Source organism: Gastrolobium bilobum, unplaced genomic scaffold (assembly GCF_033153095.1).
Source record: "Gastrolobium bilobum isolate Gb01-03AN ecotype WA unplaced genomic scaffold, APGP_CSIRO_Gbil_v1 utg16462, whole genome shotgun sequence".
Classification (NCBI taxonomy): domain Eukaryota; kingdom Viridiplantae; phylum Streptophyta; class Magnoliopsida; order Fabales; family Fabaceae; genus Gastrolobium; species Gastrolobium bilobum.
In genome coordinates this window covers 138,402-199,349 of record NW_026896883.1, presented here as the reverse complement: position 1 = coordinate 199,349, position 60,948 = coordinate 138,402, and the positions used below count along the sequence as shown (strand labels likewise).

Sequence of the window (60,948 nt, the reverse complement as noted above, 5' to 3'; positions counted from 1 at the left end):
TTACCATCATGACATGTTTCATATAGTTAAATGCTGACATGTTTCATTGTAGGTACCCTAAACAAATGACGAGCCGCAGAAGACCAAGCGATGAGGGCAATGAGTCACTTGAGAGACGCACCAAGCATAGGCAAGAGCGGCCTTCTTCGTCAAGGCGACAAGACGAAGAGCCTGATACTGTTGACCTCCCGTATGGGTATCTGTTTGAGGACGACCCTGTCGTCCACGCTTCATTCGTACGTGACCATTTGAACCGGCCGTTATGTGCTCCAAAATCTTTGGATACAGCCTTTTTTGATAAGGAGGGATTTGAAATTGTGGGGGTGTTGGAGGCGGCACAACTGAGGGTGTTGGCCGAGACCCTATGTCCGTATTCAGAGCTTATGGTGCGGGCCTTCTACCATAACCTCAGCTACGTACAGGGCGAGCTGAGGTCGAGGGTCTGTGGAATAGAGATCATCATGACGACACCTGCATGGTTGGAGATACTCGGCTATGATTTTGACTCTTCTCAGACTGTGGTGTATGACGCTGATAGTGGTGTAGTACTTCCAGGATATGTACGAGAGGATGCCGTGCAGGAGCAGAGAAGAGTCCGTGGGGAACACTTGCACTATACGGTGGGGTTGCTTTCTGTGGAGTCCCGTATACTACACTATGTCCTCACCCACGTTCTGTTTCCGCGATCTTTTAATCATTCCAGGGTGTTGGAACATGACATTCCCATTATGTGGGCTATCCGACATGCCCAGATGGTGAACTGGAGGCACTATATCTGTTGGTTTATGTTTAAGGCCAAACATAAGGGTCATCTTCCATACGCCTGTCTGGTACAGAGGATATTGGTTCACTTTGGTGTTCCCATGGAGACTGAGCTGTTGAAGAAGACCACGGGCTATAATTGCAAGTTCGGAAAGCGTCTATTGGAGCAGTGCAAGATTACTAAGAACACGAGATCGGGTGTGTGGGAGTTTAGTGGTATGCCCCAGGTTGAGGTTCCTTATGTTGCCCCAGATGACCATATTGTTGAGCCAGATGTGGAGGAGGAGGAGGAGGAGGAGGATGTGGCTGAGGTTGAGGAGATAGCTGAACCTGAAGGTGGATTTTCACTGCGTGATGTCATGAAAAGCATAAATGCAATGACAAAGAAGATAGGACAGATGGCGCTGGCACATAAAAAATGGAGAAAGAAAGGGAATGAAAGGTTTAGACACATACAGGGAAGGTTTAAGGGTGTGGAAGACAGGCTTGCTCGTCTGGAGCTTGCAAGAGGTGGTCAGGTAGCTGAGGCAGCAAGGGATGGGGGTCATGTGTCAGATGAGGACGACTCGGAGACGGACACAGACGGGGACGACGAGTAGATTTAGGGTGTACATCATGTTATTGTGTTTTGTTCACGTACAAATGCGTGCCATCAATTTGGATTATGGGTTTACAAATACTTGAAGGCCTCAATGCACTGGTGAAAGGTCCAAAATACTCGGTGAAAGACAGCCTTATCCGTATACACTCGACGTTCATCAACACATTGGTCTGTATCAATCTTGAACACAGAACCCACATTAACCTGCGTCATGTATGTCAGCCAACCAGGCAAAAATGCATACGATTTATCCCAGTCGCCAAATAACTTGACAATGGCTTTCATTTTAGCCTTCCAAGCTTTCCTGTAAGATATGTTGTATCCATACAAATGTTGTACCCTCTCTTGAATAAGAACTGGCTTCAATGATGGATCTTCTTTTAACATACCTATATAAAAAAAAACACCGGCCAACAGTCAGAATACAAACTGATTAACGTTAACATACCTTAGGAAGTTAGATATATCGAATAATACATACTGATAATGGTTGCACATATCACATCAGAATCCAACTGTCTATGATCCCGGGTAAGACCTTGGTTTAGGCAGGTGTGTTCTTTAACCCATTTACTAACCACCCAAGTATTTCCATTCTTCGGCAACAATGCCCTCACATACCAGGGACATCCATCATTATGGTGTCGACACTTCATCACAAATCTATGGTCATCACTTTTTGCCACAACGGCAGTACGGTGAGCCTTCATACAATATAATTTGACTGCATGTTGCATTTCAGATTTGCTACGAAACTCCTGATACAAATATAAAGGATCCCCTAATTGCCAGCCACCGTGATCATCATCGTCACCATACAATATCTCCGTCTCATCATTAGGGTGGGCCCAATTAATGAAGGTATAATGTGAGCTTTCATTCCAAAATGGCTCGACCTCAGAACCTACGGATGCATTATAATGCCACCGTCAATACCATTCATAACAAAAAAAATAATTGCTAAATTAAATCTTTAAAAAACAAATCTTACCATTGCTAACAGGGTCAACACGAAGTGGTCTCGTAACCTGCGAACCCGGGGATGGTGAGCTTGTGTCAGCGTCAAAATCACCCTCTACGTCAGTATCTGACGTGTCACCTAGTGGAATAACACTCTCAGGTTCACCGTCCTCATCGCTGTCCATATCGGCATCCTGTTCATCCTCATCTATTTCCCGCAGTGTTATCTGACTTATGACATGTGCAGGTGCAGATAAATCGACTACTCTTTCTTCATGACCAAAATACGGTTCACTTCTTGTATGCATGGGTGCAGATGAAGATTGACCACAATCTAATTCAACATATATCTCAATAAAATTTTGAAATTTTCGGTCAACAATTGCATCTATGACACATTCGACATCTTCATCATCACATATATCGTTACCAATGTAGTAAATAGCATCCTTACCAACTGTTGTCTCTACCCTGGCAATCATCCGTTGAACGCATTGGCTGCCTTGCAAACCCAATTTTTGCTGAATTCTCTCCTTTAACTCATTGTATGTAGTGCCCCGTTTGATTTTCAACATTTTCGTTTTTCCTTCAAATTGAACACCATTGGGGCCTTCATAATGTTTTCCATCATAGTAGATCATTGTCACATACATGTTTGGACTTGTGCTCATCTTCCTCACGAAATTGGGACTTGGGTTCTGAAATTGGGGGTTTGGGTTCGGATTTTGGGGTTTGGAATTGGGCAATGACAATGATTTCACAATATTAGGTCTGTAGAGATGGTGGGATGAAATACAATCGGATTGAAAGGATTACACATGAACAAAGGGAGCTATTTAGGTTTACACAACAACAACAATCGAAATGAGACCGAAAACATGGAAAATATAGGGTTTCAGTCGACATTTAGTCGACTAAATATTGATACTTAGTCGACTAAATATCCCAAAAATGTAGTCGATTAAGATGATTTTTTAGTCGACTAAATTTGCGGTAGTCCACTTTCTGAAGATTGACCATTTGCTCGACTAAAACAGCAAGGTAGTCGACTAAAAGGGGGCAGAATGGTGGATAGTTCTTGATCAGGGGCAAATTGGTTATTAATTAATTAATGAGGGGCAAAAGGGTCAAAAAGCCTTCATTTATCACTGTTAACATGGAACAGCTTCTATTGGACAATATTAAATATTCAATAAAAATATTGATATTGTTTATTTACAATAAGATTTATTGATCAAGTTCTAACACCTCAAATATATACTACACAAGGGACGATCCTCTCACGTATGAATAAAAATAAGCTACTTGAAAACTCACTTCTTCAACTATAATTATAAGAAAAAGCACGTAAAATAATGAGCTTTAAAATAAAATAACCTTCATCGTAAACTTCTCAAAATTAAATTTATATAACAACTGATTTTAAAGTAAAATTTTAGTAGCAAATATAATAATACACTTGATGTTCAAGAGGGGAGGGGGAGGTAATTGTTAAAAACTTCAGGAAATACAGAAAAAAAAATTATTTCTAAATCTGCTAGAAAATATGGGTACCAAAAGAAAGTATAAATTCCGCACTTGTTTTTTTGTTTTTGTTTTAAAATAAATTCATCTTCTTAAAATTCAAATATTGTCCCTTAGAATATATATTCTAAAGTTTTAGTATTCAATATTCCTTATTGGCTTTAATACTTCTTATGTTGTTGCAGCTGAAAAATTTTGCAACAACACATAGGAGCCAGTACACGCATGCGGATCCTGACTTTTTTTTTTTTTTTATAAATGTTAGGATCTACCAGAAAATATGAATATCAATATGTTTGCCGCAAAAAATTTCATCAATGTTGTAAAAGTGACAAACCCTTATTATGTTAAAACAAACGAAGGTTAAGATCCATGGGTGGCTGGTGACTTAACATTGCTAAAGTAATGTCTTTGTTTTCTTACCCAAAAACCTAACATGAAGCCATTACCTATGCATTCAACTCAAGCATCCTTGGAACTTTGTTAAGGGACGCGAACCCTTAAACGATCCCTCAGTTAACAAGCAGAGAAAACATAGAGAAGAACAATGAAAAAGGAACGAAAACAACTTGTATATTTCTAAATGAATTGTATCAGTTACAATAGCTGTCCTTTTATTACAAAGACAGCAAACTATGAATGTCCTAACCCCTGCCACGTCACATTTACAATATCTATATTAGTGACTACAATATTAGTCTATTAACCTTCTATTCTTATTCTAATACACTCACTGTAAGTAACCCCAAGGTGAGACGTACAATTAATATCATGTACAATTAATAGCTACTTACACGTAACACTACCCACCCCTACAAAATGGACCTTGTCCTCAAGGTCCAAATGAGGTAAAAAAATTCACTCTTAAAATTGTCCTCCAAACCAATCTAAAGAGGTTGAGTTTGTAGGAAGGAAAACCAGGGATTCAGACTGCAATCTCCTTATTCACAAAATCACTATATAGGAATCTTTTTGCTACGTTTTTCTCAACAAAAGCGAAAAAGAGGTTGACAGTAAACTTGGTATGCACCAGTAAGGTGGATAACTATGGCAGCATTGGCTATGTCAAGGAGCCAGAATGGGTTATAGTTCCCAAAACCTGTTAAAAGGTTTCCAGGGCTTGAATCTCCAAAAGCAGCATAACCAAAGGCTCCACAAAGCATGTAGAAAAAGGTTGTGACTGCAACACTTATAAAAGTTGCCTTCTTCATTGTTTTTGACTCTGATGGAGGGGATTTCACTGTGTCCCGAATTTCAATAAGGATCATTGAGTATGAGTAGGCAAATGCTATGTCGCCAAGAGCTTGGAAGCTCCTCCAAACTTTTTGAGTTTGTGTCATACTACCAGCACTTATCCCGGCTAGGCTTCCTCCAATTGCTTTGTTTTCTATAACTTTTGCAACACCCAGGTCTAGCCCAATAATGGAATATGTGAAGGACATGACAGCAGCTACAATGGATAGCCACCATAATTGATCAAAGTCTTGAAGTTGAGAAACAATAATTTCCACTACACCAAATGAAATCATGTAAATATTGATGTTCATATGGCATGGATCTTTTCCTCCGCTCTTGGTGAAACAATTAACCTTTACTATTGCCATCATACTTATGGCAGAAGCTATAGTGTAGCCAATGGCGACTCCAACAAGGTTAACATACTGAGCTAGCCCACAGAGCTCGACCTTAATGCCATTGCCACCTGGTGGGAGGGGAGGTTGCAACCTTGACCTTGTAGCAGTTGCAATGTACAATTTGGCCTCTTGATCATTAACAAGTGCTCTTGCTCTGCATACCCTTTTCCACAAGTGACTAGCCAACATCTCATAAGTGCTATAGGTGATTGTGGTGCCATGTTCTTTGGACTTAGCTTTCAGAATGCTGAATTGGTCATAAGTCAGTTTGAAAATAGAGACAAGTGCATAATCTAAACCTAATTTTGTTGGTTGTAGGGAAGTCTTTATGGCTACAAGAGTCAAAATAGCCTCCAACACATCAGAAAAATTCACCACTGGAGCTTGCTGTAGCTGCCTGTGGAGGGATGATGTCTTCCCAACAAGAATCAAAATAGCCTCCAACACATTAGAAAAATTCACCACTTGAGCTTGTTGTAGCTGCCTGTAGAGGGATGATGTCTTCCCAACAAAAGTCAAAATAGCCTCCCACACATCAGAAGACGCAAGACTAGCAACCGGATCATTGTGTGATTGAGAATAGATGGCAAGCCAATATTCAACAGCCCGAGTTTTTCGATTACACAAAACAACAGCAACAGAGTTACAATGTTTTGCAACTTTATTTGTCCCCAAAGACGATGGAGCAAGAAAATGTATGAATCCCCCTGGGTCCCAAGCAAAATGGAAGACAAAATACAAAAGGAAAAATGAAACAAAATCTTGAAGAGAAAATTTTAAAAATGGGTCTTGAAGAATTTCATCAAACATGTGTCTGGCATACCCAATTTTGGCAAGATTGAACAGCAAGGGGACGTTGAAGATCCCCCCAAATTTGGGTTTCATCATCTTCTGCAAAACCTGCGCACCACCCTTCTTCATCGAGTTGCACACTTTCGAATGAGACTGGTTCACTTCCTTCCTCGGCAAGGGACGCTTGTTCCCCGAACCCTTGCAGCGCTAACCTCTAGGCCTTGGGGTCTATGAAATTGAAGGAGCTGTTACAAGGAGAGGAGCTATGGAACTAGCTTTTGTGAAATTGGCCCTCATCTTGGCGAAATCGAGGTGCAACTCGGTCCTGAATCTTGCAAAGTCAGCGTGCATCGCAGTGCTAAACTTCGCCAAATTTATAATGGATACAACAAGATTTTCGAATAGTGTTGTAATGGAAGGTGTTGCAATTCCATCCTGCGTCTTGAAGAATGAAGATGAGCTCATCAAGATGAAAGCACCAATGTTAAGGGACGTGAACCCTTAAACGATCCCTCAATTAACAAGCAGAGAAAACAGAGAGAAGAACAAGGAAAAAGGAACGAAAACAACTTGTATATTTCTGAATGAATTGTATCAGTTACAATAGCTGTCCTTTTATTACAAAGACAACAAACTATGAATGTCCTAACCCCTGCCACGTCACATTTACAATAGCTATATTAGTGACTACAATATTAGTCTATTAACCTTCTATTCTTATTCTAATACACTCACTGTAAGTAACCCCAAGGCTTGATGTACAATTAATAGCTACTTACACGTAACAAACTTCCACCATGCATCATTACCCCAAAACACTCATAAGAACCAAGGCTTCATGCTTAAACCACTTAAAGTCTAATAAGGGAAATGGGTTAAATACATTCCACTATTCTGCAAGGTGTAGCCTACAATTGACTAGACAAATTGTACTTTGCATTAAAAGTTCATATATCTAAACGAGCTATGCATGTGCATAAGTATTTTTGTGTTTGAAGGTCTTGTTATATGAGTCTTGCATGAGTTTAGTAAGGATTGCAAAGTAGCTGCCTAAAATTAGAGCTTTGTAATTTGCATATGGCCAAACAAAAGGATGTATCTTTGAGGTGAGAGCTATGATGGTATGAACATTTGTTGTGACATTGCTTACGAATGAAACCAAATTGATTGTTGGCTTTCATTGCTTCATTTTAAAAGAGAGAATGGCAGGGGATTGTTGTTTACATGTAGGTCTTCTAGGGGTAGATATTTGCCTATGGGCCCTTATTAAATGCTTCCTACCCAAATCACCATTGACCATATAACTACTAGCTTCTAAACTTTGTAACAAAAAAAAAAAGTATATTTGTTCTTCTCACATGAGGAAGCAATTAAAGATAAAAACTTATTGAAGCCACTACCATTTAATTATAGACCCAAAAAAATCAATTCAACCCAAAAACGCTTTTGGTGAATGTTATATTAATGATTTTGTAATATATTTCTTTAACACGTCTCCTCACACCAAAGTTTATTGGACTTGAAGGATAGACAATATATAAATCCACTTACATGTGCTAAAAAAACTCCACAATATTTAATGCGGCAAAATCAACTTCCATCGGGGTAAAAATAATAAGTCTTTCACCTAATCTTAATCGTTGGTTGTCGTTAATCTAACAATTATAATTTACTGGATCACATTTAATAATTAATCTTTAATTCCCAATAAATTATAACCGTTGAATTCACAGAAATCGACAATTAGGGGATGTTTGGTATAGGAGAAATTTTTTATTACCAGAGAAAAAAATCTCGGAATATGATGTGAAATTTTTGTGCCAGGGTAAGTTACAAAAATGTGTTAGGTAGGCAAAAATTTTGCTGGGAAAATTGGGTTATGTTTACTGATACTATGTTTGGTTGATGATGAAATATTGATGGGAATGTGTAATAAAATTACGAAATTACCCTAATTTGTTTTAGCACTCCAGTACACAACACTCCATTCAAGCTCTACTCTATATACCCCACTTTCAGGATATTTCTGTGCACAAATAGTAAATAATGTTGCTCCATTAGTTAGATTAAAAAAATACCATAGTTCAAATGACTATTTTTTTTTCCAATCCCTAGTTCAAAACCAAATGCACAAGAACATTAATATACTGGTATTTTGTTTTTTAAGGACATACCAAACATGGTTTATATATTTTATGTAAGAACCTGCACCGTTAATTAAGGAAATTAATAAATAAATGTGAGAAATAGGAAATGATTCCATAATTGATCTTAATAATTATTATGAGGCTTTAATAATTATAACAAGTGATTAAGAATGCTGAAAGTCACTTTTCTGACGAAAAGTGCAGATACCGGTTCTGCTACTCGCTATAAATGCGTACCGATGAAGTATCCCGGAAAATTATAATAAGTGCATGAATATTCCTAGAATATTATATAGGACTTGTAAAACAAGTTTCAAGTTAAAATAATGAGAACTGGTGCCAGAACTGATGCTGGCTATAGAAAAGCGCGTACCAAAAAGGTGCTGCGAAAAATAAAATAAAAATATGATAAATCTTAGAAAAATGAATAGGTTAAGATTCCAAAGTTTGGGATTAAAATGGTAAGCGTAGCTATTAGTGCTAATACAGTGTGTTTAAAAATTAAATGGCTATATATATGCATTTTAGCACAAAACCCTAGGCATGTATGCATTCCTACGTGAAACTTCTGGGGGTGGCTGACCAGAAACACTGTTCTATTTCCTTCTTCACCATTTTGTGACCAAGTTATCACCTTTCTCTTGATTCCTTTTCTCTAAAACCTTGAGTTAGTGTGAGATAGCTTTGTGAGTGGGGAGAAGCCTCCATTTCTGTGTCTTAGCTTCTGTGTGTGAGGTGTTGTGGGGCTGAATTGGTGGTAAGGGTTGTGTGAGCCTTTGTGGTAGCTTTTTGAGGTTCAAGAAGCTTTCTTTGTGAAGAAAGGAACCACCTTGTCTGCCATTTTCGTTTCTTTGCAAGTCTGAACCGTGAGGACTGGGTGGGAAGCTCCAAGGGTGTTCATTTGCTGAGTTTAAGCTTGGGTAAGCTTCATCACCTTTGATCATGAGTTTTAGTGATTAAAAATGGAACCTTGATGCATGTAATGAACCTATGATCATAACCTAACGTTGGGTAATGTTAAACACACCTTAAATCATATGTTTAAGCTTCTGTATGCTGGAAATGAACCACCTTTGTTGGATATCTTCGCGAAAACGCAGAACTGCATTCTGTCGCAAAATATCCGGATATTGATATTCGGATATGGGGTCTTGTGATATTCGGATATGATATCCGGATATGGGATATCCGGATATGCCCCCAACATATATCCGGATATTCTGGGTTTTCGAGAACAGTAACGGTACTGTTCATACAGAACTATGTTTGGGGTTTGTGGACCCTAGATTGATGGAGTTGAGTTTCTGTAGTAATTAATCTAAGTTAGAATCAAGGGATTAAGGGCTTGTGGCTTTGTGAGAAGCCTTAAGACATGGAACGCAAAGGAAAGACGTTGTCTTTATATCGTATGCTTGTAGAGTATAAATATTGATGTTGTTATTGGTCCTAACAGATTGTGATTGTGCTGTGTGTGGACTCTTGGCATTGGATTGTTAGCTTGCAAGGTAAGCTTTCGTGTCCTCGGTTTAGCCATTGTTGGTTCCACCATGTCCCATGGGGGTGTGGTTATATGCATGATGTTGTTTTCATGATATATTGGTTTGTGAAATGTTATTAAGATGTTATATGCGAGTGCCTTTATGATATGCATGTGGTGGTCCACCTATACGGTAAGCCTGAGTATGTGGCACATACAATAGGGTGAGGTTGTGGGTAGGGGTGAAACTGGGCCGGCCCGGCCTACAGGGGCCTACGGCTCGGCCTACGTCAGGCCAGACCTGACCTAGTATATTTCGTAAAATAGGCCGGATTTAGACCTTGAAAAAGCTTGTTTAATAAAAAGGTTGTAGGCCACTTTCACAAGGCCTGGCCTATAAGCCTACAAGCCAGCCTATATTGTACTATTTATTTTAAATAAAATAAAATAGAGTAAGTATGCCTTGAAGAAAAAACAACAGATATAAATTTAATCAATTACAATTATTTATAACTTAATTATATTCGATTATATTTTAATAGAAATCTGACTTTATTTCTTGTATAGGAGGAACCAACATCTCAACATGTTAGATTGTGTATATGAATATATTAAAAGGTTTTTGGGAGAGGTTATACTTACTACAAGCATCATGATGTGTTTGTTAGATTCATGTAGTTATTTTAATTTACATAGTATGGATTTGTTTGTTGGATTTGATGACATATATGTTATTTAGTTTCAGCATTTTTGCTTATAAAAATGACTTAAATGCAGATTGTATGAGTTTTGTTATGATTCGTGATTCTGTTTGGACGTTGAAATTATGATTTTTTGTTTAGCAACAGAAATTGAGTATTTTGTAAAGTTGATTCATGGTTCTGCTTGGAAGTTAAAAATTAACAGGCTAACGAGCTAGGCCAGGCCATTTGTTTTTTTATAACAGGTCAAACCAGGCTAACTGTTAGACTCGTACTAGGCTTGGGCCATGCCAAATTGAAATCTTTTGACGTAGGCTTGGACTTTTCTAGGCAAAGCTTGGCCAACCCAGCCCACTTTCACCCCTAGCTGTGGGTGAGGTGCAAGCGGTGTTCCTTGTACTAACTGTAGGTAATAGACGTATTCCTGCATTTCTCTGGCCAGTAGAATAGTTGTGACACACATGGCATGAATATCTGTTGCACGACATAGTTTTGAAACTTATACTGTTAAATGCTTTTGAACTTATATTGCACATGTAAGTGAGCTTGGGGTGGAAGATCCTTGAGGACCCCTTGCCTTACTGAGATTTCTTGTTTAGAGATCTCACCCTACGTTTGGGGGCGCTTATTTCAGGTTCAGGTAATCAGGGGGTTGATACCTCTAGTGGCAGGAGGCCAGAGCTTAGTTGATTGATGATATCTGCTTATGCTGCTTATGTTGTTTTGCTGTTATACTTGGATGCGGATCCTGTTTACTGCTTTATGATTTTAGCTTCATTTTTGGATTACCATGTTGAGACGTTGTTATTATGTTGCTATTGGGTGAGCATTGGGATTGTCCATGCCACGTTGACTTGGTTATGTCTTAGTCTGGATTCCAGATGTAATAATGTATCAGGATATTGTCCGGACTACGTGTGGTAGGACCGTGACTTAGATACTCACTTATATCGGTATTACGAGGTATTTCAGTTAGATGTCTAATTGCAATTTATATACAGGCAATGTTTTATGAAAATTGATTAAGTAATCAACTTGGCTAAGATTAATGATGTCATAATTGAACAGAAAAATATATTCCGCAATTTTAATTAAGCGAGGCTTAATACGATGACATGCTAACAAACCGGGTGTACACAGGGTGTTACATTTTATGGTATCAGAGCCTGGTTCTAGGGATAAGCGTGTATGTATTGCAATAACTAAGATGTTTGGTTGTGTCTGTCTTGTGTGTTTGCTCCGTTGGGTTTTATTATGATAATGCATTTGTGATCACATTGCGTGGGCCTGATCAACTCATAATTTATGCAACTTGTGCAAAGTCATGGTAAACTCGAGGAGAACCCGCGAGACTGCTGAGGGTCAACCCGACCCGATCCTGACTGCATTAGCTGAGATGCAGGAGGCCGCTAGATTGGCCAACGTGGCAATGATGGATGCTGTTAGGGAAGCGAACCGGAAGGCCACTGAGGATGCTCTCGAGGCGAAACGCTTGGCAAACATGGCCATGATGAGGGTCATGTTGGAGGAGATGAGAGCTGGTCCTGTTGTTGGTCAGTTCCCACCGCCACCACTGCCGCCTCCACCTAGTCTGTAGGACGACAGCCAGAGCCATGTTGAGGGCACTGGTCATGCTACTGGGGTGATGGAACCCTACGTGGGGCCTGCGGAAGACCGTGATGTGATTGACTGCCGGCTTAATGCTTTCCGCAAGCATAAGCCACCTTCCTTTGATGGGTCTTATGATCCTATTGCTGCGGCAAGATGGCTACAGGCGCTGGACATGATCTTCCGGGTCATGCAGTGCTCGGACACATAGAAGTTGATGTTCGCAACCTATATGCTGGAGGGCGATGCCCATGAGTGGTGGACGAACACCTCTCATGCTTTTGAGATGTAGGGTAATGTGATGACATAGCCATTCTTTGAGGACTGTTTCCTGGGTCAGTACTTCCCGTATGATGCTCAGGAGAGGAAGCAAGGGGAATTCGACAGGTTGGTGCAGGGCTCGTTGTTTGTTGACAAGTACCTGGCCAAGTTCAATGAGCTGGTGAAATTTGCACACTTTCGGATGGAGAGGCCTACTCCGATCTTCTTGGCTGCTAAGTTCCGCAGGGGACTTAGTGAGGATATTGCTGGTTACCTTGCTGGTTCTGCTTCTAGAGACTTCAGGACACTGGTGCAGCAGTGTCGGGATATCGATGACTTCTGCAACTCGAGTAAGGCCAAGAGGGCCAAGGTCGCTGAGACGAAGGTAGCTGGTAGTTCCACTTCTTGGCGGGACAGGAAGCTTGGGAATAAAGGTAAGGGAAAGCAGATGGCGGTTCGGCAAGCGCCAAATCAGTTTAAGAGGACTTATGCTCAGGGGAGTGCAGCGAGACCTCCCGCTCCCAGATGTTCGGGATGTGGGAAAACTCATTTTGGGCCGTGTTCTTCAGGCCAGTTGATATGCTTCCAGTGTGGCAATGAGGGCCACTTTTCCAGAGACTGTCCGTCGTCGACGGCGAGAGCTGCAGCTGTGCAGGAAGTTCTATTGCATATGGTTCCCCTTCCACCACCAGCGGCACCTGCAGTGCCACCTGCTACTGGGCGAGTTTACACCCTGGATCGTCAGCAGTCGGACAGAGCTTCGAACCTTGTCAGAGGTACCGTTATCATTGGTGGATCATCAGTTGATGTTTTGTTTGATTCTGGGGCTACACATTCTTTCATCGCTACCCCGATTATTGTGGGGCTTGAGTTGCCTATGTCTGTGCTTTCTCTACCATTGCGGGTGACCACCGCCACCAGAGAAAAGTGTGTGACCTCCACTGTTCACCGCGATGTAGCGTTTCAATGGGATGACCGTGTGTTCTCGGTAGATCTGATAGGATTGCCGATGGCCAACTTGGAGATTATTCTGGGCATGGATTGGTTGTCCAGAAATGTGTGATGACTGATTGTTGTGCCAAGCGTGTGGTGATGTCCCCGTGTGAATCCACAGTCAGTTCCTCGCCCTATATCTCATTGCTGCAGGCTAGGAGAGCCTTGAGAGCAGGGGCATTTGGTCATGTCATGTTGGGAGGTTTGGTTAGTGGGGCACAGGAGGATATCGCTGGCATTACTGTGGTGAGGGAATTCCTCGAGGTGTTTCCTGAGGAGATTCCTGAGTTTCCGCCACAGAGGGAGATAGAGTTCTCCATAGATCTATTGCCTGGTGTGGGGCCTATTTCTTTAGCCCCATATCGGATGTCGCCGCTGGAGTTGGCGGAGCTGAAGAAGCACATTGAGGATCTTTCAGCGAAAGATTTCATCCGACCGAGCGTGTCTCCTTGGGGAGCGCCGATTATCTTTGTGAAGAAGAAAGATGGGACAATGCGATTGTGTACCAACTATAGGCAGCTGAACAAGGTGACAATCAAGAACAAGTATCCCCTTCCGCGTATTGATGACTTGCTGGATCAGCTCAGGGGTGCTTGCGTATATTCGAAGATTGATCTCCGGTCTGTATATCATCAGATTCGGGTGAAGCCGGAGGATGTCCCTAAGACCGCGTTTCGTTCGCTATACGGTCATTTTGAGTATTTGGTGATCCTGTTTGGACTCACCAATGCACCTGCTGTGTTCATGGATTACATGAACAGGATTTTGCAGCCGTACCTGGATCAGTTTGTGATCGTCTTCATTGACGACATTCTGATTTACTCCAAGACTGAGGAGGAGCATGCGGAGCATTTGAGGATTGTTCTGCAAGTGCTGAAGGAGAAAAAGCTTTATGCTAAGCCTTCTAATACGAGTTTTGGCTCAAGTCCGTTAAGTTTCTTGGGCATGTGATTTCTGCTGAGGGAGTCACAGTGGATCCCAACAAGATTGAAGCGATGCTGGATTGGGAGAGGCCCAAGACGGTTACCGAAGTGAGGAGCTTTTTGGGTTTGGCGGGTTACTATCGGTGGTTCATTAAGGGATTATCCACGATGGTTCTTCCATTGACTCGCCTTACTCGGAAGGAGACTCCTTTTGTGTGGACTCACGAGTGTGAGGAATGCTTTCAGGAGTTGAAGAAGAGATTGACCACCGCGCCTGTGTTGATCCTTCATGATTCTGAGGAGCAGTTTGAGCTTTACTGTGATGCTTCTGGAAAGGGGCTGGGCTGTGTTTTGATGCAGAACGGCAGAGTTGTTGCTTATGCTTCGAGGCAGTTGAAGCCTCGTGAGGAGAACTACCCGACTCATGATTTGGAGTTGGCTGCTATTGTGTTTGCTTTCAAGATTTGGAGGCATTATCTGTTCGGTATGCAGTTTGCTGTGTTCAATGACCACAAGAGCTTGAAATATCTGTTTGATCAGAAGGAGCTGAACATGAGACAAAGGAGATGGATGGAGTTTTTTTAGGACTACGACTTTGAGTTGAAGTATCATCCTGGCAAGGCCAATGTGGTAGCTGATGCTCTGAGTCGGAAATCCGTGAGTCTATCCAGTTTGTTGATTGGTGACTTTGGTGTCATTGAGAGATTTCGAGACCTGTCGGTGACTTCCTTGTTTGGGGGTGCACTTCTCGAGATGAAGACTGTGAGAGTCAAGAATGAGCTTATGGAGAAGATCCAATATGCACAAGTGCAGAGAGAGTGCCCAGACTACGTGAAGAACCAATGACTCCCATAACCTCTTGTGTCTTGGAATGAGGATGGACTTCTGTTATTTCAAAAGCAGATCGTGGTTCCTCGAGGTCCTTTGACCGAAGAGGTTATGGCGGAGGCCCATAAGGGCCAGTTCACTGTTCATCCTGGTGCTACAAAGATGTATCAAGACTTGAAGAGGAATTTCTGGTGGCCGGGCATGAAGAAGGACATAGTTGTGTATGTGTCCAAGTGTTTGATTTGCCAGAAGGTGAAGATAGAACACCAGAAGCCGTCTGGTAAGCTTCAACCTCTTGAGATTCCGGAATGGAAATGGGAGAGCATTTCCATGAACTTATTGGTGGGTTTGCCGAAGACTCAGGTTGACTGCAACTCTATCTGGGTCATTGTGGACAGACTGACGAAGTCTGCCCATTTTCTTCCAGTGAAGGTGAGCTTCACTATAGAGCAGTTGGCCAAGCTTTATGTTCGCGAGATCGTGAGGCTTCACGGGGTGCCCGAGAGTATCATTAGTGATAGGGACCCGAAGTTCACATCTCGGTTCTGGGAGGCGCTGCATGAGGCTTTCGGTACGCAGTTGAGATTGAGTACCGCCTATCACCCTCAGACTGACGAACAGACTAAGAGGACCATCCAGACCTTGGAGGACATGTTGAGGGCTTGCACTATGGAGCAGGGTTCAACATGGGATAGGTACCTGCCATTGGTTGAATTTTCTTATAACAACAGTTTTCATGCTAGCCTGGGCAGGGCACCCTACGAGGCGTTGTATGGTAGGAGGTGTCGGACTCCTACCTACTGGTCTGAGGTTGGAGATAAAGAGTTGTTTGGCTTGGCCAACCCAGCCCACTTTCACCCCTAGCTGTGGGTGAGGTGCAAGCGGTGTTCCTTGTACTAACTGAAGGTAATAGACGTATTCCTGCATTTCTCTGGCCAGTAGAATAGTTGTGACACACATGGCATGAATATCTGTTGCACGACATAGTTTTGAAACTTATACTGTTAAATGCTTTTGAACTTATATTGCACATGTAAGTGAGCTTGGGGTGGAAGATCCTTGAGGACCCCTTGCCTTACTGAGATTTCTTGTTTAGAGATCTCACCCTACGTTTGGGGGCGCTTATTTCAGGTTCAGGTAATCAGGGGGTTGATACCTCTAGTGGCAGGAGGCCAGAGCTTAGTTGATTGATGATATCTGCTTATGCTGCTTATGTTGTTTTGCTGTTATACTTGGATGCCGGATCCTGTTTACTGCTTTATGATTTTAGCTTCATTTTTGGATTACCATGTTGAGACGTTGTTGTTATGTTGCTATTGGGTGAGTATGGGGATTGTCCATGCCACGTTGACTTGGTTATGTCTTAGTCTAGATTCCAGATGTAATAATGTATCAGGATATCTTCCGGACTACGTGTGGTGGGACCGTGACTTAGATACTCACTTATATCGGTATTATGAGGTATTTCAGTGAGATGTCTAATTGTAATTTACATACATGCGATGTTTTATGAAAATTGATTAAGTAATCAACTTGGCTAAGATTAATGACGTCATAATTGAACAGAAAAAGATATTCCGCAATTTTAACTAAGCGAGGCTTAATACGATGACATGCTAACAAACCGGGTATACACGGGGTGTTATATTTTACCTACCCACTTTCCCAACATTCCTATCAGAATCTACATAACAAACACCCCCTTAAGATTTGGTGTAAGAGTTATTATTCTTATGCCGGTGTAAGTTGATTGTATCCCATATTTAATTGTTTATTATTAAAATAAATGCGGTAAGGATTGCATAGGACCATTTGATCATGGAGACTCTAGTATCATGTAAGGAACCATTTAAATTTATCTATTTACACAAGAATACTCAACTTGTACCTGCTACAAAAATCATGCCTGAGTTGATTATGTTTTCGAATACAATCTCCTCCCATTCTTTTCATATCATGTTACTCCTCCAAATATATAATGAAGTTGGGAATGTATCTGTTGTAAATGATAGTTTAGAATAGTAGTATAGAAGTCCCACATCATGTATATCTCTTTATATTTTCTTTCTTTTAAGTTATATAATAGACTTTCCGCTGTGTAGTTGAGACACACGGATTACTTATAAATCTCTTTGTTCTTGATATTCAACATGGTATCAGAGCTTCAGTGACCATAGGGTCACGAGTTCGATCCTCACCGCCCCCTACTTGTGGATTAAATAAAAAAAACACAAAAAGGTAAACCAAAAAAATTGGGCCTGTGCAATATCCACACTTCAAGCTCAATAAGCTCTCTTGTGAGGGGGCGTGTTGAGATATATAAAACCATTAATGTAGCCTCACCCAACAGCTTAAGCTTTTGGGTTGAATTGGTTCTTTACATGGTGTCAGAGCCTCGTGTCCCGGGTTCAATTCTCACCCCCCCTCCCTACTTTTTTTCTAGTGGAATTTATTTGTTCGCACAGGTAGGTGGGCCTGTGCATTGTCCACCCTTCAAGCCCAGTGGGCTCTCGTGTGAGGGGGCGTGTTGAGATATATAAAACCATTAATGTAGCCTCATCGAACAGCTTAAGCTGTTGGGTTGAATTGGTTCCTTACATGGTATCTAGAGCCTAACAAGATCCGTATCTTTCTGGTAGACCCACAGCTTAAACTGTCACCGTCGTCAGTTTCCGGCCACCGTCTGCCACCACTATCCTCCTCCGGAAAAGTTTTTCGGCGACCGTTCTGATCAAAAAGTACATCAACGGACTCAGAAGTAGCTGATCTACCCAACACCGCAAGACCCACCGTAATTAGAGGTTGCCAGCACCGTGAACCACCGTTGACCGCCACCACCGATCACTTTTTTGGCACTTTTTTCGGTGAGCCACCCATAGTTGTGATCGTCACAAGGAGGCGGTTATTTCCATCTAAGGCCCGCTCCAAAATTCGCACTGACGCACCCTCACGCGCGTGAAACATACGCGCTACTTCCACCATCAGGATTGCCCTCTTCTTCCTTGTTTAGATCGATCCTTACCTTGTGGTTTTGAGTTCGTTGCAACCCTTCCGAAGCATTTCTCCTCTTTCCATTACTATTCACGACATCTTTGTTTCAGCGAATTGTTCTTGATCCATGGCTGATTCTAGCTCATTTATCCTTCGTCAAGATATTTCTCAGCTCACGATCCCTGGTTCCACTACTACTGTTGTGCATACAGGTAATAGCGTTGCTGGTTTCACTCAAAGTTCATCATTTGGTCATTGGGTTCTTGATTCTGGTGCCTCTGATCATATTTTTGGTAATAAATCTTTGTTTGCTCTCTTTCTACCTCTGGTTATTTGCCTGCTGTCACTATGGCTAATAGTTCCCAGGTTCAGTCTCATGGGATTGGAACAGTACATCTCTTTCCGCCCATTACTATTGATTATGTGCTCTATGTCCCTGGTTCACCCTTTAATCTCCTTTCCATTAGCCGTTTAATACGTTCTCTTGATTGTCTCATTTCTTTTACCCAAAATTGTGTTTTTTTACAGGATCGAAATTCGGGGAGGACAATTGGGGGCAGATTTGAGTCTAATGGCCTTTACTTGCTCTCCAACTCCTCTCATGCTCATTCTGTATTAGATTCTCCACTCACTATTCATGCTCAGTTAGGTCATCCTAGTCTTACAAAGCTCCAGAAGATGGTGCCACGTTTGTCCAAGTTGTCCACTTTGCAATGTGAATCATGTCAATTCGGGAAACATACTCGCAGTTCTTTTCCTGATAGAGTCAATTGTCGTGCCTCCTTTCCTTTTAGTTTGGTTCACTCTGATGTTTGGGGACCCAGTCGTACTGAATCAACTCGAGGTTATAGATATTTTGTTACCTTTATTGACGATTATTCTTGAAACACTTGGTTATTTTTACTAAAAAACCGCTCTGAGTTGTTCTCCATATTTCAGAAGTTTTATGATGAAATTCTTACTCAATTTGGTATTCCTATCCGCACTTTTCGTAGTGATAATGCTCGTCAGTATCTGTCTCAACCATTTCAATCATTCATGGCTTCTCACGGCATTCTTCACCACACATCATGTGCTCACACCCCCCAACAAAACGGGGTTGCTGAAAGAAAAAATCGTCATCTTATTGAAACAGCTCAGACACTTTTAATTCATGAGAATGTTCCTACCAGTTTTTGGGGTGATGTTGTTCTCACCGCATGCTATCTCATTAATCGCATGCATTCCTCTATCCTTGGTAACCAGGTACCGTACACTATCTTGTTTCCTCATCAGCCTTTACATTCCTTACCCCTTCGTATTTTTGGTTCTACTTGTTTTGTCCATGAACTCGGTCCCAATCGTGACAAGTTGTCTGCCAAATCCCACAAATGTGTGTTCCTCGGTTACACTCGGACACAAAAAGGTTATCGGTGTTACTCTCTGAGTCTCCGTCGCTCTTTTGTCTCGGCGGATGTTACTTTCTTTGAGTCTGTGCCATTTTTTGGCTCCACCTCTATTCCTGATGACTCTGTTGATACTCAGTTACCTTTACCCTCTGTTCCAATTGAATATGTTCCGGCACCAGATTCCACACCACCACCGCCTACTGTCACTTCTCCATATGTCCCAGCGCCAGATCCTCCTCTCCAAGGTTATCACCGTCGGTCACATCCACCCATACCCCAAGACATTGATGAGGTTCCTATGGACTCAGATCTGCCATCATCAACTCCTGCGGCTTCGGTCCCGCCCTCCGACATTGACCTACCCATTGCTCTCCGAAAAGGTACTCGTAATATTCGTCCTCCACCCAGGTATTCAGTAAATATGAGTTATCATCGCCTTTCTCCATCACATTTTGCTTGTCTTTCTTCTTTGTCTTCTGTATCTGTTCTTACGACTATAGGTGAGGCATTATCCCATCCCGGATGGCGACAGGCTATGATTGACGAGATGTGTGCACTTCATGGCAGTGGTACTTGGGATCTGGTTCCTCTTCCCTCTTGAAAATCTGTTGTTGGATGTAGATGGATATTTACTGTTAAGGTTGGTCCTGATGGACACGTGGATCGTCTCAAAGCACGTTTGGTGGCTAAGGGATACAATCATATGTTTGGTGAAGATTATGGGGATACATTTTCCCCTGCTGCAAAAATGGCGTCTGTTCGCCTCTTTATTACTATGGCTGCTATCCGTCACTGGCCCCTTTATCAATTGGATGTCAAAAATGCTTTCCTTAATGGTGATCTTGCTGAAGAAGTTTATATGGAGAAACCTCCTGGATTTGTTGCTCAGGTGGAGTCCAGTCTAGTTTGTCGACTCCGCAAATCTTTGTATGGTCTCAAACAATCTTCACGAGCTTGGTTTGAGAGGTTTAACACCATTGTCCAGCAGTTTGGTATGACTCGGAGTGCAGCTGATCACTCAGTCTTTTATCGCCACTCAGACTCTGGATCCATTTATTTGGTGGTATATGTTGATGACATTGTCATTACAGGTGATGACCATCAAGGCATTACTCAGTTAAAAAAACATCTCAATCATCATTTTCAAACAAAGGATCTCAGAAGACTATGATATTTCTTGGGAATTGAAGTGGCTCAATCTAAGGATGGTATTGTGATATCCCAGAGGAAATATGTTATGGACATTCTAGAGGAGACAACTTTGTTGAATGCTAAGCCCGTCGATACCCCCATGGATCCAAATGTCAAGCTTATGCCAAATCAGGGGGAGCTATTTTCAGATCCAGAAAGGTATAGAAGATTGGTTGGGAAGTTGAACTATCTTACAGTTACTCGACCAGACATCTCATTTGCAGTCAGTGTAGTAAGTCAGTTCTTGAATTCTCCTTGTGAAGATCATTGGAATGCAGTGATCCGCATCCTCAAGTACATCAAGAATGCTCCAGGTAAAGGTCTCCTCTATAAAAACAAAGGTCATACCAAAGTTGAGGGATACTCAGATGCTGATTGGGCAGGTTCCCCTAGTGATAGAAGATCCACATCTGGATATTGTGTATTCCTTGGAGGTAACTTGATTTCTTGGAAAAGCAAGAAACAAAGTGTAGTTGTCAGATCAAGTGCTGAAGCAGAATATCGCTCCATGGCTACAACCACATGTGAACTTATCTGGTTAAAACAACTATTGAAGGAACTCAAATTTGGAGACATTGGCATAGCATCTCTCATTTGCGATAATCAAACTGCTTTACATATTGCTTCCAATCCAGTGTTTCAGAAAGGACCAAGCACATTGAGATAGACTGTCATTTTTGTTAGGGAAAAAGTCCTCTCTGGAGATATAGTCACTATTTTTGTTAACTCAACTGATCAATTAGCTGATGTTTTCACTAAGTCTTTGAGAGGGCCTAGGACAGATCACTTATGTAACAAGCTTGGTGCATATGATCTATATGCTCCAGCTTGAGGGGGAGTGTTGTAAATGATAGTTTAGAATAGTAGTATAGAAGTCCCACATCATGTATATCTCTTTATATTTTCTTTCTTTTAAGTTATATAATAGACTCCCCGCTGTGTAGTTGAGACACACGGATTACTTATAAATTTCTTTGTTCTTGATATTCAACAGTATCACCTTCCCAATTGTTTTCCCATTTTATGTTGGGGTTTAGACCCAGGAAAAATGTATGGAGAAGGCTCGTTAACTCCTGTGTTTCATTTCATTGTTCAACTAACTATTAGTAACAGTATGTTCAATAGTTGGCTGAGAAAACTAAAAAGAATCTAGGAGCCAAAGTGGAAAACATTATAGTTATACCTTTTGATACATTTTTGCTGAATCTGTGATCCAATATCATGGAGAGTAATTCCCACAAAAAGTTAAAATAAAATAAACATGTATTCTGTAAGTCATATTGCTTATTGATGGAATCCTATTACAAATCTTTGAATACCAGCAAAATCAGCAAGTATTTCAAAATTGCAGAAGCTTCCACTTCTATGATTTTCCATGTAATCAACTAAAGCCCTGCACTGTTGTTCACCATTTGTCTGTTAAAGTTATGAAAGAAGCAATCAGAAGCAGCATATAATGAATGTGATACAGTATGCAATAGCATCATGAAAGCTTAAGTTGAAAAATAAAACATTTTCCACTTTCTGGGCTACTTGTAAGGTTATAGGGTTGATTGTAATGTACAAATGTTCTTTAATAGATATCATTAAAAATTCATCCCATCTAGTTGATTATTATTCCTTCAATTTGCCCTAAAACCCATCAAACCCAAAACACTAAATCCCACAGTTACTGTTCACAATCACAACACCTAAACAACAACAATCTAACCTTAAAACCGCATACTATTGCTTGCAATTCCTCTTTATCATCAACCATTCAATCCACCTGTTTCTAACCCTAGATTCTGACTCATTAAACCCTTGCATTGTCTTATTTGCAATAGTCCAACATTTTGAATTTCATCTAGCAGGGCCCATATATCTAAAAAATTTAGGGAAAATTAAATACATAAATATCAATAAATAAATAAATAAAATTGATGGGAAAGATCAATCAATATCAGAGGAAAGCCTATAAATCTAACTCCATAAATCAATCGCAGGAAAAAGAAATCACATCGGAACCCACAAAGCAACCGCAACATTGTGGTCTTTGTTTAAAATTAAAAAAATTTCAGAACTGCAAGCTTTAAAAAATTTCATGACCATATCAACTTCAACCTGCATAACAGTAGCTACAACGCCCATAATCTTTGTAACCACGACCGCAATCTAAAATCATATTGATTATAAACCGTTGAAGAGACAGAGTATTATAAAAGTATAAAAAAATTATCATCATAAACTTCATCATTGTCCATACATAATATTGGTTCACCACTTTAAGGCTACATAGACAAACATGGAATCACCAACATAGCTATCTGGCTTCAAATCCATTAAACATTGACATGTTTTGTGTCCCATGATAACATAAATAAATTCTAATGAGTAATCATTTGTATCCCAAGCTAAAATGAAACCTTGGACATCACAGAACCTTTTCTAATTATATTGCTTATATTGTCAAAGAGAATCTATAATTTTGCAACATCTGCATCTGACAGCCTATGTTTATTTTTTTGCAAGAATCTATATATATAACAGCCTATGTTTTTTTGCTATCATGGGGCTTCTCCAGTAAGACATAAAGATACACAATTTACATTGTCTTTAAGTAAGTTTCAAGTTGAATGATTAAGGAACAGTCCTTTTTGTAGAGAGATTTTAGTCATAAGTAATTCTCTAAATAACAAGTCATTGTTTGCTGAACAATTTTTGCCTGAATAGTATCATCTAACCAGAAATCACGTAAATTTCTCAATATATATATAAAAGTCCGCCTTCTTTTACTGAGATGGGATCAAGAAGCGGCATTTATGATTTTATGGAAAGTGGTCGAGGATATTACTCTTTCATACAGTACCTTATTACTCTTTGATTATATTTCATGAGTAAGCAGAAGCACAATAAGAAACATAAAAGAAATTTGGTGCAAATTTCTAGGAAATAAAAGACCCATACCTCAAAGGCAAAAAATCCACCAGGCTTCAAGATTAGAGCAGCTCCATCACAAAGACGGAGAAGAGCATCCATGCCATCAATACCTCCATCTAATGCAACTCTAGGTTCATGTCTACCAACTTCAGCTTGTAGACCAGAGATTTCTTTACTTGGTATATAAGGTGGGTTGCTTACAAGACCTGCAAGTTTTCCTTCCATATCCTTCAATGGTTCAAACCAAGATCCTTCCCTTAATTCAACTTTGTCCTGTAGATGACAAAAAAGTGGCTCATATGATGACCAGAAATAACATAAGTGGAAGCAGCAACATATATTAAGAAAATACATAAGGGGACAGGGTGAGAACTGAGAAATGATGCAAGGCAATTATACGAAAATCAACAATTTTAAATTCATTTTTTCTTTCTGTTTTTCTTTTTTGGTAGATAATCTAGAGGTATCACAACTCAACATCGGAATACGGCTCTAAGGCTAGCAGACCATTGTCACCCGAGAAAGGGTGAGACTAATTTCCCTTCAAGGGGAAGACGATTTCCCTCTGACCTCCAAAGAATTTCAAGAATTTGCTTTGACCAGGGTTTGAACCATGACCAAAGCAAACCCTTGGGCCCTCAACTTGCCAACTGAGCTACCCTTAGGGGTTTCTTTCTATTTTTTAAGTTAATATACTTCTCTTCTCACACAGATACATATAATATCTATTTCAACAAAAGGATGTGTTTACATCCTCTAAAACATTTTAAACCATTAATGTGTCCTCACCTAAAACAATTAAAACAGTGATTTTCAGCTTTGAATTAAAAAAACCAAACAAAAAAAAAACACACACACACACACGGCGAGCTGCATGCAAGACACATGGTAGGTGGGAATTTGTCTTTCCAATTTCAGCATGTTCATAAGGAATCAATGGAGGAAGTGAAAACCATGATGTCCCACTAGACCCCAGTATTTGACCTGCTCAAAATGTGGTGTGTTCGACTCCTGTGAGGGTCACAACTCCTAGAAAAGGTAGAGAGACTGAAACCCAAAACCGAATTAGTTCGACTTATTAAGGCTTCAAACAATTGTATCTACCAAAAAAAAAAAAGTTTTTTAAAACATAGAGTTTGAAAGCATGAATCTCTAACCTGTAAGCAATACCTCTGCACATTGTAAGCTGCAACAGAAACTGCCACAGGGCTTAAATCTGTGGCAATAACCCTCCCCTCACTTCCTAAAATCCTACCAATGCCTATAGCAAGGGCACCACTCCCAGTCCCCAAATCAGCCCACACCCCACTTTTCAAATCCTCATTCTTTGAAACCACATCAGACACCAAATCAACAACAAGTTCTGTCTCAGGTCTGGGAATCAAGACCCCTTCTTGAACACTCAACACCAAATCCCTCCAATGCTCACATCCAACTATATATTGAAAAGGTCTCCTCTCTTGGATCCTCTGCTTCCATAAACAGTAGAGCTCATCTATATCAACCCTCATTCTCACCCTCTCATCATTACTCTCCACACTCAACTGTGAAAACACTGAGTGGTCGTCTTCAACAGCATCCTCAATGAGCCACGTAAGCTCCCTGCACAAAATGCTTGAGTCTGGCCCATTATCTGACTGCACAAAAGATGACCCAATTGAAGAAGCAACACTTTTGGCCCATTCATGCCACTTTTTGAGGTCACATGATTTTGTTGAATAGATGGGTGACCTTAGAAAAAGGGGAACTTGGGGTTTCAGAGAAGTGGGTGGAGAAGATGATAGTACTAAAGAACAAACGGGTCTACACAGACTGCTAAATGTAGAAGAATCGAGGTGTATTTGGAACCTATAAGAAGGATATACCCTGATTAAGCTTAGCTTCATTTCAAGGAATTTGAAAATGCAGAATCAATTATCAACTTCAATACATGCATAATTCAACAAAGAAAGAAACTAAGAGTTACTCAAAAACTCAATTCTAGAGTTACCCATCATCTTCTTCGTTTGAAATTGAACCCCAAGACTTCAAATTACTCCTAAAACACGGATTTTGAAGTTGATTTTCCACTCCGTTGGGGAAAAGGATAATATATTCAGAAAAAGGCTCAGAAAATGACTGTGAAGGGGAAAGTCTTATTTGAAAAATATTTTAGGGATAAAAACAATTAAAAATGGTATAAATTCATCAAAATTTTCATTAAAATGGTTAAAAAAAAACAGCATTTTCTGCATTCTTAAGGGAGAATTTGTACCTAGAAACAATTTATGTAATTCTATTATTCTGTGTTGGAAAAGATTAGTCCCACGTAAAGGTTGTAGGAAGAAACCATTGGAATTGTTAATGATATAGTACTATATATATATATATATATATATATATATATATATATATATATTTTATTTTTCTGGTAAACTAGTACAAGTATATTTTTAACATGACTAATGTAATCATATACTTGTTTAATAATAATTTAAATGTCTTTAGTAATATCATGATTCATGACTAACTAAAAATTATTGAAGGGATACATCCAAAACCAATTTTTTTTTTCATATAATTAAGTTTATGAAAAAATAAAAGAAATGAGTGCACCCTCACCTTCTGAAGAAAAAAAAAAGAAAAGAAAAGAAAAAGCTGCAAAATCTGTGTCCTTTAATTTAAGGAGGATACCGTTGTACCCAAAAAAAAGGAGGATACCTTCCTTAATATTTAGGCAAGTGCCTTATTTAATTAAAAAATGATATGTATAATAAATTATTTTTTATAAATATTTATATTATTTAATTTATTTGATCTTAATCTTAATATCATCAAATAAACAATTTAAGAAATAATTATAATGTGAATTATTAATGCAAACAACGAATGAATAAATTTATTGTGAGTTTAATACTTCTCATATTGTAAGAGATAAATTTATTTCCTACATACATTTTTATGTGTGTTGGACCCATGTGGGCACATACCAGAAGAAGAGAGAAAGAAAAAAAAATGGATCACACACATTTTTATGGGCTATTTGCCCTTTAATTAATTAAAATTTACAACTTCACTCCCATTTTAAAAACTATTTAAAAGATTTGACATTTCGTTAAACATAACACTAATCTGTCCTCGTTGACCAAAAACTATACTCGAGTATAAGACAATATTGTCCTGGTTGAAGTTGTTCATCATTTCTTGAATTATTTACTCGAATATCACCATTGATACTCGAGTATCACAATACATACCTGAGTATCCACCCTAGATACTTGAGTATATGTCGGCCAAAAACCCTTAAATGAGTGGGTTTGGGCCTCATTTGTCACTTACTCGTTTTCTACTCCAAAATCTCCCTCGTTTTTCATCTCTATTTCAAGCCATCAAGTTTGTATCCAAAGCTTATATCTTGTGAAATTTTTGTCATTACACTTACATATTCAAAAAATATTTCAAAAATCTGAATCCAAGCCAAACCCTAGATCCAATTTCATGTTCAGAGATGAACTCAAGTTCAAACACTTATCCTACAGTTAGCTACCACAATGGGAGATAATTTGAAGGTCCCAATGGTGTCTGATTTGAAGGAAAGAAGAAAACAAAAATGAAACAGAGCACTACATACAATGAATTGAAGGGGAGAATTCACCAAAAATTTGGGTTACAAGACCGCCAATGTATTCATCGTTTGATAGCCAGGTTACAAACTCTAGTTGATAAGGATACAATATGCTACATTGGTGACGATATCAATGATGATGAAGGTGTTGAGTTTGTTACGGATTCATTTGATGACCAAAAAGTACAAGAATATATTGAGATATATGTTGAAGTTGATTCTGCTTAGTGTTCATCTTTACCCACGCATACAAGCACTCCACAGTATTTTGGTTAAGAAGACATTGTTGTCGGTTTATCTGCACATGTGCAAGTGTTAATTCAGATAACATTGGGGGAGGGAGAGGAGGATGTGGGCAACAATAAGGAGGGAGAACCTGATAGTGTTATTCCACCAGGTGACACATCAGATACTGACGTGGAGGGTGATTTATGATGCTGACATGAATGCAGTAAGCCTGAGTTCCCCAGCTATGTCACCATTTCATGTTGACCCAGTTAGTAGTGGTAAGTTATTAAATTACGATTTTAATTGAACATTTCATATTTGTGTTGTTATTGCTTCTGACAAAAAAATCATGCTTTAAATGTAAGGCCTGAGATTGAGCCATTTTGAAATGAAATCCAGCATTATTCCTTCATTAATTAGGTGTATCCTAATGACGAGATGAAGATGTTGTATGGTAACGATGACTTGCATGATACCTGGAAATTAAGGGATCCTTTATATGTGCAACAGGAGTTTGGTTCCAAATATGAAATGCAATATACCATGAAATTATTTTGTATGAAAGGGAATTATACAACCATAGCTGAAAAAAGTGATGAGCATAGATTTGTGATGAAGTGCTGGAACCATGGTGACAGTTGTCCCTGGTATATGAGGGCAATCATGCCCAAGAATGGAAACAAATGGTTGGTCCACAAGTGGGGTAGGGATCACACCTGCCTGAACTAGGCTCATGCCCGGGTCATAGACAACTTGATTCACAGGTTATATGTGCAGTCATTATGAGTGTATTTTGTATTAAACGCATTTAAATATCTTTTTGTTTATGTTATTAATTTAGTAAAAAAAATTATTGCTTTGTTTTGATAGGTATGTTAAAGGAAGATCTAGTTGTGAAGCCAGTTCTGATTCAAGAGAGGATACAACAGCTGTATGGCTACAACATATCCTACTAGGAAAAAATAAAGGACCTTTTTGTCTGGGACAGATTGTATGCATTCTTGGCTAATTGGCTGACATACATGACGTAGTGTGCAGTGGGTTCTGTCTTCCAACTTGATACCGATCAGCATTTTATCCATCATTGGCTTGTCAGTGATAAGGCCGTCTCTCATAGAGTTTTTTGGATATTTCACCAATGTATTGAGGCCTTTAAATTCTGTAAGCTGCTACTTCAAATTGAAGGTACTCATCTGTATGAAAAATACAAAGGAACCCTTTTGATTGCGACATCACAAGATGGAGATGGATATATGCTGCCAATTGCCTTTGTTATCATTCGTCTAGGTGAAAAGTTGGAGGAATGGTCATGATTTATTATCCTTCTATGTTTTCATGTGACACAGAGGCAAGGTAGACTAGTATAGGTTACCCGAGTATTCCAGTTGGAAATGGACGTGCTACTTCTGTTTCACGAATTTTTTGGCTCCGAAGAAATTTGTAACACCATGTACTCGTACAATATGACTTGGGGAGGGGGTTTGTAGCGTGTGCACGGACAGTTCGGAGTACGTAATGGTACCAAATGCCAAAACGAAAAACTTGGTTTCAACATACCAAGTTGTAATTTAAGGTTAACAATAACCAAAACATGACTCAATTGGCATATACTCATACAACCAGAATTAGGGAAGGTATTCTGTTTGGGCATAGGGTTACGAATAGTCCAGTGTGCGCAATGGCAACAAATGTAGAATCAGACAACTTGGTTTCAATATACCAAGTTGTCATTTTTGACATAGTCTAACGCATTTGGACTTAGGGATGAGATTTGTGCATGTAAAATTAGTCAGATGTCATTCAGATCAAACATATAGCGGCAAAATAACGATATTTATGCTAAAATGTAAACATAAAGCCATTACACATAAACAAACAACAATATTCGTTAAATAAACTTCCTCCAATCAAAATCACCTTAAGACCCTAAGTACATCAAACAAAACCTTAAGTACATAAAAAAACCCTAAGTACATCAGGAAAAACCTTAATACATAGTATCTGATTTTGTCGCCTCATCGTCGTTGTCCCCCTCCTCCTCAAAAGTAGACTCAGCAGTAGCAGCAGGCTCCTCCATACCCTGTTTGTGCGCTGACTCCAAGCGTCCCACTCTGGATTCCATCCGAGTCCGCCACTTGCCTCGGTCTTGTCTAAATCCCCTAAGTCATGCACCAAGGTCTCGACGCTCCATGTCAACCTGTGCATGGATGACATGATATGATCAATCATCCATCCACCCTCAAGAGCTAGAGGATCTAGTGGCGATGAAGACATGCACCAGTAAATGGCTCATCCCGTTAGGAGCAGGAACATCAATGTCATCGCCTACAAGTGAACCAACAATATTAAATGTTAACATTAATATTAATAGATTAAATGTACAAATTAAATATAATGTGTCATCATCATCATCACCTGCAAGTGCATCCTCAATCTCAACATTATAGTGGGGGGAACTCAGGTGGCACAGGTGCAGCCTTATACACTCACACACCAGAATGTAACTGCTTAATCCAACATTATTTGAATAGACGCTCCCCAAACTTGGCATTCCAACCTATGTGGATCCTCAATGTCTTTGTATACATAGGCACACCAAACCTATGCAATATCTTCTGCACCAGGTATGCATAAGGGAGCTCATCCTTTCTAGACTTTGCAGCCTTATACATCAGAATGCATATATAATGCCTCTAGTTCACCCTAATTTGGTGAAAGATGGCCCATAAAATCACAAAATCACCCTCCAGCACCTAAGAGTGATTATACGGGAACTGAAAAATAATATGTGCGCAGATATAATATAGTATATGGGCAAGCACAGATAGGTTGCCCAAAGGATACTGAGCAAACTAGCCAAGCTCTGGATCAGCTCTCTGGGTCTCCTCAATAATCGTCTCCTGAGCGTAATTCTGAAAAACATAATGGGAGTCTCCGTTATATTAGACTGCGTTTGCATCAGCACTAAAGTCATAGCCCAGGAGCTCCATCCAGATAGGGGCAATCATCACAAAATTAATACCGCAGATGCGGGAAGTCAGCTCGCCCTGGTAGTAGTGGAGGTTCTGGTAGAACGCCCTCGCCACAACCTCCGAATAGGGGCACTCTATCTCAGCAAAGACTAGGAGATGTGTACACTCCAACAATGTCACAATCTTGAACCTCTCCATGTTGAAGAACGCCGAATCCAGTGATTTTGGCTCACATATGTTGCTGCTCATGAAGGATTTCACGAACCGATTGTGTGTTGCGACGTTATCCTTAAAAAAATACCCAAATTGTATGTCAGGAGCCTCCTCAAGAGTTGGCTCAGGCTAAAAGGATGAGGACCTGTCATGGTGACGCTCAAACTTTCCTAACCGAGGTCTCTATTCAAAGTGGAGGAGTTTTTCCTTCAACCTCTTTGCCGGGGTATTATCTCTACTTTCTTGAGCTATGAAGTTTTAATAAAATCCATGTATTCTTGTCGATTCGAGTTTCAGATTTATTTTTTCTTATTTCACTCTTTCTTTTGTGCCGGACTCCATGAGTCGGGTATCAAGTATGATATTCCAATGTTCCTTCCTCAACCTTTTTGGCCAAGGTACGTAGCTCGGACTAGTTGACCCGTCTTTTTGACCGTTTTACCGAGATCTTAATTTATAAGGATTGTTGTTTCCCTCCTTCAATTTTGATTGTTGTGTTGCTACACTTGCCCCCCGAGTCCGGTAGTCAGGTAATATGGATTGTCTGACTGTATTGCTTTTTATTTTAATCCAATTTCTGAAATTGGTCTTCATCTGGTATTTTGGGCGAGTATCTGTATGTCGAAATACCGACTATGCTTTTGTAATTTTCCTTTTTTGCTGATTCGGAGATCTTTGAGCCTTTTTTTAACTGATATTGCTAGATTTTGTTCCTGGTACTTTGCATGTTTTATTTGCAGAGTTGAATTCTTCCTTGCTATAATTAGCCCGACTTCTCCTGCCGTAACATTTTATCTAAGCCCAGCTTTAATCTCCATAGCCTTTGATTATTTTTGACTTGACTCACTAGCCTAATTTCGTGATAATATTAGCCTGGTTTTGTATGTCGTGACCTTATTTATTTTGAACTTGGTTTTGCCAGAATTTTCCAGTGATATTGCCTTATGTTTTAACCCGGCTGCATATACCGTGGCTTTCACAGATTTGGACTTGACCAGAGTCATTTGGTGAAATTGACCTCTTTGAATCCGGCTCACATTTCTGATATGTTTTAATATTTGAGCCCCGCTTCTTTTGCGATAACTTTATTATTTAAGCCCCTGCTTCTTTGATCTTATTTCAATATGTCTGCCCCTTTAAATTAGGGCCTATATCATATCATTTTGTTTGCCTAAATTTTTAGGATTATTGGCTTTATTAACTCAAATATAATTTTGAGGTTTTCCAACCAAAACAGGTTTATTTTATTTATGAACTCGGATATATTTTCGAGTTCTATCTATGACCTGGCCAAGGTTAAAATATATTATACGGATTCTGCGCTATTATTTGTCTGGTATTTAATACCATGACCTTTCTTTATTTTAACTTTGCATATTTGCAAAGATGCTATTTTTGAAGGTATTTAATCCTTCCTTCACATTATATCTGTAACGCCTCATCTGCAGCCGGTTAATTATATGATAGTAAGTGCAACATGCACAACTTAACTAATATGGAAGCTTGTTGCCTTGCTAACAGTTATGCAAGTAGCGCGCAAGTATACGTGACAACAAGTAATACAGGACGTATATGAGACTCTTATATCGTTCCCACAAGGATCTTTAGCGTATGTACTTTGACAAAATTTGGTAATTGCTAAAACTGAACCTTTTCTAAAAATGGTTAAAAAAATGGAAAACAAATAAACACAATACTACTACTAAACCGTGTATTCTTTTCTTTTTGGATTTTTCTTTTAAAAATTGATTTGACAACTTAATGAATGAAAAATAAGAGGGAAAATAAGTTGGGATATTTTTGATGCAAAAAGAAAAGTAAAAGTCAAAAGATTTTTTTTTTTTTAGAAGAAGAAATTGGTAACCAGAATTAGATTTGAAATATGTGAAATCAAAGGAAAATAAATCTGAAGTGTTGACAATAAGTTGTAAAACAGGTTGACTTTTGGTTCCCCATCCCCAACATCCTCCAAATAAGTGCTAAAAACAATTCCCTAAAAATTAATTCCCAAGTGTTGGACCTCTTCTTATTGCTTTTAATCTCTTAAAAACATTTTTATCCTTAACCAACATTTGCACATCTCTGTGCTAAATGAAGCAAAGACCATTATAATCCAACAAACACAACATGGAGGCTGTTCTCATCTCTGAGTAACACCCCTTGAGTGCTCTCACACTCAAGACCATGTGTTCAACACAGTTCTGGACTTAGTCATTTCTCAATGACTAATTCCCAAAATCATACCCTACCATCAGGCCTCAACAGTAGTATAAATAAATTAAAGCACAATATTAAACAAACAGGAAATCAACTTCAAGAAAAATAGTATTCAGCACATATTCACGACTGTGGTTTTGGGTACCTACACCCAACCTATAAAAAGTTTAGCTCCTATCCATGAGAATGGAGCTTACAAACAATAAAGGAAAACTTAAATATTTCAGAATATAAAATGCTTAAAATAAACTACAGCACTGGTCCTAACAACCGGAAATCACAGTGCTGTAGAGACATGCATAAGGCTCATCAGATGAGTCTCATTACAGAACAAAACAGAAAGAAAATTCAAACTAAAAAAAAAATATTCAAAAGACCAGACAAATAAAATCCAAAAACCGAACCGAAGGGAGCACCTCACTAACTCTTTGCTCTCCTTTTTATAGCTCTCATTTCCTTCTTTGCATAATGTTCCTCTTTTGCTCCAGCTCAGCAGTATAATGCGCTGCTTGTGCGCTGCAAATGGGTGGTCCCCACAGTGCTCCACTCCTCTGCTCAGACAATCCGAATGGAATTGTTGCTTCTTCAACCCGTACACTGACGTGTGCTCACAATCGCTCCAGCCTCCACTAAGTAACGGATTTTTGTTTGGCTTTTTCTGAACCAAAAATAGCGGCTAGGGTTTTCTTGTTTTCTTTTCTTAATGGACTGTGGCTGTGGGTTAATTTGGACAGATGAACGGTAAGAAGAGGACGATCTGACCTTATGGGTTGATTTGTGGCAAAGGTTAGGGATGGCTTGAGATGAGGCTTCGTCGAGATGGGCGCGTTCACTAAGGGTGTGCTAGGGTTTCTTTTTTCTTTTGGCTTCCGCGTTTCCTGATTCTGTCTCTCCCTTCCTTCCTTTGTTTCTTTCTTTCCTTGCAGTTGTTGGGCTTTAGCTTTAGGTCCAGCCCAGTCGGTTCCTTCTTCCTTGCTCTCTTCTTTTCTTTGGGTCACTCTGATTTAAAACAGCAACTGGGCCTAAAATAAATGAAATACTTCAGCCCATTAGCATTTTAATCAACAAAAGATAAATTACAACCCTTTGGGGTATTATAATCACAAAATCAATTCATTTCTCTTCATATGCAATATAAATCACATGCTCTAAGTCTCCATTAGGAGACTTATCAAAGCTAACAGAATAAATTTTCTCTTTTTCCTTATGTATTGCAAACTCTTTCACTTCTATGGCCAAAATAAAACGGACAACATTTTGTCTATATTTTAGACCACTGGGGATAATTCTCACCATGATAATTTTAACCTAATTGACAGTTTAATATAATCCAGACATAAACCATATTACCCAGCCTTCCATGGCGTAAGCTATCTCATAATCATAACAGGTCTCAAAATAATATACATAGATTTACTTACATGATTACATCAACCTATCAAAAGAGATGTAATCATAAAAGTAACCTAGACATATACAGACATAACTAACAAAATAGATAAACTATCAACATGGCATAGACATCTCCTATGCTCTCAAAATAATGGCATGGCATATAGATACATATCCAAAACAAAATCATGCCAAATATGTATTAGCATAACAAGCTAATCCTGATTATCAGGTCGGGTAATATCTCTCGTCTGGCTTCTTGCCACGCGATGCCTCAACACCATCAGCTCTTGTACCTGAAATGGTAATTCCCATAACGCGGGGTGAGATAATATAATTACCTCAGTAAGCTAGGGACCCTTGGAGGGCTCCCCCACCCCTAAGCTCACTTCTGGTATAAACACAATATAAAAATCCATGCATGCATCAGAATATATATGACAATGTAGTGTGCAATAATGTAATCTACTGGCCAGAGAATATAACAAGTATGCATTACGCAATGAAACACCGTCTTGCAACATACCGTATAAGGAAACACCGTCTCATACTATGCATAAGAAAACAGTGTCTTATGCCTCATACAAGGAAACACCTTCTTGTGTGGCACACAAACATACATACATATACATGAAACATATTACAATTCATATCCACATACCATATGAAAGAACCACCCTCCCTTGAAGTTTAGTGGAACAAATGAGGGGATTAACCCCAAGGACCGAAAGCTTACCTGGAATAGCCCTTTTTCTAGCCTTTTCCAAGTCAAAAGGTCCACAATCCAACAAAATACTCAACAAATGACCAACACACCTATCCATGGGGAAGTTATCACAATTAATCATATATCTATTTCATATAAGTTTCTTATCAAACCATTGTTTGATACTTACCTTAATCTCAAATAATCAAGAGCCTAGCTCAATGTCTATATCTTGCTCTAGTCCGTGCTCTTGCTCCACAAGTCCACTTGGTCTCACACTATAACCAATTAACACATTTCCATCATCAATTTATACATATGGTATTGTTAATCTCTACAGTACTATTCACGTATACGTCACTATTCACGTATATGACACTATTCAAAAATACGGTATCTTTAATTTTCCAAATACATTTTCAACATTAAAATTCTCATCTAAACACTTTTATCAACATGAGCTAAGCCTCAATCAAGTTCTATCATGCTCATTCAAGCCAAACTTTCCAAATGGAAACCTAAATTCAATCTTTCTCAAAACTCAAATAAAACTAGGATTTCTTAACATAAACTTACCTATAATGAAGGGGAAGGCTTACTTTAAGCTCCTATGGCCTCAAACTCCATCAAAACCATCATTTTCCATTAAATCTGAAATCTTAGGGGAAGAAGAAATCTCTCTACAGTGAACCTCACAAGAGAATATGGGTACCAATGTGTTCCTCTCGAAATTTCTCACAAGTTTGTCTTTGGAACTGAGTGATTTGGAGGTCTCTAACTCAAGTTATGAATTTTGAAAGATTTTAAATCAAAATCTTTTTTTTTCTTTTTCTGCTCTGTCGATCCATTTTCGAAGAAGAAGAAGAAGTAGTGAAGTTTTTGAAATTTTTCACTTACGTATGTTAAGTGAAATTCAACTGGATAAAGGTTTATCTATCTAGTCACCTCCATTCATTACCAAACTTTACCCAATGGACTAGAATATTTTTCTAATCATGTTTCTAACTTTATTTCACTTTTTGGGTAACTTTATTTACTCACATTTTTATCCCTTAATTGTCATTTTAACTCCTTTTTAACCAAATGTGACTTTATTTATTTTACTTATAGGCTAGGGTTATTATAATATCCTGGTTTATATTGCTAGAATTTTATCCAAACTAAAAGCAATAATGTCACATGTTCAAGTTTGGTTTATTTACCATAATTTTTGAACATTTCGACTTGATCAGAATCAGTATGACAAATCACATCATTATCTCGATTCATGATATTGATGCATCAGAATCACAAGGATGAATTTCAGTGAAAATCTCCTTATATATTCAAATTGAAAATATTGATTACATGATTTTGACGATATGCACTTCTTCGAGTCCGGCTCACATTGCCACAATGTTTTAGTATCTGAGTCCTGCTTCTTTTGCAGTGGCCTTCATATTTGAGCCCCTGTTACTTTTGCAGTGGCTTTCATTTTTGAGCCCCTACTTCTTTTGCAATGGCTTTATCAAGTTGACTTAGAAGCCTTAAGTGTATGAAGGCGGTTTTTCGCTTCTATTTTCTAACCTAGCTTCGTATACCGGGGTTTCATAATATTTAACTCATCTTTTTGCCAGAGTTTCAATTTCTAAGGCATCATAATGACTTGATCTGTGTCGCTTCACTTCGCCTTTTAATCTTAGCTCGATTTTAGTATCTGTAGCTTGGTTGTTGTCATTTTTGGATTACAGAAGCGTCCTCATGTTTCCCGGAACCCAACTTAATGCCCCGATGCATGCACTACGCTTTTACTTGAACTCAGCTTCGTACCAAGGTTCACGCAATGCCGAATTTCTATTTTGGCTTCAGCTTATTTCGTTGTTTTGATCTGTGAGCCATTTTTTGTCCCAGAAAACTGGTCTCTATTTTAATAAATCATTTCTATCCTAGAGGGCTGGTCTCTATTTTTATCTTCATCTCGGATATAAGTACAATCCTGTCGTAAGAATTGTGATCTGTCTTCATATTTATATTTCAAATTGGGGTGTGATCTTTTTGCCAAGATCACATCTCTCCAAATCTGTCTTTATTCTTTATCTTGGATTAAATCTCTCCAACTCTGTCCTTATCTTTATTCAGATTTATTATTTATCTCAGATTGAATCTTTTTGAATCCATCTTCATCTTTATATCTTGAATCGGATCATTCCAAATTCGTCTTCATTTTAAATTGGAGTCTAAGGTTGTGTCCGCGCTGTTTTGAAACTCGGTTCTATGACCGAATTGCTTCACTGGTGAGGGTGATGACTCTTGCCATTTTGGTACTAGAGCATATCAATGGATCCTTAATGACTCTTGCCACTAAGGATGTATCTACCTTCTTGCCATTTTGGTACTAGAGCATTTTGCTTGAAATTGATGTATGATTAATCATAGGGGTTGTGCTGTTTTTTCAAGATTGTAATGGCAATCATCCCTTCTTACTTCTTTGGACCTTGATAGTAGCCTCCACTGTCGAGGCAAAAAAAATTTATTTATTGCTTTTTACTAAATTATTTACGCATTTATTACACTTTTCAAAAAAATTGCACATTTCTTGCACAATGTGACACCCAAAAGGGGCGTCACACTTGAGCCCTATAAATACCCTCATTTTTACGAATACAAAACACGTGATATGCATTTGGTGACAGCAAATTACGGTTATTCTCCACAGTGGATATTATGCTATGATGACGATCGGAGATGAGGCATATGTTTGACATCTCAGTAACATGAGCACGAATATTAACAATGAAATAGTCCCAGGATTCCAATGTTTCACCTTCAACGATGGCAAAAGAGATCGGTAAACATTCATCATTTCCATCTTGGGCTGTGGCCACCAACAATTTTCCCTTGTACTTCCCATATAAATGTGTTCCATTAATCTGTATGACTGGTTTGGCAAATTTGAACGCCTCACAACACTGTCTGAACGTCCAAAAAATGCGACGAAACACTTTTTTTCCAGGAACTAACCCATGGTCCACATAAAAATCATTTGTTTGGATATGATAAAATGAACCTGGAGAAAAGCGAAGCATGTATTCGCACCACCTTGGCAAAAAAACATACGATTCCTCCCAATCACCGTACATAATTGCCATCGCTTTCTGCTTCGCATACCATGCCTTTCTGAACGAAACTTTAAAGCCATATTTAGAGGTTATCCTTTCTTGAACCAAAGAAATTGAGACAGATGGTTCTTCCCTTATCATCCCTGCAACGTGGAGATTACAGACAACATTACATAGAACTAATTTAATTACACAGCAGTATATAAACGTTGACATCTAATTGTAAATAAATACGTACCTAGGACGAGATCCGCAATAACGTCCGCATCGAGCTGTCTATGACCCTGGGAAATGTGGTCATTCAAACAATTGTGATCTCCTCCCCATCTCGTAATCTTCCATTTTTCACCAAACACTGGTTTGATCGCCCTAACGCGCCACGGGCAACCTTTATCATACGCACAACATTTCATGGATAACTTCGCAGGCGTGCTCTCAATTACAATTGCTTCTTGATGCTCCCTAATGAGGTTATGCTTAAGTGCCATTTGGACATCTTTTTTTGTTGTAAATTCTTGGTTCACAAATAAATTGTCACCCAGTTGCCACGGACCTTGTATTGAACCCGATCCTGAAACCGTACCATCAGTGCATGATTCTTGTTCGCTCCGATAACTCCAATCAATGTACGAATAATGCAGAATTCCTTCCCAAAAAGGAATAACAGCTTCGTCACCTGCATCTGATAATTACAACTTTTTAATACAAACTCCCTAAATCAGGTATTAAATCAGGTATCAATTCAGGTATATACAGATTATATCAATTACCTTCATGATGACTTCCTAATGGGGGAGACGCAACGTCAGGCAATTGCGGCATTTGCGCGACCACTGGTTCATGGTATACTGGGATTTGAGACGCACCCATCTCACCACCTTCATCTCCTTCTGAAGCACTAGCATCCTCCGTCAGAAGATGTTCTTCCTTTGCGATATTTTCATCATCATCGTTGTCGTCTTCGTCATGCATTTCCCAAGTCGGATCATTTTCATCTCCCTCAGAAATGTTACCAACTGGAGATGCATGAGCGGCAGACGTTAATGGAAGATGGGGAGAATTTAAATCAACTGACCTCACCGGTAATGGAACATTCTCCGCTGTGGCGATGTCGACATACAACTCCATAAAATCTGTCCTTGACTAGTTGAAAAGTTCTTCCATTGTCATCTCCACGTCTTCATCGTCAACCACTTGCAAACTAATGTATTTATCACATTGCCATAACCTTGTTGTGATCTGAGTGATACATTGGTTGCCTTGAAGACTTAACTTCTGCTGAATTCTCTGATGCAGTTTGCCAATGGTTGCGTTGCGTTGGATACGTGTCGGCCTTTTTTCACCTTCAAACATGACACTTCGTCGACCTTCTACCTTCCTACCATTGTAATATAACACAACACGAACAAAATTAGGATGTGAACTCATTCTTAAATAGAATAAGAAATAAAATGAAAATACTAAATTAAAGATAAAGGATTATGTATGTATGATGTCAGAATTTTGGGTAGAGAAGATATATAAAGAGTGAGAGAAGAGGTGTGAAGAGTGAATAGAGTGGAGGGGGAATATATAGGGCCGCACATGTGATGCCCCAGTTAGGCGTCACCCATATGGTTGAGACGCCTAATTGGGGCAGTTTAGGCGTCACATTGTGCAGTATATCCGTCATTATTTTAAAAACTATTACAAATACGTAAATAATTTATTAAAAAGAAATAAATAAATTTTTTTGCCACATGTCGATGATATCACTTTCATGTCTTCTTGGGCTGCCATTCTACATGCATATATTTTTTAATAGCTAAACAATATAAAGGAACAACAAAACCTGTCAAAAGAAAGGGTTATTGGTGGGCCCGTAGTTTGGATCATCTTCAACGGCAAGCTTTTCTTCCATTTTGGTGATGAAAACATGAACGGCATACTAATCAACCAACCAGCATAATTGGACTTTTCGTATGACATTTGTCTTGAATTTGAAGTCGAAGTCATCCTGCATTACCATTCGTGCTCACGAAGAAGTAACATATAGGGCCAAACACACCAAGGCCGACCCCCATTTTGTATTCATTAATTTGTTCTTGCTCCCAAAAATGAGCAGTTACTCAATACTCACAATGGCTCCACTCTCATTGGTATATTTAAAAACTATGATAACATATTTGTCCGTACCATAAGTATGACCAATCCTTGTTGGATCGATTTAATGGTTTGGCAACTTATAAATCACATCATGTTGAAGAGTGTAGTAACAAATGTTGGTATACTAAAAGCATATTAGATAAAGAAGAGGTTTCACAACACCTATCTCAATCTTGAGTGGGTCCTACTTGATGGAATTTTTTTTTGTGCTCCTGGCCCCATGTGATCCTTCCATTCAAGAGGTGACATTTGGACAAAAAGTTATTTTTATTTCTTTTCTCTCCTATCTCCTCATTAGTTCTATGATTTTGATTGGTCCGGATCACCGAGTAAATGGTGATCCAGGACCACTGAAATTCTTCTCTTGCTTAATCCACAATCTGTCTTTAAATGAATGTTCAATTGTGTCTTTATAATTTACTGTCATCTCATCACCAAATAGTAAACCTTATCTTCCTCCTATGCTACTGGAGCCGATTAAAGAAAGAGTGGTAGGACCAACTCGATGTTGTGTAACTTTGCTCAAATTTGATTCTTGGTTTTCTTGCGGTCCTAGCATGCAGCCTTGGACATTTGCATCTGTAATAACCTCTTGGAAATTTGGCTCCAAGAAACTTGACTAGTTTCTTTTCGGTACAACTTTCTACAATGTTTGTCCACCGGGGGCTAACTTATTTGTGATCTTCTTATACTGTCAAGATTTTACTTATTTGTTATCAGGTGTTAACTTCAATGAGGTAAAAGTCGTCTACTCAAACCTGTAATAAACAAGGTTGTTAGTATCGCACGATACGCGATACGTATCGTGCGATACGATACGATACACCAGAAAAATGATCCCAATCGCATCCCTGAATCGTTTATGGTCAGAATCGGAACAAAGAATCGTTTAAATCGTACGATCCAGTTTCGAATCGTGAATCGCTACAAATTTGCGATTTAGGTTTTAAAAAAAAAACCAACGGTCGCTGAAGTTGAAAAGATTAAAAACGTAATCCGAAGAGTTGTTTTGCTTCAGAAAAATTTGGGATTTAAAATCCCATTTGAATCTTATATAATAACAAACAACAAAACTGAGAAAGAACAAAAAGGAAAACAAAACAAAAAACAGAGAGGATGAGAGTTTTTATATAGAAGATCAAGAAGAGGCTTTGAAGGTTCTTGAAGGTGGGAGACTCCTCGTTGCAGAGAGTTGAAATCGGAGAAGAAGCGCAGTTGGAGACTCCTCGTTGCAGAGCCAGAGAGTTGAAGGTCGAAGGCTGAAAACAGAGAGTAGAATACGATATTCTTTTAAATACTAAATAGCAATAATGTGGGATATAACGTGGCTCCAAAGAAGCAACAAAAGGATATTTAAATAGCTATGAAGTAAACTGAATATTTAAATAGCTATAAAGTGAATTAGTGAAATATATTTAAATAGCTATACAGTAAAGTGAATATTTTTTTGTGTGCACATCTTTAATTTTTTTCTCTTGTACAGAAGCAACAAAAATGGCTCCAAAGAAAAAATCTCAAAAACAAAAGGATATAACATGGGATCATTGTAAGTCTCTTGGCAATAAGTTGAATGTCAAATGTAACTATTGTCCCAAAACAATGTGGGGAGGAGAATTTAGAATGAAGCATCATCTTGCTGGAACACACAAAGAAGTTGCTCCATGTCAACAAGTTCCAGAAGAGATAAGGAATCCATTTATAAAAATATTGGAAGCTGCAAGCAATGATGATGAACTAGAGTGCTTTGATGATAAAGATTCACAAAAAAATGGTAGCATGGATAGTTTTATGATTAATAAAAAAGGTGGAAGTGGCTCATCTACAACGAAACAACAAACTTTGAATTCAATGGTGAAGGATAGAGATTTGGTAGTTCGAGATATTTGTAGATGCATATATGGCAATGCATTGCCATTTAATTTGGTAAAGACTCCATTATTTATTAATATGGTGAAATCTATTAGTGAATATGGTAGAGGCTTAAAACCACCAAGTTATCATGAAGTGAGGGTTTCATACTTGAAGAAAGAAGTTGATTTAGTCCATGCTAATTTGGATAAATATAAGTTGGAATGGAAGAAAACTGGTTGTACACTGATGTCTGATGGATGGACTGATGGAAAGGGTAGATCTCTTACTAATTTTCTTGTTAATAGTCCTAGAGGGACTGTTTTTATAAAATCTGTTGATACAAGCAGTCTTATTAAAGATGCTGAAAAATGTTTGAATTACTTGATGAGATGGTGATGGAAATTGGAGAAGAGAATGTCGTTCAAGTAGTGACAGATAGTGCTTCAGCCCTTGTATCTGTTGGACAAAAGTTGATGGATAAAAGAAAGCAACTCTTTTGGTCACCTTGTGCAGCCCACTGTCTTGATTTGATTTTGGAAGACATTGGTGGCATTACAGTGTTCTATAATACCATTTGGAAAGCAAAAAGAATTACAAATTTCATTTATAGGCACACATGGGTGTTGAATTTATATAGAACCTTTTCCAAAGGTAGAGAGTTAGCTAGGCCAGCAATAACAAGGTTTGCTACGTCATTTTTGACAATGCAGTCAATTTTGAAACAAAAGAATGCACTTCGCTCTATGTTTGCATCTGAAAAATGGGTTAATAGTGCTTATTCCTCTAGGCCGGAAGCCAAATTTGCAGAAAATGTTGTTTTGGCTGATAAAAGGTTTTGGAAATCAATACATTATTGTTTGAAAATTGTGTCTCCTCTTGTGAAAGTTCTCAGACTTGTGGATGGTGATTCAAAACCTACAATGGGATACATTTATGAGGCTATGGATAGAGCAAAGGAAGAAATAGCAAAGAGTTTTAATCATGAGGAAAAGAGATATAAGGATGTATGGGAAATCATTGACAAGCGTTGGGATTTACAACTTCATAGGCCTCTTCATGCAGCAACATATTTTCTTAACCCAAAGTAAGTATCTTTTTTATAAAATTTATTTTTATAAAATTCTTTATATTTGATAATTGATTTATTATTAAGCCTTACTCTAAATTTATAATAATTATATAGGTTCCACTATGACCCAAAGTTTAACCCAGATCGTGAGGTTAAAACTGGTTTATAGAAGACATTGGAGAATATGTGTCCTGATATTGAAACAAGGATCACAATTGATTCCCAAATTGAGAAATTTGATATGGCTGAGGGACTCTTTGGAAATAGTTTAGCAATTGTCAACTAGAGATAGGAAGCAACCTGGTAATCATTTACTTTTGTTTATTGATTAAATTGATGTTTTGATTTTCAAAAAAAATAAAAAGTCATTAACCAAATATTTATTTATCAATATTACTTGTGTTGTGCTAGCTTTATGGTGGAATAGTTTTGGAGAAGACTGCAAAGAGCTGCAAACAATAGCTATTCGTATTCTAAGCCTCACTTGCAGTGCTACAGGGTGTGAGAGAAATTGGAGTGTGTTTGATCAAATTTACTCTAAGAGAAGAAACCGTTTAGAGCAACAAAGGTTGAATGCTCTTGTGTTTGTTAAATACAACCTTCAACTTGAAATTAGGCAAAAACAAAGGGAGGAAAAAGGAGACACATATGATCCTATCTGCTTATCAGATTTAGATTCCGACGAGGAATGGATTACTGAGCAAGAGGAGCCTTGCCTAATGGATGAGGAATCTTGGATGGATGTTCATGAGTGCTTCGACACTGATGAAGGAGACCAAAGCAAAAAGAGAAAGAGAGGTATATTTGCATATATAATTATTTTTTAATCAAATACCTTACCTAATATATTTATTTACATATATATATTTGTAGGTCCTCGAAATCTTCAAGATGATAGGAATGATAGAGGCAAAGGCAAAGAACCTCAAATTGTTGAACAAGATATCGAAGATGAGTCAAATGACTCTACTAATGGAGAAGATAAAGGACTAGATATGCCAATACTAGATGCTGATAGTGATAGTGATAATATTAGTCTTGAAATATGAGAATAATTGGTTTTAGATTTGGTTACTTATTTATTTTGGTATTTGGGTTTTTTTTTAATTTCGATTTATATTATATTATACATTTTTTTTAGTTATTTTTTTTTAGTTATTTTTTAGTTATTTTTAATTTGTTTCTAAATCTTACGATTTGATACGATTCACGATACTAAAAAACAGGCGAACGATTCACGATACGAATTGCAATTCAATAACCTTGGTAATAAACTAATCACAACACCATTTTCTCTATAATATATGCAAAAAAACTTCTCATTAAAACAATCTGCAAAAATCATAGATATGTTTTTCAACAACCAAAACTAAGGCCATTACTCCCTAGGTGGTGTCAGATTATAATCCTCAATATAGGCATAATAAGCAACAAAATAGTAGGGCTAACAAGATGCATAAAAAAAATGGTAGGACACCATTCCTATTAGTATTATATAAATAAATCCTTAAATATTAAAAATTGCAAAATTATTTTAAATATCATTTATCAGATATCCTTTTTATTCACTAGGTCCCGCCGGTGTAATTTGATTGCCTTGTGTATTGACATTTCACTATGTCGATTGTCCCAGCAACCTTTTATTTGTCTATTGACAAAGTGCACAGGTTAAAACCAAAAGCAAAATTTAAAAACAAAGTAATTTGATAGCATCAAGTTACTCCCTGCGTGAAGCTGAGCTTTGCATAGAAATAAGATGAGAGATATTCTAACTACTAAAATTTTTTACTACCAATTTACTATCAATCTAATCACCATTAGATTAACATTTTCTCTCTCTTCAAATTTTTTTTAACATTCTCTCTCTTTGATCCAATGGATGTGATTGGTAGTAAGTTAATAGTAAAAAATTTTAGTAGTTAGAATATCCTTACTCTAGAAATAAAGCTTGAAGTTGCAAAGGTTGTTTTGTGATAGAGACCGTGTGGTTTTGTAGCTTTCATAGTGGAAAACTACAAGCCCAAACAACAACAATAACAGCGAGAATAATAACAATGAACTGATTCAATCTGTCCAGGAAAGTATTTGCGTAGAAATCATCCTTAGACATATTATATTCAAAATCTTTTCCCCATAAAATTTTAGGATCATTATTAATTATCAATTCGGGGATGAAAATATAAAAATTTCATAAGATTCAACATGTTTGCATACCCTCAGCCAGATGTCATTGGCTTTGGCATGTTCATCCCCGCTCCAAAAAGTACTTGAGAGCATGTGTAGTATATCAAGTTATTTGATAGGTGATGCACGCTAAACAAATAGTAGATAGGCCTAGAGTGGCAAAACGGGCTCGGTTCGGCGGGCTAATCCGTCCAACCCGTCAAACGGGGCGGGACGGACTGAGTTTTTTAACTCATCTCAAAAGCGGAGCGGGGCGAGGTGAGGTGGGCTCATTTTTTGGCCGGTTGATGGCGGGCATAGGCGGACCGAGGCGGGTCAGTGTAAAATAGGCTCAGGCTGGTGGGCCAACCCGCCCAATCCGTCAAACGGGACGAGATGGGCTGGCTCATTTTTTGGCGAGTTAATGCCGCCCCGCCCAGTTTGCAACCTCTAGATAGGCCCATAACATACATGTGGGGGCCACTTAATATGATTGAATTTCTTGAATCAAAATGCCATGGTACTAACCTCTGGACCCCATCGCAACATGGATATCTCCCCATAGCTCATTATTGCCAATCCCATCGTGGAGGATTTAGGACACGTTTGGATGAGTTTTTTTTTTTTTTTAAAGTTGTTTTTTTTCAAGAAAAAAATTATTTCTCGTTTTTTGTTCGGTTGGATGTTTGCTTTTAAAAAAAAGCAGAAGTCACAAAATAAGCCAAAAATCTACTTTTTCCGAAAGCTAAAAATTTTAACTTCCAAAAAAAGTAAAAGTCAAAAGTCAAATATTTTTTAAAAAAACTAAATATTTTTATAAAAATATAAATAACTTTAACTTTTATAAAAAGCACTTCTAAAATAAGAAAGAGATAAAAATTATTTTTTTGAGAAACCCAAAGAAATGGGCCCTTATCCTTTAAGTGTTAATCCTTCTTATGCTTTTTTTTATAACGTGAGCCTTTGTCAAGTCGATAATATTAAGAGAACATTTTATCCAAAAAAATAGTTTTTTTTTCTTAACAGAAATAAAAATAAAAAATATATGATTTCCGAGAGGGATATAAACCCCTACAAATAATACTCATGTTTGCATCGCGTTTATTAGTATGTGTAATTAGATGTGTCTCAAACACAATTTGCCTCCTCTATGCATGTTTTTCACATTCCTCGCCCGCATGTTTCTCATAATTGGCTGAGCAAAGTCATCCACCGACAAACTTTTTTTTTTTTTAGTACAAACCACCTGAGGAGACTTTTTTAAAAAAATAAGCAAAATATTCATTAAAAAGTACTAATTTATTTAAGATTGAGTATAAGATTTTTTTATTTTTACATGTGTGAAAGTTGGTCTCATCTCATTTATATGTATATATATGTATCTCACATTAGAGTACTGAAACTTTAACTAACGGAGTTGGTTTAAGTGGTACATGCTCGTTTCCCTTAAGCAAAGTTTTGGATTCAAGTTCTTCTAAATGTGAAAAATCTGTTTTTCATGATGTGATGTTCCTTGCTTGAACAAAATTAACTCCCGAGGAAGATACATGTAGTTTATAAAAAAAAAAAAAAAAAGAGCAGTGAAACTTGCTAACTTGCTTTCTTTCCTGTGGTCACTAAGTTCACCAGGATTCGCAGTTATCTTTTGGCAAATCTGAAGTCTGCAATGATGCTCCATGAAGGTGAAATTAAAGTAGCCAGCATAGTAATTTTCTCATTGTTGTGTCTGCAGTGGATTACCACATATGCTGCAGTGAGTGGCATTTTAAAGCCAGGGGAGATTCTTGATCACTCAAGGAAACTATGTTCAGAAAAGCAAAATTTCTGTCTGAAATTTGAAGCTTTTGAGTCTGACCCAGGAAACACATACTTAGTCATTCAAAACACACACAGTCCTACCAGATATGCAGATTGGATAGCCAATAGAAATGACCCTATTGACAATGATTCAGGGGTTCTAACATTGAACCACTCAGGTTCTTTGATAATCACTAGTCAAGAAGGGAAGAAGCCAATAACAGTGTATTCTCCTGTTTCAGCTACCAACAAAACTGTTGCTGTCACCCTTTTGGATTCTGGAAACTTGATCCTACAAGAATATCATGACAATGGATCTATGAAGCAAGTGATGTGGCAAAGCTTTGATCATCCTTCAGAAATGCTGCTACCTGGTATGAAACTAGGGGTTAACCACAAGACTGGTAAGTCATGGTCTGTAATAGCATCAGTTTCTACAGGCCACCCAGCTCCAGGTTCTTTTACACTTGAATGGGAGCCAAAGAAACACCAATTGATAATAAGGAGGCAAGGAAAGATATATTGGACAAGTGGGACACTGAGAAACAATAGATTTTTTGAGAACATTCCAAAGGAAGTACAGCTCAAGTACCAATACAACATTGTCTCAAATAAGGATGAGGAGTCCTTCAGTTACAATAGCCAAAATGATGAATCACAGTGGGTGCTTTATAGTGATGGAAACTTAATTGATCCAAGAGTTGGAGTTATTGCTAGAGCTCAAACTTGTTATCGCTCCTTCAACAACAAAGGAGGTTGTCAAATATTGTCCCAACCCAAGTGTAGGCATCCTGGTGATAAATTTCAAGCTAGTTTTGGATATTTTGATCATCAATCATCCCCAGATGGTTTTTTCTTGGAAGACAAGAATATTACACTGACTGAAAGTGATTGTATGGATATTTGCTGGAACAATTGCAGCTGTGTTGGGTTCAATACTTATTTTCCCAATACAACTGGCTGTAGATATTATTATGGTGATTGGGTGCCTACTATAGTGAAATCTTCTGGATTAAGTGTCAATATTCTTGTAAAGGCACACAAAGGTATGGTTTCTAGCTTGTTTAATTGATCTATTTGTCAATTACAAGCTGTAATTTGTTTATGGATGCTAAAGAAGTAAAATCATTCGCGCGTCTTCACCTAATAACTCATTCTTTTAAAAGAATTGGTTCTTTATGACAGATTTGATCAGTGTTGCTGACATTCTTAATTAAACTAAATTTCACTACAAGGTAAAGTTTTCAAGTGCATTTTCATGCCTCATGGTAGAGATATCTCCTTATGCTTTCAGGAGTGATAATTGACATGCTAGTTTGGGATATCCTATCCATTTGTCAGGCTAAACCTTCATTTCAGTCTTGGATTACCCTTACAAAATATAACTTAATAGACACATGAAGAAAAAAAAAATTATGCAAGCTAGGACAAAGGTATACTCATAAAACCATGAAAAAAAAGATAAGAAAACCTGAAAAGACAACTGTTAACACAAGTAGCACTTTGTCATTTGTCTCACTCTCAACGTTTAGTCAACAACTCCTACAATGTTAAATAGAGTAAGTTTGATCAAAATTAAGAAAAGGTTAAAGTGAAGCCCCTAATGCTTCAAGCTCTACTTGTGTCAGTTTGATCAAATTTTATGAGTAGCATAAAATTTATGAACACATCTTTACATGCTATAGGAACTATACAGTAATTCAAAATCCTGAACTCTATATAAACAAAACCACACATAATATATAGTGTACAGAACTTTATGATTGGTAATATAATGCAGATATGAAGAAGTGGATAAAAATTGGTCTTCTTATAGGAACAGCTGTACTCATAATTAGCCTTGGCATTTTCTTCCTATGCCTGAAAAGAAGAAAATCTGCACTTCAAGGTAAATGATTCTCAAAGTTTATAGACTACAATCTTTGAGTTTCTTTTTCATGCACTATTTTTCTTCAAAATCATAACCTCATTTTGTCACATTCTTATCTGAACAGAGGGGAAGAGAAGAAAAATGAAGAATGACATGCTCAATGTCGTGGTGTCTGATAGATCTAACAGTATTATTGATGTTCAAAATGAAGCAATGAAAGGGAATGATTTAAGAAGCTTCAGTTATGCATCAATCATGGCAGCTACAAACAGGTTCAAACCAGAAAACAAGTTAGGAGAAGGAGGTTTTGGACCTGTATATAAGGTCATTGATTAAAAACCTTGTTTTCCTTTTTAAAGAATAGTATCCGAAAACAAACAAATAGTAACTTGTTGAACATCATTTCAGGGATTGTTACCTCAGGGAGAAGAAATAGCAATAAAAAAACTTTCAAAAGGTTCAGGGCAAGGAGTCATTGAGTTTAAAAATGAGTTAGTTCTCATATCTGAACTCCAACACATGAATATTGTCCAATTGTTGGGTTGCTGCATTCATGAAGACCAGAGAATGCTAATCTATGAGTATATGCCTAACAAAAGCTTGGACTTCTTTTTATTTGGTGAGGAATTATTTCTGTCAGAAAAAGCAAGAATTGGATCTTGCTTAGATCATCTTTCTTTCTTTTTTCTTACGATTTTATTTTCTTCTTAAATACTAATTATGTTCATGCTTCTAATGGGAAGATTCTACTCAAAGCAAAAAGCTAGACTGGAAAAAACGTTTCAACATAATTGATGGAATTGCTCAAGGATTGCTCTATCTCCATAAGTATTCAAGATTAAGAGTAGTACATAGAGATCTGAAAGCTAGTAACATTCTTCTTGATGCAAATATGAATCCCAAAATTTCAGATTTTGGTATGGCCAGAATTTTCACACAAGGAGAATCAGATTTAAACACTAAAAGAATTGTTGGGACATAGTGAGTACACTTAATTTATGCGGCCTACCATTTCTTTTCTTCTACAAGATGCTTTTTAATTCATTTCTGATATAAAATACATTACTCACATGTGATATCATGCAGTGGTTACATGTCACCTGAGTATGCCATGGAGGGAATTTTCTCTATCAAGTCAGATGTGTATGCTTTTGGAGTCTTACTCCTTGAAATTATTAGTGGTAGAAGAAATAACAGCTTCTACAATGCTGAAGGGCCACTCAATCTAGTAGGACATGTAAGTTCTCATGATGCAGTTTGATTACTATTACTATTAAAACCACTCCCCGTTAACCCCAACCTGCGAGGGTACGAGTGAGACTGTTTCATGAATTCAAACATGTTACAAAGAAACAACTTTATCACCACTTCAGGCTCGCTCTATGATTACTACTACTTAGCCAAATTAAAGAGGGAATTTCCCCAATATTCTTTTCATATTGAATCTAATATGTATGTTCCAAATTAGCCAAATTAATTCCAACAATGTTTTATGGTGATGTTCTAGGCTTGGGAACTATGGAGACAAGGCCAAGGACTAGAACTAGTAGACTCAAATTTATCAGAATCATTGATTCAAGATGAAGCATTAAGATGCATTCATGTTGGTCTTTTATGTGTAGAAGAAAGTGCAGCTGATCGACCAACCATGTCAGAGATAATACCCATGTTGACTAGTGAAAGTACATCACTTCCTTTGCCTAGAAGACCAGCATTTTACCGTGGAAGAAAGATCAAGGAGGAATACAATTCTCCTAATGATAATGAAACTTATTCTGTGAATGGTTTGACTATTTCCAACGTAGATGAAAGATAAATCTACAAATGAATGCATAGCTGTGGGTTTGGCACCTCACCATTTATGCTTAAGTACTCCTATTTCCTTTCAATCGAAGTTATCAAGTTGGAGAGTCATGAAAATAGAGAAAATGATTACTAGAGAGTAGCCTTTTATATAGTTCTAGTGCTAGAATCAAAACTACTTGGTTTTCAGTATGTTGTTGTAATTTTCTTTAAGGAATAAATGTATTTATTGGAGAACAAACGTATATATTTTTAGGATTAGGTTTGTTTAGTAAAGATAATGACATTTTGTATAAAATAATATTATATTGCGAAGATAATTTGTTTAGGGTTTGTTCCTTTTTGAATTTTATCCTTCAGTGACTATTTCTTACGTTTATATATAAGACGTTTCTATGATACCAATAACGCAACCAAGTTTTATACCAATCTCATCAATCATCAGTATTACATTAGCATTTGAATCTCAAATATTTTGTTGTCCAATTCCATCATTCAATCACCGTGAATGTGCGCGTGTCAAAACCTAATGAAGAAAATGTTTCTTTTTCCTCCTGTCACCTTATGATTGGAGTACGGCCCAAAGATTACCTATCGTTAGAGATCCAAGCAAATTCTTGAGAACTCAGTTGCCAACTTAGCTACTTTTTGGGGTTGGCACACGAATTTTCTGGACAATTACAACTCTTACATTCATTATTAATCGGAAAATAGCATTTTTGCAATTATATGCAAGGTAACGGTAACGCCACACACTCACTAGTCGAATTTAATGGAGAGTGATTTTTTAATTGACTTACATAATTAATGAATTGAAACAGTCGGATGTAAATGGAATCAATGACTAATAATGGGTGCCAAAGTGTTACAAAGATTTGTTACCTTTTAATAATAATAAAAAGTCTATTATACGTAATAATTTTGACTTAATCACAAAGTTGTGTCAAAATATTGTAGCCAGTCCTGTCATTCAGCAGTCATTTAGTGACATAGCTTGTCCTTTGGCACTCATGCACGAAATTACACAATATGTTCATTGCCAACTAAAAATGAACTTCATTTTCTTGTTTAAGGAAATCAGTTCTTCCCCCTATATTCCTCCAATTTCCATGTCGGTGCCATAATTTTTCCAGGATTTCAGGCACTCTTGTTGTGCAACCTTTTCCATCTTTTCACATTTCTCATGACATGGCTGCTTTACTATTGACAGGTCATTTACCAACTTCTTTCCACTGGCATCATTTTGAAACTTTGAACAAAAATTTAGGCCAGAAAGCACACTGTTCTTTTTTTTTTTTAAGGTTATACTTTGAAGAAAAATTTAGGCGAGAACATCGGTTTTAAATGATTGCTTCCATCTTTGGACTGGAAGTCACTTACATCTGATATGTGGCATGGACCCCCAGGTGGAGAAGCAAATGGTTGCTCCATTTTAATCTGGTTACACCCATCATTACTCAAATGTCTCATTTAAGCAATTAGTACACCCACATTTACAAAAAAAAAATAAAAAAAATAAGGGAAAAATTAGGTGCAAAATCATTTTGTGTCCTTTAAGGAGGATACCTTCGTTAATATTTAGTCAAGTGTCTCATTTAATTAAAAAATGGATGTGTATAATAAATTATTTTTATAAATTTTTATATTATTTAATTTATTTATCTTAATATTAATATCATTAAATAAATTATTTATCTTAATATTAATATCATTAAATAAATACTTTAAAAATAATTATAATGTAAATTAATAATGCAATCAAATAATGAACAAATTTATTATTTATATAGTGTTTTATTTGAAATAAAAAAAATTGCATGAGATAAAAAATTTATTTAATATTTTTAGATATAGGGGAGGGATAACTTACATTGTAAGATCGAGATATTTTAATTATCAATTATTTATATAACAGTTCATGTGAATTTTTCAATAAAATAAAATGATTAAATATAAACAGAATATACATGTATATAATTTGATGATGCTGCTGCCCTTAAACACATATACATAATAAATAATGTCATTTTAGACAGTTTAAAGCCAGGGGAGATTCTTGATCACTCAAGTAGACTATGTTCATCAAAGCAAAAATTCTGTCTGAAATTTGAAGCTCTTGAGTCTGACCCAAGAAACACATACTTAGTCATTCAAAACACACATTCCTACCAGATATGCAGATTGGATAGGCAATAGAAATTACCCTATTGACAATGATTCAGGGGCTCTAACATCCACTCAAGTGCTTTGATAATCACTAGTCAATATAGGAAGAAGCCCATAACAGTCTATTCTCCTGCTCTTGCTACCAGCAAAACGGTTGCTGTCACCCTTTTGGATTCTGGAAATTTGATCCTACAAGAATATGATGTCAATGGATATATTAAGCAATTGATGTGGCAAAGCTTTGATCATCCTTCAGATGTGCTGCTACCAGGTATGATACTAGGGGTTAACCACAAGACTGGTAAGTGGTAAGTCATGGTCTGTTGTAGCATCAGTTTCTGTAGGCCACCCACCTTCAGGTTCCTTTGCACTTGAATGGGAGCCAAAGAAACATCAATTGATCATAAGAAGGCAAGGAAAGATATATTGGACAAGTGGGACACTGAGAAACAAAAGATTTTTTGAGAACATTCCAAAGAAAGTACAGATCAAGTACCAATACAACATTGTCTCAAATAAGGATGAGGAGTCCTTCAGTTACATAAGTCAAAATGATGAATCACAGTGGGTGCTATTTGATGATGATGGAAACTTGAGGGATACAAGAGGTGAAGTTATTGCTAGAGCTCACACTAGTTATCACTCCTTCAACAACAAAGGAGGTTGTCAAATATTGTCCCAACCCAAGTGTAGGCATCCTGGTGATAAATTTCAAGCTAGTTTTGGATATTTTGATCACCAATCCTCCCCTGATGGTTTTTTCACGGAAGACAAGAATATTACACTGACTGAAAGTGATTGTATGGCTATTTGCTGGAACAATTGCAGCTGTGTTGGATTCAATACTTAATTTCCCAATACAATGTAGATACTATTATGGTGACTGGGTGACTACTATAGTGAAATCTTCTGGATTAAGTGTCAATATTCTTGTAAAGGCACACAAGGGTATGGCTTCTAGCTTGTTAAATTGATCTATTTGTCAATTACAAACTGTAATTTGTTTATGGATGCTAAATAAGGAAAATCATTCGCGTATCTTCACCTAATAACTTAATTCTTTTAAAGGAATTGGTTTTTTATGACCAAATGATCAGGTTTTATCTTTGTTGCTTACATTGTTAATTAAATTAAATTTCATTACAAGGTAATTTTTGCAAGTGCATTGTTAAGAGTGTTAGTGTTAATAGTGTAGAAGTCCCACATTGAGTGTGTCTCTTTGTATTCTTCAATTGGTTTGCTATATAATAGCACCAATGTTGTGTAGTTGAATACAACAAGGATTACTATCATTTCCTCTTGTATCTATGATATTTAACATAGTATCTAGAGCCTAACAAGAGGAATCTTAATCCGTTTAACTTAGTTCTATTTTCCATAATTTCAATATGGTTATAGAGAGATATCACCCTCCTTGAGGGATTCCCGTTGCTATTTCTTTTTCAGGTTTTTCTTAGTATGCTCTGTGACTGCAGCTTAGACTGATCTGTCACATCAGAAAAGAATGATCCTTGGGAAGTTGTTGGGTTGACCACCGTTGTCATTGACCGACCACCGTTGACCGCGTCGTCCAGCGTTGACAGCCGTCTCCGGTGACTTTTCCGATGACTTTCCGGCGACTTTTTCGGCGATCCACCACCGTCTCCGACGACTTTTCCGATTCCGCGAAGCTTTGTTTTTCTTTAATCTTCTTTCTTCCCAAGATGGAGTATTTATACTATTCATCATCCATCTTGAGGGGGAACACTGTCCAAGTTGCTGATGTTGTCTCCGCTAATGTTAATTCCGACACCGGAGTTCCTCTTGAGGGGGAGCACTGTCCATGTTGCTGATGGTCATTCCAGCACAATTGTCTTTGTCGATGATAATTCCGGCACTGTTTAGAAGTTCCTCTTGAGGGGGAGCACTGTCCATGTTGCTGATGGTCATTCCAGCACAATTGTCTTTGCCGATGATAATTCCGGCACTGTTTAGAAGTTCCTCTTGAGGGGGAGCACTGTCCATGTTGCTGATGGTCATTCCAGCACAATTGTCTTTGCCGATGATCATTCCGGCATCTTCCATGTTGATGTTCATTTCGACGCCATTTTTAGCACATTGTTGATTTTTGGTTTCTCATTTAGGAGATTTATCTTGATGTTATGTTACTTGGTCTTTCTTGTAATAAGCTTGTAGCATAGTCAAGGGGAAACCACGGCTGCTCACCAACTGTTAAATGAAATGTCTGAGAGGGATCTTGATGCTGATGTCCTGGTCAGCTCAGTTGTCTTTGCCGATGATAATTTCGGCACCATCCATGCTCTGATGTCCATTCCAGCACTGTCTCTTTATCAGCTCTTCAGACTAATAGTCATTCCAGTTGATTTGTTGTACTTAGTCATTTCATTTCGTTGATGTAGCATTGTTGTTTTTGGTTCCTAATGGGAGTATTATTTATGTATCAAGCTTGTAGCATATGATCTATATGCTACAGCTTGAGGGGGAGTGTTAAGAGTGTTAGTGTTAATAGTGTAGAAGTCCCACATTGAGTGTGTCTCTTTGTATTCTTCAATTGGTTTGCTATATAATAGCACCAATGTTGTGTAGTTGAATACCATAGTTGTCAATAGCAGTTAGCGGCCGACCCCGAAAATGGTATAGCGGTGTAGCGGGTAGTGGTATTACCGCTACGGTGAAGTATTAATTCCACATATATTATACTAACAGTCAAGAAACGAGGCAATACTGCTTTTAGTAATAATGCTCAAACGTAAGAAGTCACACAAAATCAAACACATAATTCCACAATCAATGTCAAATACAAGGAACATAAAGGAAGGATCCAAAATTAAACACAACTGAACAATAAAAATGTCAAATAGTCAAGTACAAGAAGTGAACTAATAAAGAAAATCATCATCATCTCCGGATTCTCCATCAAATTCCAACATGGGAGTGGTGTAGCGGGTAGACGTATTGCTGCTACGCTACGCCGCTACCTTCCGCTACGGCCAATGTCGCGTAGCGTCGCGGTTTGTAGCGGCCGACCGCCGCTACCCGCTACGGTAGCAGTTTAGCGGCGCTACGGGCCGCTACTGACAACCTGGTTGAATACAACAAGGATTACTATCATTTCCTCTTGTATCTATGATATTTAACATGCATTTTCATGGTTCATGTTAAAGATGTCTCCTTATGCGTTTCAGGAGGGATAATTGACATGCTAGTTTGGTTTGCCCTATTCATTTGTCAGACTAAACCTTCATTTCAGCCCTGATAACCCTTACAAAACAAAACTTAAATAGACACATTAAAAAGAAGAAGAAAAAGTTATAAACAAGCTAGGACAAAGCTAAACCATGAAAACAAAAGTTAAGAAAAGCTGAAAAGATAACTGTACAAGTAGCACTTTGTCATTTGTCTCACTCTCAACGTTTAGTCTACAACTCTTACAATGTTAAATAGAATAAGTTTGATCAAAATTAAGAAAAGGTTAAAGTGAAGCCTCTAGTACTTCAAGCTCTACTTGTGTCAGTTTGATCAAATTTTATGAGTAGTATAAAATTTATGAACACATCTTTACATGCTATAGGAACAATAAAGTAATTCAAAATCCTGAACTCTATATAAACAAAACCACACATGATATATAGTGGACAGTACTTTATGATTGGTTATATACTGCAGATATGAAGAAGTGGATAAAAATTGGTGTTCTTATAGGAACAGCTGTGCTCAAAATTAGCCTTGGGATTTTCTTCCTAAGGCTGAGAAGAAGAAAAGCTGCACTTCAAGGTAAACGATTCTCAAAGTTTATAGAGGACAATCTTTGAGTTACATGCACTATTTTTCTTCAAAATCATAACCTCATTTGTCACATTCTTATCTAGACAAAGGAGAAGAGAAGCAAAATGGAGAATGACATGCTCAATTTCGTGGTGTCTGATAGATCTAACAGATTTATTGATCTTCAAAATGAAGGTGAAAGGGAATGATATAAGAAGCTTCAATTATGCATCAATCATGGCAGCTACAAACAGCTTCAATGTTCACACCAGAAAACAAGTTAGGAGAAGGAGGTTTTGGACCTGTATATAAGGTCACTGATTAAAAACCTTCTATTCCTTTTTTAAAGACTAGTATCTGAAAACAAACATATGGTAACTTGTTGAACATCATTTCAGGGATTGTTAACTCAGGAAGAAGAAATAGCAATAAAAAGACTTTCCAAAAGGTCTATTATGCGTACTAATTTTGACTTGATCACAAAGTTCTGTCAAAAAATTGTAGCCAGTCCTGACATTTGGCAGTCATTTAACTGTCCTTTGGTACTCATGCACGAAATTACACTATATGTTTCTTGCCTACTAAATAATCTTCATTTTCTTGTTTAAGGAAATTAGTTCTTCCCCCTATATTCCTCCAATTTTGCATGTCTGTGCCATAATTTTTCCAGGATTTCAGGCACTGACAGGTCTTCTCCAAAAGCATCTGCTTGTTGTGCAACCTTTTCCATCTTTTCATATTTCTCATGACATTGCTGCTTTACTCTTGACAGGTCATTTACCAACTTCTTTCCACTGGCATCATTTTGATACTTCGAAGAAAAATTTAGGCGAGAAAACACACTGGTCTTTTTTTTAAGGTTATCAGAATACATACCCTTGGAGAGCACAGGTTTTAAATGATTGCTTCCATCTTTGGACTGGAAGTCACTTACGTCTGAACTGTGGCATGGACCCCCAGGTGGAGAAGCAAATGGTTGCTCCATTTTAATCTGGTTACATCCTTCATTACTCAAAATAGGCCCAAATGGAAATTGTGGTACAGGGATAAAAGACATTTGGTTGCACTTAAATATACCTAACTCCATCTCTTTCTCTGAACACTCTCTGGAATCAAACCCCTCTTCTTCAAGGTCAGAATGATCTGGTGAAAACAAGGGTATATAATCTTCAGTGTCTTTGGCAGAAATATCCAAGTTTCTTTTTTTATGTTGCAGCTCATGTGATTCGTCACCAGTAGCACTTTGAGCCCCAGATCCCTCTGAATGGTGGAAGTCAAGATGTTTGAGATCATGAGAATCATCATCAAAATGGATGCTTTCAGAATTTCTGCAAGAATCAGAAGACAAAGAAAGCCTTTCCACCTCTGGCTGTGCAACAACTGAAATGCCATGATTCATGTTAAGCTTAAACCTCCCTTTCTTTAGTCCACCTTCTGTAGACTTGTAATCCCGTTCTCTTTTCTTTCTTTCGTTCTGGTGTAGAGAGTTTGGAATTTTAAGTTTTCTTGAACTGAATAACCACAGAAGACTCTCAACCTGTCATTAAAACAATAAGAACTGTTGAGATATATAAAACCATTAATGTAGCCTCACCCAAAAGCTTAAGCTTTTGGGTTGAATTGGTTCTTTATATGGTATCAGAGCCTCGTGTCCCGGGTTCGATCCTCGCCGCCCCCCACTTTCTTTCAAGTGAAATTTCTTTGTTCGCACAGGTAGGTGAGCTTGTGCATTATCCACCCTTCAAGCCCAGTGGGCTCTCGTGTAAAGGGGCGTGTTGAGATATATAAAACTATTAATGTAGCCTCACCCAAAAGCTTAAGCTTTTGGGTTGAATTGGTTCTTTACAAGAACAATAAAACTACACCTCATGCAGTTTATACCTAAACATGGACACCCACACAAACTCCTGAAAAGAACTTGTAGATCAAGTAAAATGGTGCATAAATGTCCAACCAAAAGATGGAAAAGAGCAGACCTGATCCTTAGACAGACCAAAGTTGAATTTATAGGTGCTGTAGTAATTATCTCCAATAGCATCACGAAAATCATTTTCAAATAGAGCATCACAGTGCCAAATTGTGGAGAATTTAACCTGGTCAATAATAAAAAACCACTCCTCATTAAACCTAGTCAATAATACAAAGAACAAATAAACTCAAAAATTAGAAAATTAGAAAATTCTAAAAATAAACAATGATATTGAAATTAATCAACTATACCCACATAGAAATAAAATCAATATATGCCAATCATTGGGAATGAGCTGGAATAAGGCAAATAAAATATGAACACAGAGATTACTACCTGCGCAGGGAACGACCTTCCTGATGAACTATATGCATGAGGAACAATGTTCGTGCCACCATCTGATATTGCTTCAAAAACCCCATAAAGTTTTCTTTCTTCAAATTCAAAATTAAATAAAATCATTCCTTCCTTAACTCTTCTAACAAAAGCAGAAAGAGAACTTGGTAGCCCAAAAATCTCTTCTCAAAACACTCTTTTATAGTACTTCTATTTGACATGAAGATTGCACCATACTCGGGAAAATGTCCACACACCTCTTTTCTTCTGCACAAGTCCCTTGAGTCCATTTTTGTGCTTACAAAGAATAACATTGAAGTAGATTAGAACTACTATAGAAATCCTTACTACCTAGCACTATTAAACATATGCAAAGAGACAAGCAAAATCCAGATAAAGGGGCTCCAGCCAATTCAAAAAAGGAAACACAGATTTTATACATACATATAAGAGGGATGTAGCAACAAACTCTTTAAAACATATTCTCTATAATTGGACGAATTTCATGCGAGTCCCACTAAATAGAGAGTGGACCCGGGGTTTATTTAATGGGACATAAATGAAATTCAACCAATAATAGAACTGTTTCAAAGAGTCTGTTACTGCATTCATCTTACATATGATTCAAAGTCAAATTAAAAGCACCCATATAATGCACTTCTGGAATGTAACGCAATCTACATCAAATTAGCACAATATTTGAAAATTTTCTCACTTATAAGATATATATTCATAGGATTCTTTACATATCTTTAGATGGCACATGCAGCTGAACTCTCAACCGCAAGTTTCTGCAGTCGAGTGTTTTATCCATTTAGATTTTAACTTTTTTGTTGAGATATGTGTTTTTCAATAATGAAAAAGAAAAATGAAGCTTACAAGATACAGAATCTTGACTGCTCGCATGGTCAAGGGTATAACAGCATTACAGCACCACCCTTTTTAGGTTAGACACAAATTAACGGGACCTTGTACCTAGTAATTGAAAACTCCAACACAACTCATTAATAATTACACTAAGATACAACTAACTTAATAGATACATGAAACATGAACCTAGAAGTAAACAAATGCCTCTTGAAAATCCAAAACAATAATAAAGCCTTTATTCCGCCAAAAAACCAACTTTGGTATTTCAACAAATACTAAACATATAGAAAGATGCACACAAATTCCAAATACAGGGGCTAACATGGCTGAACTTAACCTCTACCACTACTTTCATCACAAAGTTCAAGCCCCGATAATACAGAAATAGTTCATATCATATCAAAAATAAAAAAAAGAACATAATTAATAACCACATATTACACATCACAAAAAACAACAACATCAAATGTAACAGTGATCAAAATAATAGGTTAAATTAAAATGTTGGTCCTTTCGGGCTCGTTTGGTGGACATAATAGGATAAGAAAGGATAAGATAAAAGGATCGAATAAGAGTAGGATAAGATATGGGACTGATGAGCTAATATCTTATCCTATGTTTGATGTGCACTAAATAAACTATATGATAGGATTATGTTATCCTATTATGATATAAATAGAAAAAAGTACCTTTTATGACACAATTTCATATATTTTTATAAAAATTGATATCTAAACTGCTTTTTATTCTTTTGAATAATTCATATTTTAATTTTTAGTTTAAATCAATGAAATTTTGAAATATTTCATCAAAACATAGATTTGCAGTTTTAATTAATAAAATGTAACTTCTCAGTGTTAAAATAACAATAAACAGTAGCTAACCAATGGTTTGTAGAACAACTCCAAAGCCTAAAGTGAAAAATAGGAAGAAAAAAATGAACAATATTAGAGACAAAATAGATACCTTAAATAACTCTGAGGATTACAAATGGGAGGAAAGAAATTAAAGATG

The 60,948-nt window shown here is 37.7% G+C and overlaps 3 protein-coding genes and 1 pseudogene across 4 annotated transcripts; 2 read left to right on the top strand and 2 right to left on the bottom strand.

Moving 5' to 3' along the window:
- Window positions 1–1,845: 1,845 nt before the first annotated feature.
- Window positions 1,846–5,466, bottom strand: LOC133302627 (amino acid permease 3-like; annotated as a pseudogene).
- Window positions 5,467–21,950: 16,484 nt separating this feature from the next.
- LOC133302630 (uncharacterized) lies at window positions 21,951–25,762 on the bottom strand. 2 transcript variants are annotated; one of them, XM_061502437.1, is made up of 3 exons: window positions 24,858–25,762; window positions 23,728–23,973; window positions 21,951–22,197 (listed from the first exon to the last, which is right to left on the bottom strand). In XM_061502437.1, exons 1-3 carry the CDS (start codon window positions 25,584–25,586, stop codon window positions 22,066–22,068), a joined length of 1,107 nt encoding a protein of 368 aa, XP_061358421.1. In that variant the 5' UTR covers window positions 25,587–25,762; the 3' UTR covers window positions 21,951–22,065. The 2 variants fall into 2 exon arrangements, with proteins under 2 accessions (XP_061358421.1, XP_061358422.1); XM_061502438.1 differs by having other exon boundaries at window positions 22,011–22,174.
- Window positions 25,763–42,521: 16,759 nt separating this feature from the next.
- LOC133302621 (uncharacterized) lies at window positions 42,522–44,244 on the top strand. The gene is made up of 3 exons (XM_061502428.1): window positions 42,522–43,210; window positions 43,623–43,993; window positions 44,069–44,244. Exons 1-3 carry the CDS (start codon window positions 42,522–42,524, stop codon window positions 44,242–44,244), a joined length of 1,236 nt encoding a protein of 411 aa, XP_061358412.1.
- A 2,780-nt stretch (window positions 44,245–47,024) lies between these two features.
- On the top strand, window positions 47,025–53,844 carry LOC133302620 (G-type lectin S-receptor-like serine/threonine-protein kinase At1g67520). The gene is made up of 10 exons (XM_061502427.1): window positions 47,025–48,201; window positions 48,936–49,043; window positions 49,150–49,349; window positions 49,434–49,644; window positions 49,769–50,006; window positions 50,112–50,262; window positions 50,533–50,809; window positions 52,861–52,948; window positions 53,051–53,265; window positions 53,324–53,844. The coding sequence occupies exons 1-10, from the start codon at window positions 47,025–47,027 to the stop codon at window positions 53,842–53,844; spliced, it is 3,186 nt and encodes a 1,061-aa protein (XP_061358411.1).
- Window positions 53,845–60,948: the final 7,104 nt, after the last annotated feature.

Bases quoted from the DNA above. Each gene is read 5' to 3' on its own strand.
- LOC133302620 (XM_061502427.1), top strand. From the start codon at position 47,025: ATGATGCTCCATGAAGGTGAAATTAAAGTAGCCAGCATAGTAATTTTC. The intron at 50,810-52,860 runs GTTTGACTATTT...ATGTCATTTTAG, and splicing joins TGAAACTTATTCTGTGAATG to ACAGTTTAAAGCCAGGGGAG. The intron at 53,266-53,323 runs GTATGATACTAG...GGTCTGTTGTAG, and splicing joins TTCAGATGTGCTGCTACCAG to CATCAGTTTCTGTAGGCCAC.
- LOC133302630 (XM_061502437.1), bottom strand. From the start codon at position 25,586: ATGAAGCTAAGCTTAATCAGGGTATATCCTTCTTATAGGTTCCAAATA. The intron at 23,974-24,857 runs GTTAGAGATTCA...TGTCATCTACAG, and splicing joins TGCAGAGGTATTGCTTACAG to GACAAAGTTGAATTAAGGGA. The intron at 22,198-23,727 runs GTATGGGTCTTT...TAACTTTAACAG, and splicing joins GTGGATTTTTTGCCTTTGAG to ACAAATGGTGAACAACAGTG.
- LOC133302621 (XM_061502428.1), top strand. From the start codon at position 42,522: ATGGAAATTGGAGAAGAGAATGTCGTTCAAGTAGTGACAGATAGTGCT. The intron at 43,211-43,622 runs GTAAGTATCTTT...ATGGTGGAATAG, and splicing joins ACATATTTTCTTAACCCAAA to TTTTGGAGAAGACTGCAAAG. The intron at 43,994-44,068 runs GTATATTTGCAT...ATATATTTGTAG, and splicing joins AAGCAAAAAGAGAAAGAGAG to GTCCTCGAAATCTTCAAGAT.